This window comes from Pithys albifrons, chromosome 1 (genome assembly GCF_047495875.1).
Source record: "Pithys albifrons albifrons isolate INPA30051 chromosome 1, PitAlb_v1, whole genome shotgun sequence".
Classification (NCBI taxonomy): domain Eukaryota; kingdom Metazoa; phylum Chordata; class Aves; order Passeriformes; family Thamnophilidae; genus Pithys; species Pithys albifrons.
The window spans coordinates 97931852-98003940 of NC_092458.1; the positions used below are offsets into that span (position 1 = coordinate 97931852).

At 38.7% G+C, this 72089-nt stretch overlaps 1 protein-coding gene across 2 annotated transcripts; it reads left to right on the forward strand.

The window, feature by feature from the left end:
* Window positions 1-24175: 24175 nt before the first annotated feature.
* On the forward strand, window positions 24176-33679 carry C1H3orf85 (chromosome 1 C3orf85 homolog). Of its 2 annotated transcripts, none has more exons than XM_071561962.1 (4): window positions 24176-24325; window positions 31382-31518; window positions 31726-31864; window positions 33590-33679. In XM_071561962.1, the coding sequence occupies exons 1-3, from the start codon at window positions 24289-24291 to the stop codon at window positions 31837-31839; spliced, it is 288 nt and encodes a 95-aa protein (XP_071418063.1). In that variant the 5' UTR covers window positions 24176-24288; the 3' UTR covers window positions 31840-31864; window positions 33590-33679. The 2 variants fall into 2 exon arrangements, with proteins under 2 accessions (XP_071418063.1, XP_071418052.1); XM_071561951.1 differs by having other exon boundaries at window positions 24180-24325; window positions 31370-31518.
* The last annotated feature ends 38410 nt before the right edge of the window (window positions 33680-72089 follow it).

Consider the following 72089-nt stretch of genomic DNA (forward strand, 5'->3'; position numbering starts at 1 on the left):
ACCCTAGAAACAGATGAGACTCTGAAAATTATGAATATTGTCACTATACCACATATTTAGAACAAAAGAATAGTCAATTTATTTTCAGAAAGAATGATTTTTTTTAGTCCTTCAAAAACTGTTTTAATATTTACCTACCATCTGCAGAGTGGGTGATTGGCACTGAATGATTACTGTTCCAGGAGACTATAATCACATTGCGGTCAGTGCTGCAGTGGCTTTGCAGCTGGGGCTCCAGCTAGATGAAGAATTACAAGTGACTTTCAGAGGTCATCTAGAAGATGCCAGTTTACTTGCTTTTTACTAGAAAAATTGAAAGGTTTACATTCCCGAAATCCTTACTGATCCTGAGAGCTTTCCAACTCAAAACAGGAAACCTGCAGTGACTCAGTTTTTGACTACTTAAGATATAAACACCTTGATACTTCAAGCAATGGAAAGCAATTGCTTAGAGCAGGAGCTAAGATTTCACTATGCTAATACCACAACTCTTCAACATACACTATTTTTTAAGACAGTAGTCTTTAATGTGCCTCTTTATCCCTATAACTTTTTGCTCAGCATTTTCCAAAATGTTGCCCACACTTTGATATCTTTCCCCCTTACAAGTGTACCTTGCAAATTTTATATATGCTGCTTTCTACTGGGCTCAACAGTTGACTTTAGATATTTATTTTCAGCTTGAATGTTTATAAAATTTACTCAAACACTTGGACACTGTGAATTTGCCCAAAAAACTGTAGCAACTAAACAAATTGTTCACAGCTCAGATTGGAAAACTTTGCCCAGCAGGAACTGTTACTTTATTATTCTTAAGCAGATATTACAAATGAGCAGTTATCCCAATTAGAAAAACGAATAGGAGAAATGCTAACAGGGCTAGATAGAAAATCACTTTCATGAGCCCAAACATTTTAATATAGATATTTAAAGCAGAAGAATTCCTTAAAAGAGCCCTCAGTAAAGCTCAGCAGGATAAAAAATAAAGTCGCAGAGCAAGAATTACTTATGACAACAAAGCCACTGGGCAAACCTGAGACAAAAAAGAGGAAGGCCACAAGTTTTTGATCCAGTTTTGGAAGTTTGAGGTAAAAAAACCCCAACCAAACAAAACAGGTTCTATGATTAAAATCTTGTTTTAAGGATAGGCGACGTCATCATCCAAAACAAACAGCAGACCCCTGATCCTTTGCAATTTATATTGTTGGGCTCATCAGCTTGCTCAATTTATAAAGCACCTACTACAAGGATTTTTATAAGAGCATGTGTTTGAAAATAGGTGTGAATCATTTATGACATCCAACTGTGTGTATGACAGGTACAATCTGCACCTCACCTTGCAGCAAAGAGGCAGATTACAAGCAGTGGGCAGAGAAAGAGCACTCTGCTGGCCTATTAACTTGACAGAAATAAGGTCAAGGTTAAACACTTCTGAAAAATTTACTTCTAGACTCCACAGCTACAAAAGATACAAGAAAACAACCACTTAAACAGCAGTAAACTTAATCCTGATAAGAATGAAAGACCAGATCAAAATAAAAATGAAGTTTTGTCATACTTGGGAGAATCACACAGGGAACAGCATGCCAACACTTGTAATTTATCTTTGCTGACAAAGAGGACTGGAAACAAGTCTTCCTAAGGACTTGTTTAAAGCTCTTACAGAAGCTGTGGTACCATCATCTATGTGCACAGGCACAGGCTGTAAAGCAAGATGAACCCAGATAAAGCTTTTTGTATGTTAGATCTGAATCTATCTGACATAGGGAGAACACCCAGAAAACCCAGGACCACACTGTGACAGTTTGGCACAAAACCCAGTTGACTGGGTTTTGAAGTTCCAGTACCTTCATTCAGATGAGCTGCATTTCACACACTGGAATTATTAACAGAAGCTTTAGCAGAGCCCTTTTTTCTGTACTTTGTAAGACTCTGCAGCACTTTATGTTGTACAGACTGATAGGGCCAATGGCCAGTTTTCCATTAAGAACCTGTGTTAACAGCTTAGCTGCTAAATAATAGATTGCTTCAGCTTGAACACTTGGTTAGAGTCTCTCTATGCTGATACCTGAGAGACCTGGATCAGGTCCCAGCAGGACTGGGAATGTTTCCACTAATTAGGCATGGAAAGATTTACTTCAGGAACAATTCCGTGTAGATGATGTGTTAAAAGATTAAGGTTCCCTTATAAAAGACCTTTATAAGTGACCTATAATCTCATATGGCAACTTTTATACACTTTGGAGACAAGAAAAAAAAGGCCTTTTAAAGTGATTCTATTTTGTACATGTTTATTATGCAGTGACTGACAAGGCTTTTTTTTGTCACAGATGGTTACATTTAAGCAGACTTAACTGCCAGCGTGACTTCAACTTTGCTTAAATTATGTCACTCTACCATCCAAGTCATTTCCCACCATGACAAAAAAGGTTATTTAAGCTTTCAAGTGCATTGGTTTGAAAATTAAAATATATGAGTGTAACAATAATGCAAATCTGATCACCTGCATCTAGAGAAAAAAAAAAGGCAGGTGATTTGCCTCTGCCTTCTCAGCTTGAAGAAATGTTCTCATCTGTGGGTCACAACACAATAATAGCTACATAGTCTTCCAGTGATTGTCATCTTGGAAGGCTGAAATATTTGACATGTAAATAAGTTTACTTGCAGATCACAAAGTGAAAACTCTATTATATGGAGAATATGAGGTGCATAATAAGCAAAGAATACACAATCATCCCAGAGTTATTACACTAAAGTGTCCTGGATGCCCTCCTCATGCTTTCTGGAAAATGAGAGAATTTTATGAATTTTTCTTGGTTAAGTTTGCCAGACTCTTGCAAGGAAGCTTCAGTTGAGCATTTTCACTAGAGTTGAATCTAACATAAACAAACACTCACTACACTTGGCTAGAAACAGGATTTATAACAGAATACTGGGGCCATGCAGGATGAAAATTTACCAGTTGGTGGGAATTGATGGCAGAGGGGCAGGTCCAAGGCATGGTTGTCCTTCAGAGTTACTAAATCATGGTGCAGGAACTAATGTCCTGTGTGAAAAGAGCTGCAGTGAAGAGCAAGTTGGAAACAAGCATGAGTTGCTGGGAGAGACAGTGGTAGACTTGCTCCTCTGTTCGGCTTGTGTTGTTTTCTTATCCTTTCCCTGGTCACAGTTTTTCACCAAAGCCTTTGGGAGACTCTCACCTCTAAGGACAATGTCTGTTACATTTCCTGCTCAGTGAGTGTGACTTCAGGGAGCTCCGCTCCAGGACCAAAGATTAAGCTCCCCTGTCCTCTCTGTGCTTTGTGCTCACCAGTGCTTCTTGCTGAAACCTGCACCAAAGCATGGGAGATTAGCAGTGGAGACTGCACAGAGAACATCAGCAGCTGCTGCAGCTTTTCCACAGATTTGTCTTTCATAACCTCTATTCTTTTAATTTTTCCAGAGCTTCCCTTGGTCACCAGGTACATACCTTCTGTTTAGTCTATTTTTGTTCTCTGTAGGATCAAGATGTCTAAGAAATTCTTTGTAAAAATTCTGAGTTGCATTTACTGTCATATCTGACATTCTCCCTAGCTAAATGTTAAGAGAAAGGAAAAAAAAAATCCTAGCAACTTTAAACTTTCTTCTTGAAGCATCACTGGCTGATGCATGTTATATCATGCCAGTGATGCTTTACAAAAGCTCTCTGAATGTACAGTTCTTACGGGTCCGAAGACACAAAAAATCTCTGAATAAAACCCCAAAATAAATACAGAGATTAATCACTGAATAAAGCCTTCCCTATTTCCAGTGTGGGCCCCTTCTTTTTAAGAGCTGAACTTACCTTTTGTTTATCTCCTAGGTAGTTTTTGACCAAAATTCCTAGCTAACACAGGCAGTAGACTTATTTAATTTTTAAAAAAATTTTCTGTAGTGTTCATCCAACATCACTGAAAAATGACTGAGTATTGCCATGTTGCTCTGCCATTTCATTTCCACAACGAAATCTTTTTACTGCCTCCATATTTCATTTTGTTTCCACAACCAAGCCTCCATATTACTTTTTATTTTAAAAAATAGCACAATAATTTCCATGCTATTTTTCACCTCCGGGGTGTTATTAGCTTTCTGTAATAACAGCCTCTGCTCCTGCTGTGTCCGCTAAAGAAATTATCCCAGTAGCCCAATGAAGCCATACCACCTGCCCAGAAGCTCAGCATTCAAAGCATTTCTGTATATGGCTGTGGTATCCATTGCCCTAAAGTTTAAACAATAAATAAAAATTAAAGTCCCTAGAGAAACATACTCATTTTTCAAACACATGCAAACAGAGTCATTATTTTCTGAGGTCTACTTCAGTTCAGACAAAATTGTGGAAGTTATAGAGCCCTGAGATTGGCTCAGCTGGCTAGAGTTTTATGTCCCAGTCATGCTAGGAATGCCACCAGTGGTGCAAATGCATATTTAATGGATCTGCTGCAGAAGTGGAGTTGGGGAGAGGATGCACTCTAATTGCTCTTTCCAAATCTTGCCTCTTGTAGATGCCTGGAACATCATGACTAGGATAACATCCTATGGTGGTTCAGGCCAAGGCAATGAGAGAAGGAATTGAGAGAAATGATGGCGAACAAAGTGTTTGTCAAATCAGAACTCTAACAGTGGGGGAAACAAACCAAGAACCTCGGTCGTGTAAGGCACAATCTAAAAACAAAGATTCTTGCATCCTATGTAAAGACATTAATAAAAGCCCAGGTCCAAAGGCAGATGAAGGAAAAAAAGTGTCTACATAACATCTACATGGATTCTTCTCAACATCTAGTAGGTCTGACTGATTTCTGTTGTAACAACCTGAGTTACCCATCACGACTTTTGCTTGAAGCATTTTAACAGTATTAAACCTGACTGAAGAGAAATTAAAGCAAGTGGACTCTGCAAAAAGCAATGACTACATGGAGTCCCAAATGATATTTCATTGTTACTGCCCATTAGCATGGATGCCATAAATGATGTTTTAAGTTCATTATAAAACTATCACCATTAAAATGGTAGCTTTTTGAATTTACTCTTTACACCACAGAAGGCACCTAACCATTGCATCAATCCAGCTTTGGTACATAAAAGAAAGTATTTTGAAGTGAGGGGCACTTCCACAACATGTAGAAACATCATAATCTGTGATTGGTTCTTTGGTACTTGATCACTGTAAAAGCATTAGGAGAACTATCTAAAATAATAAAAAGTATACTCCCTGCACTATTTTCTAAGAATAGAAATGTTCTTACCCTTCAACTTTTTATTTCTTCAAGAAATCATAAATGAAAGAATTATTCTCAAGATTATAGGCCTCACAAAAGAAAGAATGAGAAGAGTGACAATTGTAATGAGTTTTTGTCACGGAAATTAAAAATAGAGAAGAATCTTCTAACAGTTTTCATTTTGTTATCAAGACATGGGATCAATAGTTCTGAAATGTATGTTTTCGACTACTATTTCTGCAGAGATCTTTTTGAGGACTACACCTGAAAAAGATAGCAAAATTAGCTAATCATCCAGATACCAACCTATGGAAATCAGCTATAAATTTACAGAGGAATGCCCTAACTGCTTTGTTATTAGAATCTTGTGGCCTAAAGGACTGGGCTCAGATCTGTTCTCTACCACTCATTCATTGAATGACTGTCAATGAAAAATCAAGTGCACAACTAAATATCAGCTGACTGTACCGTACTTCTCACAGGGATGCTCTCTTGGAAGGCTGTACTAAAATTTATGGTGCCCTCAAGTGCTATTTGGCCTTCATTACCAAATTCTCAAAATAAGTAAAACATTAACTAAGATAAGGAGATCTGGAATGCTTGAAGCAGCTGCACTGCTTCATTACCTCAAGGAGAAATGACTAAACAAACAGTTGAGAGAGATAATTTTCTTTTCCAACAAAAGAAATCTTTTTCTCTTAATAAAAAACCAAACCAAACCAAAACCAAAGACTCACTTCCCCAAGACACTGAAGAAAAGTACAGCATACTTCCCAGAAAATATCAAACAGAACTCATGCAGCACTCCTTATCTTTGTTTGGCTGCCAGTGCTGTCATTATGAGCTGTTATTACAATTATTAATAAACCAAAATTTTATGGAACACCCCAGATCAGAGTCGCTGCTATTCATAGCCCTTTCTCATGAGAAGTTTTTATCTCAATAACCTTATTATTGAGTTATATATTTGGAGTAGGAATGTTGCTAGAGGCAACATAAAAATACGTAAAAAGCACATCTGAAATTTAAGTCCATGCTTTAGTGTATTTCAACATGTGGCATGCAGCAGGGCAGGAACAGAACATCCAAAAAGAAATTGTTGTGCAGTCAGAATTTCCTGTCCCCGGTAACCACTTTATAAAAGTATGATGTTTGTTTTAGGTTTTTGGCTTGTGTATTTTTCCCTAACACACCTGACACAGTTTTGAGGTTTTTATTTTTTCATATTTATGGCATGAAGATGCTTGCTTTTTTTTTATTGTTATAGTGGGATCACATCTCTCCTCAGCAGATGCAAAACTACATTTACAGATGGCGAGCACATGCTGAAAATTGCTTGGTTTTCTTACTTGAGGCCTGGGTATGAGAAAATATCTCTTGGTTGTTATTGTGGCCGCTACTTATTCACAGGCATCTAAATGCACCAGCATGTGAACTACTAGGATTTAATTAAATGTTGAGTCTCATCTATGGAGAGATTGATTTCTTTGTCAGACTTCTGCTCCACAGGTGTTTTCACAGGGACACAGACCCTCTCTCTCTTGTCCTTGCCAGGGACATAAAAAACTTCTTGTGAATGTATAAGAGTACAGATCTACTGTAGTATACATCTGCCTTTCTCTGTCTTGTGCACAAAGGTCAGGCACAGCCTGTTTACTACTCCATTGGTTTTCCTTCCTTGAACAGCAGAGGATCTGTACAGCCTTTGAGTAAGAAGGGTTAATAATGACAGCACTATTCAAAACAATATAAACAGTTGTTCACTTTATCTATGAGTTTTAAATTTGACCAGATTGAAGTTAACTCAAAGGTTTACCCAAACCATTTATGTGGCAACTAAGGCAGTTAAATGCCTCCCTGACACCCAATCCTGTCAGATCTTGGAAGCTCAGCAGAGTCAGCCCTGGTTAGATGGGAGACCTCTTGGGAATACCAGGGGCTGTGGTTCTGGTCCAAGATCGTTCAGATGAACCTCAGGACTTAAAGGGTGGAGCCACTTCTGCACATACTGTGCCTCACCTAAAAAAATCCACTGTGCAGACTTTAAGGACACACCCAGGTGGGTAGAGCCCTCAAAACTTCATTTGAGAAGTCGAGTCATACATACATATGTGGCAACCAAGGAAATCAAACTGCTTCATTAAGATCTCCTTTTCTTAGAGAACATTTAAGGGAAGTGATTATGTCATTTTCTCTTCTGTTTCAGTGAGTAATATAAAATCAATTCCTATTTTCATACAATAAAATTTGGAAAGAGCTGATTACTCTCAGAAGTTTGTTATCAAGATTTTAGTCTATTTTAAAAAGATGGAAACACATCTGATGTCCCTTTTCTAATATGTTCAGATTAAATTTGCAGTACTAGTGCTGTTGTGTTCATGATAACTTGAAGATAAATAAAGTTTATGTAGAAGAGAATAACCATTTTAATCCCAGGGCTTTTGTGTGGAATTTATGTGTCAAGGAAGTTGTCTGTTTTTCTTAGATAGATCAGTTAGAAACTACATCCATACGAAGCAAGAATATGAGTAACAATTGGGAAATTCTTCTGAAAACCTGTGAGACAATAGGAAGCACTATTATTAGAAAAAAAACATTTCTGAAATATTCCCTCCAAATAACCAGAAAGTAAGTATGCTGGAGCTTGCGCTGAATTGTTACCAACAACTGTAATCTAAACACTGAATTACATAAGTCATTAGTTTTTCACTAGTCATAGTAATATAACTTCGTTCTGCCTGATTTTTGGAAATCGTCATTAAATGAACAACTTTTTAAGATCAGAAATAAGTGCTTATAAGCCTATGATTTAATATCAAGTCCTCAGACTGAATCTCTTGTCAGTAACTAAAATCTTGGAGCCTCAAGTGCATTTAGAAAGCCTTCCAAGATAAATAATTTTCTTCCTCTGAAACACAAACAGGCTTTTCATTTAATGAGTTGTGCCTATTAGGTATTCATTAGATAATACCTCAAATTGTGCAATACAATTGTTCAAAAACCCAAAGTATTTTTCTTAGTGCTACTATAATGCACAATACTTCAGATCAAAGCATTTATCAGAACTCAAGTGTATATTATTATCAGTTAATCTAGGTAGGCATTTAAGAAATTTCCCTCCTACTCAGGAAATTTGGTACAGCTAAGTGCACTCCTCTACCTGTCCTAAGTCACTGACAGAAGCCAGAGATGAATTTCACATACAAGATGCCAAATTCCAGTGGCGTGGCCCACTCTCTACTCATAGAAAACTGTAAATATTAAGCTTCATTTACAAATTGGCCAGTACTTGCATCATATTTGACACAATGCTCTGGATAGCTCAGTAGCATGAGTATATTGATCTTCAGTATTCAGAAAAGGGAAGGGCAGTATTCCCATGTCTAATATAAGGAGAAAACCCTTTAACAGTAAGTGTCTTCTTACCCTTAAATTCAGACAGCTGATTGGCCATATCAGAGACCAGTCTGTGATCCACTTTCCCATGTCAAAGGACACACAAACATGCAGATTCAGAAGCTCTTGTAGGCACTGATATCTGCTGAAGACAATGAAGAGCTCCGTTTCTTGGGAAAATCCACGTATTTGATGTCTTTCAAAGGCTTAAATACCAAAAGCTTGCAAGAATACCTGGCCACCCCATTTTTGGGAACAGCTTATTTGCAGTCTGTGGTTAAACCTAAAAATACCAGGAGGCAGACTTTGCATTACCTACTTGACAGTGGTACTGATGCCGAAAGGTTTTTTTTTTAATTTTTCAATTTTCATATTTTGTAGATTTTAGGAACACAGTAGATGTAATGCTGTAGATTTTAGTGAATTAATATTTAGCAGCTTGTAGCATAAAGTCCTTCTATCTCTACCCCTGCTCCAGAACAGGCAGCTAAGATCTGCCAGCTATTTAGTCTCTTCCTCAAGGTACCAGATTAAAGCATATCAGAAGAAGAGAACATAAACATGGAGCAGCGTGACCCGAAGCCCTGGAGAGCGTCCAAGAGACCTTTGTGTGCTGAAGAAGAGGAGGTGGATGAAGACAGAGGGTCCCAACAACTCCAGCCCCAATTCAACGGGGGTGGGAACTGGGAGGGGACAGAGGTGGAACTGGACATGTGGACAGTAGTGATTGGATAGGTTATATTATAAAAGCTATAGAACTTAGAGCTTGCGCGCGCGCGTCAATGTATTCCTGGATGAGCGGGGTTGCTCATTAAAGTACCTGCCCATTATCTTATCTCCTACAAAACTTGGCTCGGAGTCTTTTTTACAGACTTTTACAGCAACAGTACAAAACAATGGAGATGTCAAATGACAAAGACACTTTTTCGATCGCAAGGCTATTTAGCTACTTAAAAAAAGGGTGAATGCTGTCTTAAAATGAGATTGATAAATAAAAACACAGCAAACACATTTTAGATATCTAAGGACTCTCCACTACAACAGCATGTATCTTCTTCCCTGAAAGAATGAGCTATGACCATAAGCATTGTCATACCAGGATGCTTTTATGCTATCCCTATGTGAACTTGGAAAACACAATGGCAAAATTTGGCACATTTTTAACACTGAGCCTCCAAACCAATGAAAGTTATCACCATGACAGCCATTTAGAACTTTCAGGAAACTGTGTGGGACCCTGTAGAAAATTATAATATGTAGTGATGTGAGCTTATGTTTATTCTTTTCTCACAAGCAGATGATGTTGATAGAAGTTTTCTTTAAAATACTGCTTTTAGATGACAAATGGCCTTGTCCAGACAACTGACCTTCATTGGTTACACTTTACCTGGCTTAAGCCTGATACAGGGACTGGGAATTCAGGTGCCAAGCACACCTCAGTAACAATTAGAACACATTAATTAATGCTTAAATAATATTTTAATTAAAGTTATGTATTTTTTTAGAAAATAAATGAGAATCCCTTGCAAGGTTCTTCTCTCATTAACTTCAAAGAAAAAGGTCATATACACTTATCTGGACCATTATTATTTTTGATCCTCTCACTGCACTGCTGCAGGTCAGCTTTCCATGGCACTAAACATACAGCACAAGGGAGTTGGAGAATTCAGAGCAAAATGTGCTCTCCAGCATTCTTTTGATTTCTCACTGTGGCTATCCCTCTAAGAAGTGTGAAAGTCCCAAACTTAATTCTTACTCACGTGGGGGGTTTTTTTGCTAGATTTTCACCTTACTTCTTCTGCCAGAGGATCCCAACACACACACAGAATCCTAAATGACAACACAGCAAGGGCTGCAGCCAACAAGTAATGAAGGGTGAATTCAGAAGGTAATGCAGCAGTCAGGGAGGACTCAGCGACCTTACACAATGCAAACACAGCATAAGATATTATTTAAAATGGGGCAAAGTAGGAAAAAGAATTGTAGGAAGGATTGTAGCTAGAAAATTAATTTATCTGACTTGCAAATTGTGACTAATATCCTACTTTTGAGGAATATTTTCCATCTAACATATTTTATTGAATTTTTTTCTAATCACAGAATTAAGAGTTAATACTGAGTTTTGGACCTCTGACTGCTTCCTGACATGTGGTGGTGCTACTGCTTAAAGCAAGTCAGATAGGCTTCTGTAAAGAGCAATTTGACATCTCATTCCTTTAAAAAATTGCACAGTCATCTTAGAAAGAATAAAAAGCAACCCCTCCCCACCCTCATATTAAATTTTTCTTCTAATAAAATAATGTAAAAATGTTTATTGATCTAGACATATTTTTCCTTTTATAATAAATTACTCTCCCTATATGATATTCAATTAATTTAAAGAAATTTAAATATGCAGCTCAGCACTTACATAACTACCTTACTTGGGATCATGCCATATCTATTGTCCAAAAAGCACAGTAGGCATTTTGCTTTTAGTTCACCTCCACTCACTGGAAAAAAATAAAAAAAGGTGTTAGGAAATTAGCAGTCTTTTGGTTAATTTTTTTTTCACACCTACAGAAGAGAGCTGATAAAATGTTCTGATATGCTATTCTAGCTCCATTTCTTGCTGTTTACTGCAGTTGTATTTTACATATGGACATACTTCATTTTGTTCCAAGCTGTGCAGATAGGAAACTTGTCATACCATCTCTTTCAAATCTGATGAGAGCTATGCAAATGCTGGACTTTGTTCAAGGCCACATCTGATGCTCCTGGATGAATGAGAAGGAAATGACACACATGGAGGAAGAAGAGAGGAGCACAAGTGAAGGGTAGACATCACAGCACTATAAAAAGAGCTATTTTTGAAGTCTTCCATGTAGGAATAATTATAATAATAGTCAAAATAAACAATATGATTGGATCTTTACTTTCAGAAACTGGTGCTGTTAGGGGAATCAGATCAACTCAACTCCAGTTTGTAGCAAGATCCACTGCCAGAAAATATTGAGAATGCTCAGATCTATGCAGCAGATATTTCTTTCTATCAATGACCAGGAGTAGAAAGGTCAATTGAAAACACCTCACCTGGAAAAACAGAAAACACTTTTTCTTTAAGGAAGCTGAACTGACAGTATTATAACAGGCTTATTGGTGTTAATAATAACAAGAAATAGGCTCTTTGCACCCAAATGCAAAACATATAGTTATGCATGCCTCCTATTTGAAGGATAAGAACAGTTTAGGTGGGAAAAAAAGCTTCCTAAAAGGCAAGATCCATTTGACTGTGGGATAGTTTTCAAAGGGAAATGAAAATGTCATCACCTGACATTTCTGAAGCTGAGCTTTCAACTCCTGAGACAGCATGCTGGCAGGAGTGTTAAACAGAAGAGCTGGTCACAGACCAGTACACCCTCCATATGTTTCCCTGGGGCAATTAGTGTCACTTCCCCTATTGAGGGGCTCACTGTGCTTACCAGTGAATATGTCAAGTCTGGTCACTCATGAATCTCTGGAAATAAACACTGCAAAGTCACTGACAGGACCTTTAGGTTGAAAAATGAATCCTTCTAACTCATACAGTCTCAAAAAAGGAAGTTTAATTGAACAGTGCATTGCAAGAAACTGCCTTGTGGCATCCCCAGAGAAGCAGAACCTATTCAACCAAAAATCTGCCTCAAGCCAGGTTTTGGGCTGCCTAGTCTATCTCTGCCTTTACTGCTACACAGCTGGATTTTTGACAGAGGAGCATAAGCTTTCCCTGTCCTGCAGACACATGGGCACCGTACCATGGAGGCCTCCCCTGAGGAATCTGGAAGCACCAACCTAACACTGATGTGCCGCAAGCTGGGGGGATGCTGGGAGTTTGACCCTTCCTCACTGCAGCCCCCAGAGTATCAGAGGACATCAGGCTGCTGGGAGGAATTGTTAGCTAGTGCTGTGCTGCACTGCATAAATGCATTGGTACATGGCTTCAAAGGTTCTAAAGTTCTCAGCAATCCACAGAACTATTTAAAATTATTTTTATTTAGAAATTTCTTTATGAGTTACAAAGTCATCACCTTTAAGTTGTGTAGATGACAACACTAACAGAATGTTATCAAGGGAAGTTGAAGCTCAAGGTCTCCCACACACAAGAGTAATAAGCACAAACTACTTCCCCCTTCACTCCCTCCTCCTGAGATGCCAACAGTGGGGGAAAGAAAGCTATTACTTCCTTTAAAGCCCAATACTGATGACCCCAATATGCAGCAGTGGAGGCACGCTTGGTTTCTTTCCAAGCACACCATCCTGTACTTGCCTTCAGTAAACTGATGGAATCACTTCTACAAGCAGGGTCTGACCAAGCTTTGTCCAGGAGCAATTGCAGGATGGAGCAGCTGAGCCTCAGGATGCACATGGATGCCTGGCACATCAAACCACCCTGCAGCATGTAACTGCCAGCACCTAGTGGCCACTGTCTGGGTAATACCAGAAAACCCTGTGGCTGACTCTTCCAGGAGGGAAGGGATTCCTGAATAAAAGTCTTTTTTGAAAGAAAAAATGTACAAAACCCCAGAACAAAACAAAAAGGCAAAAAGCTTTAGCTTTCACTTTAGCAAGTCATGTGCAGGGATGAAATAAAGCCACTTCATGGAAGAGATGTAAATTAAACTTCAAAGCCTTTTCTATTTATCTGTGGCAAGCTCTGTGATATTAGGCACCCCTTAGCAAAGGAACTGACCAAGAGCAATGAACACTGTATGTCCTTCACAAGGTTTGTAGAATGAAGTTGTTGTTCAGGCAATAGTTTGGTAGGCTTCTTCTTTTTTTTTTTCCCTTTATTTATTTTTTTCCACTCTGTGTAGCAAGGTCTTAATGCAATATCTGTTTACTACAATTCTTCAAGAGACAAGATGTTCCTTGGCCTTTATCCAAATCATTTAGTTCACATACATATTAGAAAAAGTTGTCATGTCAGCAGCTAAGGTTGATATCAAGAGAGACAATAAGAGGATTAAGAGGTGGAAAGCTTTAGGAGGCAAGCTACCGAATATTTCACAAGAAATGAAGCTGAGAGTGCCACTGATGCAAGGGGAAGGTCAGAAAGCTTAAACATCTCAGGGACACTTAAGAAATAATAAAATAGCCATTAGGCATTCCACACGTTGATATGCAGCTTTTAGGATTCTGATATTGCAGTCTGATTTTCTTACCAAGGTAAGTTCTTCACTGAATGTACATCAGTGACACACACCATATGACAATGGAATTTGCCAGAATTTGCGTCTACAGCATCCAAGGAATGATGTGACATTTGAGAGCACCTCTGAGGGCTGATACTTTGTCACTTTATTGATCATTTTTATTAACACCTGAATGCTACTGATGTGGATAGAGTTTCATATTTCTATCTGATGGAGTCTGGTGAGATCCAAAGTGGGAAGAGATTTCACAAAGACCAACAGCTCCTTCTCACAGTTACCTCTTCCTACCTCACCCTCAAATGACATGATTTAACAGATCTTCTCCCTTATATCTCACCGCCATCAAGAGCGTGTAGTCTGGGGGAAAAAGTGGACAGTACAAGAATTTTACAAGGCATTACATATGCTTCATAGCAAAGACACAAGACAGAGGTAAGCCCAGTTGTTTTCTGTAGGCTTGTCAGTGTCAATAGGCAAGGCTCAGCAGGAAAATCTGCAATTGCTTCTTTCTAGACTATGATGATCTATGGACTTCCACACAACCTGAAAATAGACAACCCAAAGAACTCTAGTTTCTTGCAAAGTAGAACGGGAGTTAAGTATAACACTAATTATATTACCCTTTATTCACAAGAACTTCTGAAATGCACCTTGTTTCCCTCCCCTGCCTTCAGCCTACCAGGAAGGCATTAAGAGACTTGGACAGTATATTTTACATCTTTGAGCTCATGGAGCACACTGATGAATTAACACCTTGTCAATATACTGTTTCTGTTATACCATGTTTTCATGGCACATTTTACTTAATGACTTTCTGGAAATACTCAGTAATAAGAAACTTCTCTCCCACCTCCTGTTTAAGTACAGATACTGTACCATGGAAGTTAAATAATGCTCACTATTTTCTTTTATCCTGACATACTAACTAAGTCTTGCATCCAGGCACTTTACACTTTTAAAATGCTCAAATTATATAGAGTAATTTTCTAGACCTTATGACTTTACAAAATAATGGTTTACTGCTTGGAAAAGATAACTCAGATTTTGATTAAAAATTATAGAATTAAATTAGAAACTATTTTTATTGTCTTTTGACTTACATTCTGTTATGGGTTTAGCCAGGTGAGCCTAAATTTAGGTTTTAAGTTCAGCTAGGCCTGGGAATTGTCAGCTGACTTGAGCTGGGCTGAGCTAGCTAACAGCTGACTTCTTCTAGCCAATAATATTGTATTCCATACCATATTGCATCATCTCAAAAGGGGTAAGAGCTGGTGTGTGGGTGTGGCTTGGGCAGTTGCTTCACAGCTGTGGTGCCAGCAAGACACTCTGCTGTCCCAGGAGGGATGGGGAGGCCCAAGCCCAGAGCACTGGCTTAACATCATGTTATCTGAGGGAAGTAAAATATTTGTTCCTAGCTTTTCTCTCTGCTTAAGTCTGTCTCTGAAGAACCAACTTCTCTAGAATGATTTGTAGTTAAAATGGTAGAATTTGTGTTTACTGGGAAGTGTGAAGTTATTTCTTGTTATACATGACTTGTGTAAGTGTGTGTTACATTGTAGTTTCCTCTTAATTTTCTCTTTTCTGTATAAATACATGTAGTGAGTTTCAGCATAGACCTGGCTTTGAAAGTTTTTTTTTCCTCTCTCCCTCTTCTTTTTCCCTTGGCTGGCTGGGGGGAGGAGGAACCCTTTTCACTCTGTCCTGGACAGTTGGCATTTTGCCAGCTCAACCCAGGACACATTCAAAATTATTTTAGAAGTTACTATTTCCCTCTGTACTGCCACTGAACTACTGTGTTTTCATGTTATAATGTAACTTCAGATAGCAACTTGCCCATTGTGTGATTTCTCATTTATTTTTGGTAATCATTTTGAAGTATTCATCTCATATAATAACAAAATGATCAGCATGCACAATAAAGGAGCTTTAGAGGTGTAAACTGTTTGGTCATTGGAGATAGGAAATACATAGTCAGCCAGAACTGCTTCTTTGAGGAACTGTGCTAAAAGGACAAGTCAACATTAACTAGCAACCTAAAACTGGGTCTCCTGTACACTAGTTAAAATGACTGGTAGGAACTTCTTAGTGAAACTATCAGTTACAACAAGTTACAGATAAAATTTTAATTTTGCCTCGAAGTAACAGTCCATTTTCAACACATTTTTTTGCTTTTAGAAGTGTTGAGTCTAGTTTAGATAACACAGTAAAATAATTAACATGAAAGAATTTCACATTAATTTCTTAATTTCCTACACATACACAATAAACAGGAACACAGAAATCAAGATATGAGGCTCAGACACTTCTGCCTCTGTCTACATCATCCAAGATTTAGTGCTGATAAATACTATAATTTCAATGAATCCAATAAATCATAATAACATTGCAGCAGTTACTTTTCCAAGCTCCATTTTCCCATAAGATACAGTGAATGTCTCCAGTATTTTCGTGCGAAGGAGTAGCCACAGATGTCAGTTATTGTTGAAATAGCAAAGGAAATACAATCATGTATGTTTTGGCCAAGTAAGATACTTTTCCTCATTAGCAAACAATGAAAAACAATATTAAAAAATTAAAATAGCTGAAAACCAAAACATTTGAATTGCATTACTTAATTTGGATCACTTGTCATTTACTATTTTCTGTAGCACTTGAATAAAGCATGCCTGATTTTGTCAAAGCTTTTACCGACTAGATGACAGTCAATATCCTCCTCGCTCAGATGGTCACTAGGGATTTCACAAAAATGAAAAATATTTCATTCTTAAAAACATAAGTGCTAGGCATTATTGAATATCTCTGCAGTCATTGAAAAGGAAGTTGAGCTAAAATAAATAAATTTGAATGTTTTTAAGAATTAGAAGTAATTTGCATTCAAAATAACTCTGTCATGTCAATGAACAGGAGTGTGTCCTCAGTTTTAGACATACAGAGTCAGGTAAAAGCCGCTTTGTCTGGTGATTCAAACACATATAATTGCAAAGCGTTCTGTTAAGAATTTCTAAACAGCAAAATGCTGACCAAGGCATCTAACCCCCTTTCTCAAACTATGTTTTAATATTTTTCTGTATTGTACTCTGTACATTCATTAACAACACTTCAAGTGCGATGCAATTACCAGGGCTGTTCTCTACTGAGTTGTAAGGCTAATATATTTTTTTTGAATCTTGTACTACACCCCCACCCCCTTGTGATAGTGTGACAGAGTGATCTATGAAGAGCTGGAGCTATGCAGACTCTTGTTACTGTAATTAGAGAGATATAACCAGGTTTCACAACTGTGTAGCTCCATTCCTAGTGAATCTATCCCTGTTTTACTAATATAATGAGATTTAAACCAAGGTCTTGTCTTCCAACTGCACATAAGGTTCAGTTCATCCCACATTCAGCTACAGCAGGTGACAGGAGGATCATAGCCAGATTAACAGAAGGACTTCACAGAACAAGGATTTAACTTGACTGTGTTAAATACACCTGTGGCATAAGTCACACAAATATCTGTTAATTCTCAATGCAGTCTGTGACAGCACAAAAATGCTTCTTTTACTGCTCTAACTATAGAATTTTTCATATTTCTCATCAGGACACAATTTTTCCCAGTTGTATGACAGAACTGTAAGAATACAGACTATGGTTTGATTCTCAGTCCTATACATCAAAGTCAATTCTTTTGACTGTATGTCATTTAGCTTTTAAAAATAAGTAATAAAAATTGACTCTGTAACAAGCTAAAGCATTTACTTGTTTACAGCTGTTAGAAATTGCTGACCTATGTAAATAAAAGGGGATGACAGCATAAGACACTCCCAACAGCTTTATTGTTTTAGCTGAGAAATGGTATCCACACATCCTGCTTCCAAGGGATCGTGTTAGAGGGAGCAGAACCATCTGGTTCTGCCCTGCCTAGATCTTCCTGACTTCATAAACACCACCCTAAATCTGTGCAGGGGAAGAAATATATATTAATTTCAGGAAGAGGGGTGGGCTTAAAGAATTTGGCATTTAAAATTGTTTCAAGTTGCAACTACCACAGTTCCTACATCACTGCTGGCAAAAAAGCAAGAAAAACATACAGAAGTTTCTGGTTGTGGCCTTATGCTATATCAAGAGGATCATGGTATATGTCTTTGCAAGCCAGAGTTTGCTTTAATGTGGATCAAGAGTGATGGATTAGAATGGCTCCAAGAGCTGTCAGCTAATATCTACCCTGCAGCACAATCAGACAGCAGTGACTTCTCTGGAACGCTGTGAGAATTTGTGGCTGTCACCACAAGAACAGCAGGTCATGCTACCATGGGAGGTTTCAAAGTAGAAACATGAAGTTTAAATAGAAAAGGCACCCAGACTATATAAGAAGATAAAGTACTGACAGTCTCTTGGAGATTTTACATACTGCTCCACCTCCTTGTGCGGTCTGATGTCACTATATTTTCTTGTTACACTGAGGCAGCTGCATTCAGGTCAACTGAGAAAAAGGCCAGTGTCTAAGTTTCAGCAAGGTTGACTGAGCAGGTCACTTAGTAACACCTTGGGACCTGTACTTCAGTGATTTAAAAAAATCTAGGCAATCCAGGTGCTTGTTGCTCCTTTAGCTTCACTATGCATTGAAGACACCCATGACCCCATGAAAATAAGGCACTCAATAGGTACCAAGTCAGACATATTTTAAAGAACAATGAAGTTGCTGAAATTGTAGTAAGACATTGTTCATACCATAGTATCCTTTGCAAAGAATATTAGAAGATCAGTTATTACAATCTCAGCAACAAGAAATGTATTTCTTAGACATTGCAGTCATGTATGAAGGTCATGACTTAGTGAACTAGATAACCACTTAAAACAGTGATAAACTTTCTAGGCCACTAATAGGAACCCTGGCATACTTTCTTAAACTTTGTAGTAATAAAAGGGTAGAAAGCCACAGTCACTAGTTGTGATGGTCACTTCATACACACTAAGAGAAGGACTCCAAGATTTGAGCCTGTGGGTGACGCTTGTGGGGGACTTGATGAAGTGGCTGGGGGCATGGAAGGAACAAACCTGCTAACTACTATCTACACCCCAGAAACACAGCCAGGGAGAGTGCAAACCAGTGTGGGGACTCTGCCCAAGACACAGCCATGCTGTGCAAATACCTGGGCACAAGTGCACCTGCTCCTGAAACTGGTAAAATGAGGAGGATATGTCATTGAAAGGTAAGAGTTTTATGAAGCAATTCTGGGAAAACATGTTGAGGCAAAACATTCATGCCTTTTCCCACCTTGAAGAGAGAGTTGCTCATGCACTCAGGAGCCATAAAGGTAAAAAAACCTAAAGTGCTCATGCATAAGAGCAGCAGGACAGGACTGGTGGTGCTGTTCATCAGAGGCAGACACAGGCTTATCAAGAGCTGTAGCTGGTTATAATAAAGAGCTGAACTAAAGCACACCCCCAAGTCAGAAGGTGTAAAGTGCACAGTCCTGCTGTGCTAAATACCTCACCATATGCTGGTAGGCTTACTTCAAAACATGACAGGTATTTGAAGTAATAGTCAATAAAAGATCTGTTAACTTGCTCACATTAGACCTCCCTGTAGGTGTTAGCCCAATTCCCCTGCACACAGATTTGTACAGACTGCTTTTATAGTACTCCCTTGGAAAAAATAGGAGATAATGAATTTTTATAAGGGTGAAAATTTAGTAAATGCAGGTCAGTCAACAGTGATGACACTGGAGAGGCATCCTCCCCTGCACTGCTTGCAGTGGCTGGAACCAGAGTGCTGCCCCAAGATCACACATGGATACATGCCTTTAGTGCCAGGCTGATGGCAGGTGTCTTCCAAGACTTGCTCTACTCAGAGGCAGCAGGGCAGAATATAATAAATAGTAACTGGAATCACTGACTGACCCAAACCACTGAAAATCCCCCAGTACTTTCTGAAAACTCCTGTCAACAATAATCTTTTCTACTGAACTGCAGCAGCATCCATGCTGCAAATAGTTAAAACTTTAGCCTTCCTACCTTTCCACCAGGCAAGAAACAGGATGCAGGATTATGTAGCAACTAAGCTAGTGCTGCTCACTTCAAGTCCTTAGCCACAACAAGCTACTTGTACAGAAGGTGAGCTGGTGGCAACAGCAATGACTACTGTCCTCCCTAGTTCTCTGCTGACGGCCAAAGTCAAGCACAGAGTGTCAGGCTCTCAGTTTAACCCAGTATGGCATGTCCTATGCTGTGCTCCTGGAAGCAGTCTGCTTCACTTAGGATGCTCAAGTCCACCTTTGCACTGCCTCCTTGCTCAGTTTAATTAGACTAAGCCAGACAGAGAATGCCAAACACAACAATAAGACAAGATAAAAGGAGCTAGTAGGCTTTCTAGGCTGCTCACACACATTCTGCTTTGAGTACTTGTAGATTGTCCCCATGTACAATTTCTTGCATGTTTTCTTTTTTTTTTTTAATGGAGGTTTTTCACATTCTGCTTATGTTTCATGTTAATTTAAATATTGCCTTGCACTTGTCTCATTTCTGCTCCAAAAAGGTACCACAGCAACACAACAGGAATTTCCAGATACTCAAAAACTAAAGTTAAACACTGGTGTAGGCACATCTACTTAAGTCAAAGATGCCTTGGAGATGAACAAACAGAACTGGTAAATGTTAGACAAGCTGAAACAAATGAGGAATTTGATATTAAATACACCAGAGAAGATTGCATTTTTCAACAGTGACATAGTGGTTTGCAAAATCTTAGAGATTAGCATTATGCCTAGATTGTGAAATATGACTAAAAGAATTAAGTTTTACTGTGCAGGTGCGAAGGTGGTGTCAAGGAGAAAAAGAATGTGAGTTTTCCAGCTCAAATTGTTCAGCTTTACCTACCTTTTTTCCCCCAAACCCAGGCTACATATTAGATTCCTAATCTGCTTTCTCCTTTCCAATAACTTCACCTGTTATCTGATTTCAATCACCTCAAAGCAACAAACAATCTTAGGGATGTTCCGCTCCCCTCAAAGATATTTTACAACTTCTCCACCATTGAAAAATACATTAAAAAGTAATTCAAGAAGACAGAGGCCTCATTGTATAGTCACTCATCATCATCTTCCGTAGAATGTTTTTTAAGATGAGTCCAATCCCTTTTCTTCATTTTCTGGCTATAACTGTTTCAGCTATAATGAGCTACAGTCTGGGATTTTAGTCCTTTTCCTTAAACAAAACAGTTGATATTAGAAGGGGAAGAACTGAGATCTTTCCCCTGCGATAGTGATTTATCATCTAAGATTAGGAAATGTAAAAGGCAATATGTTCTGATCTTTTCCTAAGTTAGAGTTCTGTTGTTTGAAGCCTACCTTACACCTTATTGAAAAGGCTGGTACCATTGTAAATTGTCTGAAATGTCCCTTCAGATAATCCTACTTTCACTTGCCTATAACTCAGTATAATTTGGGCAGATTTTTTTTAAATTTTTTTTTTTTTTTTACTATGTCATGTATTTTGGTGTCTTCATCAAACTGAATTTTTTTGGAAACATTTTAACCAATATCTCAGCTTTTCTGCAGATGAGACAAGGATGTGCAGTGTGAAGTTTAACTTGCACTGAATATTCTGATGACAACTTTGACTAAGCTTTCTGTGCTTTAAAGTAGGGAATAGAAATTTGACAAGAGAAGGAGGGCATCAATATGAAAATGATACGGTGAGTCGTTCCTGCATATAAAAATTTGAGCCATTGGGCCAAGTTCTAAACCTTCCAAAAATTGCAGCCTGCCTATCTGTTAGTGATTAACAGCCAAAATTCTACATTCAATGAACAAATTCATGCATTTCATGGGGTTTTAGTGATATCCAGATTGTCTATATAATGCCCTCAAAGAACAGCTAAGAAGTCATCTGTCTCCTAAAAATTTTTGTATGTGAGCCAGTGGGGCATATGCAACCCTAAACTACATATACATTACAGGGCTTCAGGAAAATCACTCACTATTCTGAGCAGAAGTGAGACAATGGCAATAGCAGGGCTGGCATGGGTAGCAGGGAACCTCAGAGCTGTACACTGTGGATATGGGAAGCAGGACACATATGAAAGGAGAAAAGGGAAATTACACCAGGAAGCCACTCTCCTCATAAGACATCTATAAATTCTTCAATCCAAAGATATTGGCACACCATCATTTTATGTGAAATTGAAGAGCAAAAGAGGGAAAACAAGTCTTGACAGAAGAACACAGAGTTGGGCAGCCTAGACAAGAAAGATTAGTGGCCAAGGCCTAAATCAGACAGAGAAGCAAACACAACACAATAAGGGATGAAATGAAACAAAACAAGACAGAAGGAGTGGAGGAGCGTCACGAATCTGTATGTCCAAGGGGACACACTCTCTGCAAGCTAGCATCTTCTCAGATCTTGTATTGTAGTCTAGGCTGGATGACCCTACTCTACAGCAGAGTACACCTTGTGTTCTTCTGAACTCAGAGCCTAAGTCCAGCCGTTGCGACATGCCCGCTATGTTTTGTGACCCCACCAGAAGACATTTTATGCCTCTCAGTGAGGACTTTTCCTATAAGAGTCCTGGATTCATCAGTAAAGGGTATAGAGAAGTTATATTCTCTAGAATGTGACAAGTCTTATTTAGAAAGAGCAAGAGCAAGGTTGTTCTTAGGTTCTAGGAGCCTGAACTTAGTTTACTCAGCATTATTTGGGATCTGTGGCCTTTAACTGTTTTTTACCATTTTTTTCAACTCCTGTTCCTGAAAAAACTTTCACATCTCTTTCTATTGCTTCCTAAGATGAAATAGGAGGAGTAGGTAAATTGGGTCTGTGTTGCCAGGCCAGCATGAGTCCCTGTGATCTGCTTCCAGGTAGTTACCGGCTGCTATTTCCTCTGTACCTATGCTGTATCACTAGCACTGTTCTCTATGAGTGGGCTGCGCATTAAAGTAGATGTAAGTGCAATAAATATAAAATGACACACCAATATATTCTTCCAGTCATTATACCAGAAACTGTGAGGATAAACTTCCCTGTGGGAGGGAAACTACAATAGAAAAGTGAGTTCATGTAATAGTGAAGTGTGTAAGAGGATGGAGAGGATGGTCCACAAAGTACATAAGATGAAAGGATAAACCTGTATAATTTCCTGGAACTTTTTTCTGGGGGATCTACAGTTCTTGAAAGCTTGTCTGCCACAGTCATCTGTGTCACCTATTGGCAGATATCTCATCTTTTGTCCATCTTTTGTGAACAAAAATGCTGACATCTAACATTTAATTTAGTAGCTCAGAGTTGGGGAAAGTGACCATAAGTTTGGATAATTAATGTTTGTTGTCAGCATGGCACCAGACTGCAAAGCGCCTGACTTCATTCACTACCTGGGGTGGATAGATTGATTTTATTTTATTTTTTTAGAACAATGCTAAAATAATACTGTAGTTGCGATGTGACCTGCAGCAAGGTTAAGGATTACACTGTTAGACCTGTTGTTCAATAGTCTCCCCTCCTGCCCACCCATATGCAATAACAAAAAGTTATAAGACTTTGCAACTACTTAACTAAATGCTCTTTGGCTTTCTAACAAACTTTATGCCATCCACTCTCTAGACTGGATGGTTCTCACTGTAAGTATAAGGATGCCCATCAGCATGGAATCTGGTCCCTGACCTGTAAAGTCTAATACTCTGATGTAAAACCCTTTGAGTACACGCACACCTGTGATGATGAACTGCAGATCAACTCACGTCAATGTGCAATAGAGCTCAGCTTTTCTGTGTTCTGTTATTGTCAGTGTAGGTGAGCTTAAGATAAACTAGTCTGCAGTACAGAACCTGTTGCCAACAAGTGAGTTGAATATAAAAAGACAACTAACTGGAGAGGTGAGCAAGGTAAGACAGCATGAACTCAAAGTGTCTCACATTACAGAGCAATAGGTAACAAGAGACCCTGGGATCTCTGCCTGCTTCAGGTCAAACCCCCTATTCCCTGTTTCTTTCCCTGCCTTAGTGCTTTTCCAGTCAATTTTATCATAACTTTATTTCCTCAACCCAAGCACTATACAGCTAAAATACATGGTAAACTCTGGCACTGCTCTCAGAGCAGATGGATTCAAATGCCATTCATATTCACACCAAACTATAAACCACTCGTGCTTATCACCAGGATGAGGGGGAAATAATCATGCAGAAGACTGATTCACTGAGGCTTGCCTGTTCAGTGCTCACAGAACAAGCTCAGTGTGCTATTTTCCATCACAAAACTTATGGAGAAGTAAATGCATCCACACAATAATGAGCCATTATGGCTCATTAAAGGCTCAGCTAGCAAAGTCCAAAGTGTTCAAAGAGAGACATATGGGACAAATCTGCACTGTACCCTGCCCTCTGCCTGCACCAACGGTTTAGACTTATCTGGTGAATGATTTATAAACCTAAAGATAACAAAGTATAAAACTGTGTCACTGTCTCCACTTTACAAAGGAAGCCTGTTCTGAATAATTTGCCACGTCTCTGAAAATGTTTCAAATTTTGGTGTCTGCTCTGCTGTTTGCAGGTAAGTGCCTGGCATCCTGTCTCATGTCATTCACTTCTGGCTTGTTAAATAGTCAGCTGGCAAAATCCCCTGTGTCACCACCAGAACAGCACCACTGATGGGAGAGAATTAACTGGAAATCACTGCAGCAGCGACATACGGGAGAGTGGGTGAGCACAAGATTGCATGGTAAATTCTGTGAAATACACTTTGATTCTGCTCCTCGTGACTACTTTTGAGCCTTTTACTGCTCAACCTCTCATGTATAAGGAGCGAAGGTACATTTTTGACTGGAAGATATTCTCATGGGATGATTTTCTGAACTGCTAAAATTGTAGAAAAATCTTAATGCCATTTGTATAATTCTGATCTCAACATTTATTGTTTGTATGAAACAATTTCACATACATTTATAAGGACCTCAGATGAACTATTTTACAAGTGATATCTGGGATGCCTGACTTATTCAAGGCTTAGTTATTTAGGCTTAAGGAGACTAATTTTTTTAAGTGCTCAGACTATTTGATCACTGATCTTTCACAGCACACTGTAACCAGGGCACCTACAATAAAGACTCAACCTGTAAAACTTGGACCAGAGGGAAAATAGATGGGTCAGGGCTGTCACATGCTCTTCCCAAAGCAGCACACATTGGTACAGTCAATGATCAGTGATGCACATGCTGTGAGATTAATTTATTTCTTACTAAATTAGAACAAACAAAGCAGTGACTGTTAACTTCTCAGGTGATTGCCTGCATCATGGAAAGATGCTCCATCCACATGCATGCATTAAAAGCATTTCTTAGATCTGAGTGTTCCAATACACATGCAGTAAATAAGTGATGTGAGGAGCTAAGGCAAAATGAGAAAGCCAGAATTACACAATGATTAATCATGAATTAATGAAAAGGTTGTTTTGTGAATTGGGACCACAGCCAGATGTAATCTCTCTTATGGGTCAAATTTGCTTCCTTGTTTTGGCTGCAATGAGGCTCTGTAGGGAGCTAAGGAGTTGGAAAGGGAGTTCCTCTCCTTCAAGTTAGACCTCACCTAGAAACCTTCTTTTCTCCTTATTTGTCCTTCCTGATCCTCTGTGTACCCAAACATGAACCATTCCTGGGTACTTTCTTATCTTCTTGAACTTCACCTCCTCTCTGTTGAAGGCCACCATGACGCAAACAGTGTCACCTGAAGCCAAGCTGGCAGTACAGCATCTTGCTGCCCCGCCTTTTGGAAGACTTAGTAAGGAAAGACAGGAGACATAAAGGAGATTAAAGTAGTCTTGCTTTCCCTCTTTGCCAAGTTCCTATTCTTCAAAAGGCAGGAAGAACTACTTATTACTGGTTTTTAATGAGATCTTAAAAGATACATTCATACCAAACTGTTGAGTTTTTCAGTAATTGTGAATCCTTTGAGCAACAATGAAGGCAGTAGTGGAGTAAAACAGAAGCTGTAAGACTCAGTAGTAAGACTCTGACTCTTCATCATGTCCTCAACTCAGCTGTTACATCTCTGGAAATAGGATTTCTGGACCTTTTCCTTTAGCTTCTGCAGAGTGCAGCAGCAAGGAATGGAGTAAAAGTGTGATCTCTTGGCACTTGGCACTGCGATAGTTACTGAAATCTCTCGGATGTCTGATGGAGGTGTCTTGCCCATTCATTCAAGGTTAAACTAATATGCATATATGGATTTAGGAAGGAAGTTTCAACAGGACCCACTGAGTGGAGGTATGCATTTTCTAATACTTTGCTGCAGTGGAAGTAGTTCCTTTCCCAGGATTTTCTAGGATTTTTGCCTAATTGCCTTGTTATTTACCCATACCTGATAGTTTTCCTGACCCATGGCATCACAGCAGCACTGTGTTCCATAGTTAATTCTGCATCAAGTGTCTGTAACTGTGCCTTTGCTGATGAAGGAATAAGGCTGATGCTGTGGCTCCAATGACTGTTAATGACTGAGCTCTCATCTCTTCAACCATAGAGCTCTTGTGTCCTGTGATGTAAAATTATGAATTGTCAAAGAATAAAAGTTACTTTACTTCAAGCTTTGAAAATAAATAGATGGGAACAAAATTTCAAAGTCTGGATGATAGGAACAGGGTTGAAGCGCTAAATAATCAGTGAATTTAAAACTTGCTGTCAACAGATATTAGCAAATCTAACTGAATTAATTATGTTCTAAGGCCTGTTACCATCCAAACACTTTGGGATACAAAATCAATGTACATATTTTTTTTTATCATTTGAAAAAACAGTGAGCAGGTGTTAGACTTGAATGTAATTGCGCTTTTCAACTGAAAAAAGGTGGTGTCTGCAGAATCCAAAAGTCTGTCCCTGCTGCAATCCAGCTGTGTATGCAAAGTACTGACAGGTAACCACATTTTGATTTCCATGGAGTACCCCATAACCTAGATAAATATTTGAGTGAGGAGAGATCCAGCTTCTTCCACACCTTAACTTTCACCACTTGCGCTGTTGAGCTGTGGTATTCTGAGTCCTCAGTCTGAGTCCTGTGGTCTGACTTTGTGAATTTAAATTTAGAAAATTAGACAGTTGAAGCATGAGGGGGAGGTGATCTAGTTTGGCTCATTGCTAGCCTCTAAGAAACACACCTGAACTGCAGCATTTGATTTACTTTTTCAAAGTTCCCAACACGTCAGCACCTGCCACCTCAGCAAGGTTGAAGTTTAGCTCTGTCCAAGTTTAGCCTGTGTCCAAGCTCTGTCTTAAAGTGCTGATAAGTCTGGGTGCCTTAGCCCCATGGGCTGACATTTTGACCAAAGCTGATAATAAGAATAATTATGAGACAAAAAGGATAGTAGCCAGAACAATTGCCAACTTTTTGTAATTAAATTCCATTGATATTAACTTCAGCAATAGATTTTCAGGTTGTCAGAAACTTCCAATAGTCTTCAGAAACTAGGAAGAAACAAATAGTCTCAGTTTATATAACAATGCACACAGAGAGTGACTGAAGTGCTGCTAAGTAATTGTCAGGTTTTGGTAAATATCTCAGCAAATCAGAGATAAACTTCTTTTCGCTGTGGTAGATGCATACTAGGAGTAAATTTTGGTCCCAAGCCTTGAGATTGCTTCTTATCACTTATACAATACTGCTAGATGAAAAAATATCGGAGGGGAGGGGGACGGAGGGAGGGGGGGGACGGCGAGGGGTGGTTCAAAGGAGAAGCATATCCCTTACTAAAGTAAATGTTGAGGTTTGTCTTCTAATCATTTAACGTTGCCATTAGACATGCAAAAGGTTGTTTCTCTGCATGCCCCAGACTGCTAAGCACACAAGAGCTCATGCTGATTAGCTTTTAAAAAAATCCCCAAGTATATCAATTAAATAGGTCCCTAAGCAGGTAAATGTCTCACAATTTAATCCCATACTCAACTTTTTCAGTGTGTGATGAAGTGGATCATTGCACATTCAGCTGATAGAAATGAATACCTTCCTCTGAAGGTTTGGTGGTTGCACCCACTTAAATATCTTATGTCCTAGAAATCTATCCTTTCACAAGAGAGTTATGCTTCCATTTGAGTAAGAAGAGATTTTAATGTACAAATAATATAAGATCTATTAAGGCTGATTTTATATTTTACATGCAGTTTGTTGCTATACTGTAATACTTCTACATTCCAAACTTTGCCTTTTCATAATCAGTTTTGGTTTTCATAATCAGTTTTTATAGGCAGTGGTAAATTAATATTTTCTTTTTTTGACAAAGGTCACAAAGTTCTACCACCATCTCCCTTTTCTCAAGTTTAGTCTTATATCAGATCATAGTAATCCAAAATTAGATGCTCACAAGGCACTGTAGCAGAAATGATTACTAATAGTTTTCCCTCTAGACAATCTCTTTAGGTGTGCAGGATAGACAAAACTACCCGCCAAAGGCAATAATTACATGAGCTAAGCATCTGCTTGCTAAAACCAGTCAATTTTTTCTATAATTTGCTTTTCATATGAGAATACTGAATGAGTCTTCAAGAGACGATAAAAGGAAGCATTCTAATTAGTAACAGCTGATACAACCTCTGCAATAGCTCACCGTCCACACACATTCCTCCTATTTTCCCACTGGGCCATTTATTCCTAAATGTGCTTTTCAAATAACATATTTATCTAAGAGAAAAGAGGGAAAACAGTATTGAATAAAAACATTAACTTACAATATGTCTGATTGCTCTTCACAGTGAGTTAACTGTTTCAGTACAATTTGAAATTCTTCATCTTTCTGCAGCTCCACTTTATGCACTGTGAGCTATTTCATTAACATTACCCACCTGCTCCTAAATCCCCCTAGTCTCACATCCAGATGCTCTGAAATTCCATTCTCCTGCTTTGTATGCTAATCTTCAATAAGATGAAGAGCTACAGTCCTTCATGAATAGTCTGTGTTTATAAAACACCTATCCAAGCAACAAGCTTTTCCACAATATTTACTAAGTTGTTCAAAAGCTGTGGAAAAATTACAGCCAGTCCAAGGAACTTAAACTGAGGCAAGACATAGGTTATTTGATGAAGACTATACACTGTATTCAGAGGGCTGCTCAGATGGAGACATCTGTGTTGATGCTCCCAGGTCTGTATTAGAGCTCTGTCAAAGTACAAGGAAAAGTGCAACCCTTTTTGTGTGCATTGCCAGAGTAAAAGAACAGTGCTATTTCTGGTTTCACTATAAATGATCTCACAAGAGTTTTTCTGTAGGTGAATGAAGCTTACTCAGTTCAGAGATTTATAATGATCTTTACAGAAAGATTAAGAGAGAATGAGCTAAACCTGAAGGATTAACTGGAATATAAATGTGCTTACTGGATTTCTTCTGGTACTTATGCATCTTTGGAGTGTTTCAGGAGCTGTGGAGAAGTCCTGCGGAGACTGCTCCCAGGTGCTAAAAGTGAGAGGTGAAAGGAGAAGAGACAGCAGCCAGAATAGAACTACAACTGGGTGTCAACACTGACAAGAGGAGCCAAGAGCAGAGCCAACATACCTGCCTCTCTTCAGAGCGGACAAGTGCACTTTAATCAAAGAGAATATTCAGCATAGTTAGGAATGGCATTTCTCATTGGATACAGGTGCAGCCAGAGCAGACTGTTTAATAAAAATTGAAAGGCAATACCCTTAAAGTACAGCACTCTGCACCACAGTAGCAAAGGCTACCATCCCATCAGCAGAATGACAAACTCATTTTTAAAGGTGCTGGTAGTGAGGAAAAGAAATATAAAAAGAAGAGCTGCTTATTTTTTTTCAGGTTTACTTAAATCTTTATAGCCAGAGGACACATTGGTGATAAAATTTTATGTTTAATGGCACTTACTAATGATATAGACATTTAAACAAAAGTGAAGCCTGTTACTAAGCCAGTTTCTGATCCCAGTTCAGTTATCTCAGCGCAGAATTGCAATCATAAGCTTACAAAATATTTAATATTTATTAAAAAAATTCCCAAAATCACTAAAGAGACGTTAACAACTTGTAGATGTTCTATTGGAATATAGTACATTGCCAGAGTAATACTGAAATTTGGCACAAGCTTAGTTTTCTCTTGTGCAGCTCTGGAAGAGAAGTATAGCAGCTTAATAGACATATGCATGAAATATATTTTATTCTTCCCCAGGCCAAAATCTTGTTTTCTAAAGTACAGAAATAGCTATTCCTCTGTTCCCTAAGGGGGAGAGCAGTTCACACATGAGTCTTCACACCAAATGTCTGAACTTACTTTTTTCATAGAATTGGTGACATTTTTGAAGATGGTATTCCTTGAAAACTCTCTAACCTAAAACTTCTACCACCAGTTTACAATTATAGTATCTTGGAATATAAAGAAACTGAAGTAGTAAGGAACTCCTGGGACTCTTATTGCTTACTAAGTGAATTTTTTAAAGTACTATGATGAACACCTTCACTTTTTTCCTTTTTGTTTGCTTGTTTGTTTTTGTTCATTAATGTATTATCGACCTTTATTTTTGTCTTCTCTTCAAGCAATTTTGGCACTGAAAAAATGAAAGGAGTGAAAGGGAGCAGCAAACAGTCTAGCTCACACATATGCATATAGCATACATTTTCTTCTACTACAAGTGAACTGGATTCAGCACATAAAAAGAAACATTCGACCTTCTCAGATTTTCCCTCTAGAAATTCAGAAATAAGGGCATTGGAGAGCTGTGAGTGAGGTGCTAACTTGCCCTGCTGAGCTCCTGTTGTAAGATGAAATAGACAGGGGTTCAAGTTCTTGTCCCATCTGTACCACCTATGTGCAAGTTACCCTCAGGTGTCCATTTAAACCCACTTCACTAATTTGGAGCACAGTTGTTTAAAGACACTGGCCTCAGCTTGGCTGATGTATTGAGCTCCAAATTAATCATTGGTTTATTAAAAACTGTGTTATATGCTATTTTGGACCCATTTAATCCCAAGTTAAATTATGTCTGAAACGCCTGAGAATAAAAAGATTTTTCCTGTACCCGGGCCTTTCATATGAAGCTAACAAGGAATTCAGACCTTGTTTTTTTGTGCAGAATTTAAGGAAGATCTACAAGCATTTCTGCATCTGTGGTGACCTCAGAAGCTATCTGAAGCAATGCAATAACAAGATTAGAAGTGCAATATCTTCTGTTTATAATTTCCATGCAGCAATTTCAATGCTGATACTAATGAGAAGAAAGATTACATATCAGCCAGTAGGTTTAGAAACTGTAGTTAAAATCATAGGTAGGTTTTCCATTATTTTAAAAAAATTAAGGCTTCTCAGAACACCTGAGACTAGTGCAATTCCAGTCTAAGAGGATTTTTTGTCACAAAATCTTGTATAAAAAATGAATCAGTGCCTTATTTAGATTTTAAGTATATTTACTTTAGATTCAACAACAAAATAATGATTAAGAGCACATGTAACTTCAGGCCTAAAACCAAAGACATTTCTTTCTGAGAACCTAAGATAGGACTGTCTTTTATTTCTATTAAATAAGCTACAGGTCCAAACCCATGTTCCTTGGATATAAATGTCTTTTGAAGTGCATGTTTTAAATATTTTTGTGATATTACAGATATTTCTCAGCTTCTGTTTCAGGTGTCCTTGGAGCACCTTTTCTGACAGAAGAATCAGCAAATCAATTTATACGACTTAAACGACACATACCATATTCTCAGAGCTACTGGGACCCAAGCAGCAGCCAGAATTCATGGAGATACACCGTAGCTGAACAGGTATTTTCCTCCATCATCTTTTGACAAAAAGAAAGTAGAGGTGTGGACTCAACATGTATCATAAATCCTTTGGGGCAAGGGAGAAAATTTGTCTGATTTGTCAACAGAGGGAAGGTTGTCTATAACTCCTCTCTGGTCACTAATCAAACACCATATTTATTCAGTATCAAAGCAGAGGATATTCTTTCCTGTTTTTATCTACTTCAGATTAATGAATCATGGACAGCTTTGAGAGACACAGCAAAGTACTACCTGAACTTGGACCCTTTTGCCTTTGATCCTGCGATATACAATGAGGTTTCTCAACAGAGCATTTCATAGGCTTGGAGTGTATGTGTGTACCTAAGTAAGTGAAACTGACCAATACAACAGTGCTGGCAATTGGTTTATAGTGTCATAACTTGACATACTAAAAAAACCAGATTATTAGAGATGTCTTGAAAAATTGAAGATTTTTTTTACTGTCCAAGTTTAATAGTTATTTAAATGCAGTCATTTTATTGTGGCAGGTTCTTTTTTAATTATGCATTGGAAGAACTCATAAAAAGCTTAAAGAATATATATCCTTTTAAAATTCCACAGAAGCTAAACTGCTTCCTATATAGTTGATTTAAAAAGTAGATAGAAAGCAATTTCTGAGGAGAAAAAGATAAAAACCTCAATCTATGTCAGTAACAAAACTGTATTTGTATTAGTGTAGAATAAAATCTCAGCAGAACAAAAAGAGAACAAGACACAACAGTTGGTAAAAGAAGTATTTATAGATTCGCACACAAGTACATGAAATGAAGTGTCTCAAACTGTCACAGAGAAGTTGTTTAGGACTGTGCTGAAATTGTACACGTTTTTGGGACAAAATTTTGTCATATTTTGGGAATAATTACTAAATGATTCAGTTGGACAAGCATGAGGCAGAATACACACATTATTTCTGTGGAACACTTCAGTCCTTTGAAATGGACAGGAGCGGGTAGAACTAAACTCATACAGTTGCAGTCATTAAAACAGTTGCTAAGACAGCAACCTGATCAGTCTGAAACCAACAGGAAAATGGGTAAACATCTTCTCATAATCTCCTTTGAATTAAATATGGTTTCAATTTTATTGATTTAAAAGTAGCTCTCTTCTTGAAAGTTACTATCTTTTAGAAATGTCGCTTTTGAGAAGACCTTTTTTCAAAATACAAGATAAGAGTTTGATTTGGAGAGTCTCAGACTGAGCTTTCCAGGTCCATTCTACCTGAAAGGTGACACCAGGTTCACTCACTCTGAGCAGAAGCAAAGTAGGAAAGAACAGCAAAAAGTCATGATTTCCCTGCCCTTCTGCTAAGGCTTCAGCAGGTGCCCTTGGGCAACTGAAAGGAAGCACCAGGTTATTTTCTTACCATTTCTAATCCTGATTATGGGCAGCATCTTTCTTGGGTATCAGCAGTCACTTCTGCCTTATGACAGATCTGAAATTACCTGAGGACACTTTACTCAGTTTTCTGAGACAAAACCCCATCTTCTTTTCCATTAGAAAAATTATTCAGATAGAAAACACCTGTGTCTAATTATTATTTGTCATATACATGTGTTTGAAGGCTGTGATCACAGCATCTGTCAGGCATGCTCCAAGATGAGATATTCCTCCAGAAGCATAATCCTAATGATTGCCATACGACAGGACTAAAACGAGTTTACAGAAACACATTTACAGGCGCTCCCACTGAAGCATTTTTATGATTTCAAAGCAAGGCTAGTTAACTCCCAGACTGAAATAAACTTCCCAATGCTAATGGGACAGAACTTGACATCCAGAGTTTTTACTAAGGCATATAGCAGGAAAGATATCAAGCTAGAAATTACCATAACAATTATGGGTAAAGTAGAACAATTCTTTTCAACCCTCTTGTTCCTGATTAGTGATAATTCTGAGACAGCAAGCCTTTGCAGCATATCCAGGAATCTGATTCAGGGTCTGTACTTCCACAGAAGAAAACAATTGCAAAAGCTTGCAAATCTGACTGCAGCTGTCTTTAAATTAATTTTGTGGATTTTTTTATAAAAGCAATTTATTCCATCTTTTCTAGTGACAACATCAGATCTTTTGTGGACCTGCTACAGCAGTCTGGGACTCACCTCCAGCAACAGACAAAGACAAGCTATCAAATTCTACACCTCTTGTATCTGGCAATGTTAGGATATGGCATGATATGTATTCACTATTTTGTATTTGATAAGATGACATTACACTAATTCTCTGCATAAATACTGCATATTTTATATTCATAAGTGGAACTGAGATCTAAGTCATTGTAAATTAAAAAAGAAATTGAAGAAAAACAACCATGAACCTTTAGCAAATGGAGTTTAAAAAAAGCTGAGTTTTCAGGTAAAACATTTTTTGACTAAACAATCCTTCTAAAATGTACTTTTCTGCTTTTGCGTCTGAAAATTGCATTTTTATTTCTCATGATTTCCTTTAGCCATATTTCTGAGAAGCAAGTAAAAAATGAGAATCAGTCATTTTGCTGTGGGTAAGAGATGTAGAGCACATGTGCTTCACGTATATTTCTTTACTTCAGGTGCACTTCCATTTTTTCAGTTATGGGGATAAAATTAACAGTAGGTAGTGTAGTATACATCTGTTCATGTATATGTTTTGCTTTCCTCGTTTAAACTTCTGTACTTGGTCTTGAATGCCAAAGCCAAGTGAACCCATAGCTACTACTGTGAGTTGTTTTTTTCTTACTCCATGGAGTTAGGAATTGATGGAAACATCCGTGGCTCCTTTTCTTAAAGTGGTGATGACAAATGTTCTTTCTGCCAAGTTCTTGAGTTTGGAAGTTTCCTGGTTCCTATTAAGTAATTAATGTACCTTATTTGAGAACATCTTTGAAGAATGGATTGGACTCCCATATTTCTTTTTTTGTGTTTTTAGTATACTGCTAACAATTTCAAGCTTTTTGAACCCTGGTAAAAATTTCTGCATGAACTAGGGAGTTTGGTAAAACAAAATGTATGGTAACCTCAATGGCAAGGTAGGTGAAGGAAGGCAATCTTTACTCACTTTTTACCTCCAAAGAGCAGATTCTATGCGATGTGCATTCAGGTTCTTTGCAAATATGGACTGCATACTGACTGAAATGAATTTGAAAATAATATTCAATCTTCTAAAAAGATAAACATATTCTGGCTTTTTGGCAATCTCTACCATGCTCCTAAGTATGAAACTATCCTTAGGCCAATATTAATTTCCCTGCATAGGACAATGGGTCTGAAATTGCCATTATTCATTAGCTAAGGCTGAAAATTCATTAAATGCTTGAAAGAGATAAATGAGGTGCAAGTTCAGTATTTGCCATGTAGGATTTCACTTCTTCAGTCACACTACTTAATTATGAACAGTTCATTCAAAGATAAGGGTTGACAAGTGATATATAGTCTTAAAGACCTCACTGGTTAAACACAGTCATGGCCTGTCTCTTCTGGCCCCCTTCCCTGTGTTACTCGAACTTGGATAGGCTAGTGTTCCAGACCCTAAACCTTCCACTATTTTCCTCAGTAACAGTGTAGGCATAACAGAGTTACTGAAACTTTCCAATATGTAGCAGAATGGAGGACTGTAAGGATTGTCACCACCTTCTTTTTTAAATGGATATACAGTAAAAATCAAAGGATGCACCCGCTCCAACTGTGCACCTGGCTGGTCCCAGGGATATTGGAAATCTGCAGGCAGATGGCGAAGCCAGTTGTAAACCATTCCTGAAGTGCTGCTCTTTTCCACCCTGCCTCTCTAATTGATGTTTCTGCTATCAAGGCAGGGGTTTGCATTCTGTTTGCAAACTAGCTGCAGTTTTCCTGTCCGCATAGTAAGTTACACCAAAATGAGGGTTACTTCAGGAGCTGATTTGCAGACAGATAGCAGAGATCCCTGGAGGGTGGATGACAAAGTCCATAATGAGGTGGAAGGTAGAATGAAGTGTTATCAGCTATCATCTGCTATCAGCTAGTAAGGTAACTGCTCAACCTTTATGAGACATTTTAGGGCTCTCACAGCCATAAAATTAGAATAACCACGGGCTGTTTCCATGAGGACAGTCTTGCATGAGGCTGGCTTTGCAACCAAAACAACAGACAAAGCCAGGGGATTCAATCTGACAGTTCTGTTGTACTTAAACATTACTAATTCCTTTAAAGAAGTTGTTCTGAAAGCCAGTCTCAATCTGCAAATCCATAGCTTCAAGCTAATGTCACTAATTCAGATAATTAGTCTCACTGAATTAAATGGGAAGGATTGTGCACCCATGAGTAGTGGTGGAGGATGAGGTGCTTATTTCATGCCACTCATGACAATGAACAAATGGTTTTCACAGTATTTGAATATTAAACATGCTCATTTGCATTTATTAATAACTGGGAAAAATATTTACCATGTGAATTTTCTTCTGCTATTTTATCTACACATTGTTTCACCCCTTTAAGACAAGTGACTTTGGACCCTTCTTTACTGCCTTTTCCAACACATCTACATGTTGCCACCTGCAGGATTTGTCTCTATGTTTTTTCTACACAGCACAGATACACAGGTAGTACTTACCAGTGATAAAATCAAAGAATGGTGTTAAACTAAAGAGAACTTCAGGTACATTTATGATGGTCATGGGGGTGTCAGTAAAGGCCTCAGGATATGGGAATCTTTGCTTCAAGTGCAATAGGGAGCAGTTTCTCTAATTAACTTCTTTGTACTGCAATTTTTTTGAAGGGAAAAAATCCTAAAGCACAAAATCACTGGTGCTCCCTGAGTCCAGAGACAACAGAGGTTCTGGGACAGAGAGGAAATAGGCAGAGAGGAAGAGTTGTCACAGAAAGCTGAGGTCAGGTTTGTCTCTGTCTAGACTTTAGCTGGATGGATGCAGGAGAACATCCACCAGGCAGCCCGAGTTACCAACTGTTTTCTGAGTCATGTAAACAGAATGACTGTCTGAGGTCAACAGAATGACACAAATCAGGATATCCAAGTATCTCATGGTTCCAACAGAAGATTTTTGCCAGGTAAGGCCCTTACAGGTTCTCCCTCCCATGAGAGTGCTAAGTCAAATCTGAATTACGCTGCAGCCTTTTCTTCAGTCAGAGCATTTGCCTATTCTCTCATCTTCTTCTATTCCCAATTTTGTAAAGTTTAGAATAACCAAACTACCTTTGTAATCTCTGTCAAAATTACTGTGGCTAAACATAGGAGATAAACACATGCCTACTGAGACAACACAACTGTAGGAGTTTTGTTTTGTTAGAGAAGCAGATGAAAGATTCAGGTGTAGTCTGATGCAACAGGAGAAGGAAGAAAACCTATTCCTCCAAAAATGATTGAAGAAGATTAATACTCCATGGGCTTTCTTTTAGTGAGAAAAACAAGTCATTCTGAACAGAACAAATAGGGGCAACCATAGAATGCAAGTAACCTATACATAACCTACTTTACAAATGCTGAATATGGGATAAGTACTTAGATACACTGTTTACTATAAACTCAGAACAGGTGAGCATATAGAAGTAATGAGAAAGAACCATTTATTTTATGATCTGAAATGGTTCCTTCAAACAAAACAGTGGCAACTGGTATTCAATGAAAGTTCTACACACTACTTCATCGCTGCTGTAATTCATATGCTTGAATCTGGTGCCATATGATTTTAATGCATAAACATTTTGAACTTGCATCACACTACTGTTATGCCCTTGCTTTGCATTTGATCTTCTGTTGTCTTTAAGCCAAAACAGCTGAGACGAAATACTCATCTAATCTATACCTGTGGTGGTTGCCAGCAAAAGTGAGCTGTGTTCAAAGCAATCTTATGTTGGCTGATTAAAAATATACAAAACGCCCACCTGAGGCAGGTGTGTTGCTTTAACCTTTAGAGTGGACAATAAATTACTGTGTCTTGCAACATCCATAGGAAGCAATGAGATCAGTAGTTAGACTATAAATAAAGAAAATTATCCAGAATATGAAATGTTCATTGAGGAAATAAATATTCTTTGTATGAGATTATTACGTAAATTATACAAACACCAATAATTACTGTTCTGCCCCCCAAACTGTTGAAGAGATATGTATTTGAAACAATATGTCAAACCTGCAAAGTCTACTTTCCACTGGCTGGAAGAAAGAGGAACAATTCTTTTTATGGGAGGTGAGTGGTATCAAGCCGGATATCTGTAAAGTTGATCAGCAAGTGCTGACACAGCAAACATCTGTTCCCTTTGAGCCCAAACTAAAGTTACCTACCACAGCACCAGCCATGCTTAGAGATGAAACAAATACTCATTGAGACTAGTAATGAGAATTTAACCATCACCTCTTTTGGGGAGCAAGCTTTCCCTATGCCGTTGTCAGTCCTAACAGGGGTAGGGGAGGAAGAAGGGATAGACTGGTGAATTTCATCCTTCTAAGGTCAACTCTTTAGAGTTTCTTTCTCTGTGAGGTGTTACAAAATAGTCAGCGTGGAGTGACACTATCTATTCAGCTACTTACTCCTGGTCATAGCAGTCACTGCTAAAGTGATTTCATGCCAGTCAGTGCCTCCTTGACAGAACTGAATAAGCATGCAAGATCCTATCTGAATAATTCAGCTATGTCCTGGTTATGATTGAAAGCTGCTGTGCAGCAGCATTCAAGGAAGGCTTAAAAAGCATCCTTACAATTGTTGTCAATATTATTATCATAAATCCAAGGCCTGACTGTGCAAGGTGCAATGAGAAAGCCATTAATCCAGCATACTCAAAAAACCAGGAAGAACTAGGTAAAGGCAAGAAAACGACCACAGGAAGGAAGTGGCTAAAAAGACAACCATGTTGGTGGTGGCTGCTCAGCACTGAAAAAGAAACCATTTGGTATTTTTAAAAGAATGACTTAGAAAAGTCTTGTCTGCAATTTCAAACTGCCTTTGGTTGAACCTAGCATTGAGAACTATAAAGTGCTGCTTCCTCTTGGTGTTTATCTTGAAGTATTTATGATGTTGCTGTGGAGTTCAGGTAGGAGGCTCAGTGCTGAGAGATCTACCACAAGCTTTCTGATGGAATGGTACCTATACATCCCATTACACTGTAGGAAGGATGCAGTCTGATTTTTGCTATGGTACTTCACAAGGCAACTACCATTACATTATAGCAAAGCTACCTGTAGTGACACTTGGTTTTTACTTTCAAAGAAAGTAAAAGACCCTGCAGTAATGAGGAGGAGCCTGTTTAACAAACAATTACCATAGTGAACCTAAATTTTTTTTAAGAAAACATGTTTTTTATGCTTATGTCATTTGGAACAATTATCTTTTGCTAAGTGTACAAAGAATTCAATCAGAGATACTTCACTTTGTGGACTACAGAAATATTTTTTCTACAAATAAGCCAGTAACCTCCCTTTTCATTACTCAGTGGTATCATTTCCCTACTCCTTTCTCATTGGCTCTGCCCCAGGTTAAGGTCTGTTATCATTCCCTCAATAATTGCCAAAGGATTAGATTTAGCCAAAGTACAAATACAGGTACTGTTTATAACAACCAAAGATTGCTCTGTGCCTTACTGAAATGTTCAGGCTGCTTTGATTTATCAGGTCAGAAACAGCATATGCAACAGCAATTACAAAATAAGATAATTACAAAAAATCCCTTTCCGTAAAATGATGGACTTTGTAGATAAGACATGCTAGTCTGAAACTAGAAATGGAAGCTGAAGAATTTTCAGAGAATTGCTTGTCCACCAGTTCCCTCTTTCTCACAGTGAAAGCTTTGAAGTTACATTACTAGTGGGAGCAGTGGCAAGAGAGGACAGGGACTTATTTGAGATGGGCAAAGCCTTTCTTAACAGGTCTTACATGTAAAATTGCATGTCTAGAAATGAAGGAACAGTCATCAATGTGTGCTGAAAATTTTAGGCACAGCCTCCTAAAATCAGCTTCTGAAAGAATACTTAATGAGTAAGCAGAGATGAACACAGAAAAACACTGCATCCTCTGCATTGTAGCCAGTTGATTAGAAGAAATGAGTCCCAGGAGAACCAATAACAGATAACTGTATTTTTCTCAGAAGCTCACTGGATAGCCTGGGCAAGACAAGTTTTCTCTGAATCTTTTTCAAGTTGAACTAATCTTCCCTGAAACCTGTTAGCTTGAAACTGCTGCTGCTATTAGTTCAGAAAAGGAACATTCAAAGAAATGCTTTGAAATTGTCAGTTCAGGTTCTGAGCAAAGACTGAAAATAGATCATCTGTGTCAATAAATTGGCTAGCAAAGACTGGATCTGTCCTTTGCATTTGACCCTGATACAAGTGATATGTTTTCTCTTGCAAGTCCTGTAGCATCAGAACTCAATCAAGTTAGAGAGTTGATTTTACCATCCTCTAAAATTGAACATCCTGAAATGTGTGTTTCAGGCTCACAGAAAATTGCTCAAAGCATTGAAGAATACAGATGTGAATTCATTACCTTTCTAGTATAAGATCGTACGATGTGTAACAGCACTACCAATCATTATGTCCAATGTAAATAATGGATTATAAGTGTTTTAGTCTCATTATCTTGTGACAGGATTGTTATTAACTTGTGACTACACAGCATTTTTATAGAAGTCTCCTGAAGGACAAGCTATATATATATATATATATATATATATATATATGTATGTATATATATGCCTGTGTAATTTCCTTCCTTTTTCCCCCCCATTGCTTAGATTGCATAGAAAGCAAGTGTCTTAGACAGAAGGAACCAATCAGCAATTGCTAAACTGTGGGCTTTAGACCTCTCAAAATTTGCATTAATACAAGTAAATATACACCGCAGTTGTTTTTTGTTGTTTTTTTTTTCAAATCCAGAAATGTTCATTGTTAAGATGCCTTAACAGTTCACAAGTGAGAACATGGATTTCCAGAACAAGACTGGAAAGTGTCATCGAATTATGAGGTGGTAATGAGATCTGAGGTTTTTCCAGCATGTGTGGATGTCCTGCTAATTTCATAAGGAAATGCCAGACTACATCCCTAGAAATAATTAACAATAGCAGTAGCACAGGTTCTTCATCAGTAGAAACACTGGAGAGTGATGAAACCATGCAAAGATTGCACAGGTAAAATAGAATGATCGCCACAATAGACAGATCCATTAATAGGCTGGACGTGTATCTACAGAGTATGAAGTTCAGTTTTTCAGTTTCATGTTTTTCCCAGGGCCCAATGTCACTGAAGAGGGTTTGGATAATTTCACGAAAATCATTTGGGATTTTTTTTAACCAGTTGGTTTTATGTATTTATTTTAATTTTAAAGTTTTTATATTTTTTAATATTACAGTTTTTAGAAACTACAAAATCATATTTTAATCTAGCATGCCTAGCTGCAGTTTTTACAGTGGACCATATTGTGTTGTCTTTGCTTCTATGTGGAATGAGCACAGCTTCTACTAGGCATTAACTTTATTGACAGGCAGAAGAACAATTAACATTTTCAGACCACAAATATTCGTGCAAGGACACTCATGCCACTTGAATTCCAGCTGAACTTTGAAATGAAGACAGGCTACTTGAATTCTTACTTACATGTGCATAGATTACCATCTGAGTTGCTCGAATTCCCTTTTATGTTCTAGCAGACAAGATTTTAGCAATAACCCTTGGCCTTGTGGCCACACAGTGAATATTTGGAGCACTTTCAAAGAAGATCAAGTTAGTCAAAAGCTATGAAATTAACTTAAATCTACAAAATGACTTACTGAAACAGCCTTATGAAAAGGATAGCCACCACCAATGGTTCTCTCTGCTACGATGACTTCTGGACAGAGCTTATAAAGCTCCAGACTGTTTGAGTCAAATTTACGCACTTTTTCTTCCTCTGCGTGGTATTATCATAGCTGCGAGAGAGAAAGATTCTTCCCAAAAGAGCCTGAAATTTTAAAAACTACACAGCAGTACTCAAGAATTTCTTCTTGCAAGATGATGGCAGTCCTGAAAGTCATTCTACACATCATCTGATAAAACACGAATTTCACTACTAACACCTTCTGTAAAGCCCCTCCAAAGTAAATACCAGCTGATAGTCAACTGAATCAAATGATTACCATCATGCCTAATCTCAAGAGTGAGCTGTGGATTTAGGGATTTGTACAAGTTTTGTGGTCAATTTTTGAACTGGTATCTGATCTAGAAATTTCAGCAGATAAATACAATTCACATTGAAAGGTTAAGGCTGGCATGTCTGGGAAAACAGCAGAAGCAAATGGAGGTGTCTTTTCTTGATAAGTGCAGAAACAGTTAAATAACCTAATTAAACTCCAAATATGGGACATAATGTGCTACAGAAAAACTCCTTGAGCTTCTTCTCCAAAAAGAAGACTGACTCCTTATTTAGTAGAAACACATCTTCCTAAACATATTGAAAGGAAATATGGTTTGGGAGAGTGAAAACTGAATTGAAAAATAACCCTCTCTCCTTCCAGGAGAGCAGATCGTCCACAGGAGTGAGTGGGTTTGGGTGGGAAGAGCTCATCTCTGGCCAATGCAGCCCAGTGCCAGGACATTCTAAGCACAGAGGAGGGGAAGTGTCTGTATGAGGCAGCTGGAAACAGTAAGGTACAGAGCAACCTTTTAGATTTAGTTTCAATAGATTTGCAGCAATTTCCTTGCATTTCCTCAGAACTGACTTTAATGAGTAATTGTGCCGGTGTTCTCCATTTTGGAAGCTGCAGATTAATCCTTTCATTCAGAGTTCACTTAAACATAATTTGTGTGGAAATTGATTGCGAAATAGCAGCCAAGTGTCCAGGCATTTCATGGGCAGGAAGGAGAAAAGGTGAAATATGGCATGTGCAGGTGGGAGGGAAATGGGAGTCACAGCAAAGACTTGGATTCTGATCCTGTAATCTGGGATTTGGAAAATCACATGGCCTCAAAACACACACCATGGTAAAGGAAAGAGCCTTTCCACAGCTGGGAAAGGTTCAAATGCCATTTAGGAGTAAAGGCCAGGATGACAAAGCGGGCTGCTGAGGAAGGCCTTAAAAAACAAAACAAAATCCCCTTCTAAGGTGAAATAGTGACTTCAAGGTGTTAAAAGTAGGAGTGTTATATCTTAAGTGATAAATCATAGACTACCAGACTGAAAGGGGATCTCAAGGATCATCTGGTCCAATCTTTCTTGGCAAAAGCATAGTAAAAGTCAAAGGACCACACTAACTTCTGTTCAGAAAAAAGTAAAGATACACAAAGAAGTTGTGCCTACCATGAGAGTATGCAATCGATAACATGTCTGATATCTGGGCTCAAGTCTGAGCTGAAAGAACTAATGCAAACTTTCGTGCTTTCCCTGGCAGATATTCACGTACCTACAAATGCCTGCTTGATTTTAGTCACCTCTGTCTTTGCCTCAGTAAAACCAGATGAACAGCATTTGCTGTTGAACTACCAACAGTACCAAGTTCAGGTGTTACAGCATCAACGAAACAGGCAACAAAGGACCCCCTGGTGTTTACCTGCCTGTGACAACACTACAGTGTAAATTAAAGAAACACCTTTCACTTTACAAGAGAAGGGCAGTAAATTGACAAAGATAAGCCCTTCCCAGGGTGTTAACTCAGTTGGAATCCAAGAGTCTGAACACAGATGTTATTCTTCAACTCTCTGCTTTGATTCCAAAAGCAGATGGAAGACAGATCCAGACTGACACTCCTATCTCCTTAGACCAACGTTTATCTTGCAGTAAAAACAAAAATACACACATATACAAAAATGTTCCAGTGCCCCTCCAAAACTGTCTTAATAATCTGTTATTATACTGTCATTTGATAATGACTGAGCAGAAGAAACTCAATAGGAAAAATGAATGGACTAAAAGGCTTGGAAAATATTTTTATCTCAGAAAATGGCTTGATTTTGGACTAATCCCTTTTTCATCCCAACTATGTCATAAATATCAGACTTTCCACATTCAAACTCCTATTCATTTATTCCTTTTCAAGGTAGTGAAACAGCCCCGGGCCTTTGGCTTTTAATTTCACATTAGCTTGAAGCAAGGCTCAAAGTTTCTTTTGACTGTGGCTGGGTTGCAGTTTGCCACAGTCCAACAGCTCCTCAATGGCTGAACTGTGACCCTGACTTTTAAAACCTTCACACTTTAAAGATCTTGAATATAGAGCGCTCTTTTCCAGGAAAAGCCTTCTAAAAGCCTTCTAAAAGCCTTCTAAAAGCCTTCTTCTGCCAGCTCAAACTATAACATGCCTCTTGCAACTTGCATTAGGTTTTTTTGGTGTGATTTTTTTTGGTTTGTTGTTTTGTTTTTTTTTTTTTGTCTGAAGGCTAACATGGGAAAGACCAGGCAATTTAGTCATCCAGCAGAGTGTTTACCATTACACTAGCAATGATAACGGTTTGTCACTATGCGGCTTCCTTCCTTACATAGGATTAAAGGAAGGAGGCAAGCCTGCTGGAAAGGGATCCCAGAGGAGACTCCAGCAGTTATCCGAAAAGGGCTCAGGTCATATTCTGGGATTACAGGCGTGGCCAAGACTGATGCTGTAAATATCTGCCGCCCTTGCAGGAGAAAGAAAGAAGAAATCAGAATCACAGGATATTCTGAATGGGAAGAGACTTACAAGGGTCATCAAGTCTAAATCCTGGCCCCACACAGTATAACTCCCAAAATTATGCCATGCAGTGGGTAGTGGCATCACCCCATGCCAGATGATGGAATTGGGACAGGGAGAGGAAGCTGAATACCTCTACCGTATTCCAGGAGGAAATAGTGACCGACTTACTGAGCCAGCTGGATCCTAACAAGTCTATGGGACCAGATGGGATCCATCCCAGGGTGATGAGGGAGCTGGCAGAAGAGCTTGCCAAACCGCTCTCCATCATCTTCCAACAGTCCTGGTTCTCTGGGGAGGTCCCAGATGATTGGAGGTTGGCGAATGTCACCCCAGTCCACAAAAAGGGCTGCAAGCAGGACCCAGACAACTACAGGCCTGTCAGCCTGACCTCCATGCCTGGCAGGGTTATGGAGCAGTTCATCCTGAGTGCAATCACACAGCACCTTCAGGGTGGACAAGGGATTAGACCCAGCCAGCATGGGTTTAGGAGGGGCAGGTCCTGTCTGACCAACCTGATCTCTTTTTACGATCAGGTGACCCACCTGGTGGATGAGGGGAAGGCTGTGGATGTGGTCTATCTGGACTTCAGCAAGGCCTTTGATACTGTCTCCCATAATATACTCCTGAAAAAGCTGGTAGCCCATGGCTTGGACAAGTGTACCCTCTCCTGGATTAAGAGCTGGCTGGAGGGTCAGGCCCAGAGAGTGCTGGTGAACAGAGCTGCATCCAGCTGGCGGCCAGTCACCAGTGGTGTTCCCCAGGGGTCTGTATTGGGTCCAGTCCTGTTTAACATCTTTATTGATGATTTAGATGAGGGGATTGAGTCCATCATCAGCAAATTTGCTGATGACACCAAGTTGGGAGGGAGTGTCGACCTGCTGGAAGGCAGGAGGGCTCTGCAGAGGGATCTGGATAGGCTTGAGAGATGGGCTGATTCCAATGGGATGAAGTTCAACAAGGTCAAGTGCCGGGTCCTGCACTTTGGCCACAACAACCCCCTGCAGCGCTACAGGCTGGGCACAGAGTGGCTGGAGAGCAGCCAGACAGAAAGGGACCTTGGGGTACTAATTGACAGGAAGATCAACATGAGCCAACAGTGTGCCCAGGTGGCCAAGAAGGCCAATGGGATCCTGTCCTGTATCAAAAATAGCGTGACCAGCAGAACCAGGGAAGTGATCCTTCCCCTGTACTCTGCGTTGGTGACGCCACACCTTGAGTACTGTGTTCAGTTCTGGGCCCCTCAGTTCAGAAAGGATATTGAGCTGCTGGAGCGGGTCCAGAGAAGAGCAACAAGGCTGGTGAAGGGACTGGAGCACAAGTCCTATGGGGAGAGGCTGAGGGAGCTGGGGTTGTTTAGCCTGGAGAAGAGGAGGCTCAGAGGTGACCTCATCACTGTCTAGAACTACCTGAAGGGAAGTTCTAGCCAGGTGGGGGTTGGTCTCTTCTCCCAGGCAGTCAGTAATAGGACAAGGGGGCACGGGCTTAAGCTCTGCCAGGGGAAATTGAAGGTGGAGAGCAGAAGGAAATTCTTTGCAGAGAAAGAGCTCAGGCATTGGAATGGGCTGCCCAGAGAGGTGGTGGATTCACCATCCCTAGAGATTTTTAAACACAGATTGGACGTGGCGCTGGGTGCCATGATCTAGTAAATGGACTAGAGTTGGACCAAGGGTTGGACTCGATGATCTTGGAGGTCTTTTCCAACCCAATCGATTCTATGATTCTATGATTCTATGGGGCAGGGCTGTGGGATTTCACTTGTTTTTAGGCCTGAGAATGAGCAGGAACAAGCTTCATGACAGCTTGGATAGAATAGACTGGGATGGAGTAAAATTGGTGTTTACGTTTTTTAAACAAGATGCAGAGTGTTTGTGATTACCTGGTGTATGTTATCACTGGCCCAGACAGCAGAGCCAGGAGAGGCTCTGGACAGGCAGCTCAGCCTGCAGGTGGGGGCTGCACGAGGTCAGGGGAAGTGGAGACAATCCACCCTTCATTTGAACTTGCAGGATTTGCGTAGAGTCTAGTTTCCAAAGAAAACTATCTTACCAGGGCATGACTTCTTTCTGTTCCTGGCTTCTCTGTTATTCCCTGCCCACAGGGCTCCAAGGACCCATACACAAGGAAAGCCCCACTGGAGGCATCTGAGACACTGAACTTGGGTCCTAGGACACTGGAGTTGGGTGGAAGAGAGGCCCTGAACAGCACATAAATCTCTTCACACCAGGCTATTACTCAGGTAGTAAAAATATTAAATAAATATATCTTTTTTTAAGAGTGATTTTATAACACTTGCAATTCTCCCCTTTGGAAATCTTTGACAATCTCCATTGCTTAGCTCTCAGAAAGTAACTCCACCTCAAAAGTCACTTCTTGAAAGAATGGTTACAGCAAAGACCGAGCTCCCTATTTCTTTTTACACTTCCCACACAGAAATGTCAGAAAGGTACTGCCAAAACATTTTCTGTGATGACTGGCAACTTGCTTGCCTGCCAAGAGAAATGAACTTGTAAGAACATGCAAAGTGTAATCTTGCAATTCCCTGTCTTGAAAAAGTTTTTTAAAAAATTGTAACTACTTTTAATTGAGTTTGAAGATGAAAGCACTATTTTGGGTCTATTTTTTTTTTTTAATCTTAAGCAACTCACCTATGTCTTAGTTTTCTACCTAAAACAGAAAAAAGAGTCAGAATATAGCATGTACAGGTAAAGTTTAATTAGCTAACGCTTGCTCATTATTCTAGACTGCCATTTGTATTCCCCATGCCCTGTTTGGGAAATGATAGCATTTCTTCTGCAGTTCAAGACTTTTGTACAGTCCCATCATCATTTTGTAGGAAACAAATGTCTGAGGTTGAAGAAAGAATCCTGCACAGCACTAATTGCTCATTGACAGACTAGTTGGGCTTATCAGCCCTTTTTAAGAGCAGTTATAAAAGACATCACATATCAGTATCTCTATCTTGCAAGAGCAATTTTAACTATTTTCTCTACTTGAAAAGCAGGTTTCTCACACACAGAAGAGCAGCTGACACCCTAACCTTCAGATTTTTGTTTCTTCTTTTTATATTTAATAGCAAACCTTATCAATTTGAGAGGACAACTATATTGCCTTAAATTTTGTGCAGAGATAGGAAAGATCTTTGCTTTAGACGTGATGACAAAATCAATGAGTCTTACATCAACATTCTTTGTCCAAATCTAATTTGATAGCGATAAAAAGGTGTCCCTTACTGATCTTTATACTTGAAATGAATTCATGATAAGACACTTGATGGGCAGGTGCTTAAAATAGAAAAGCTTTTCTTATACCTGTGGCAGCTTCAGCTGCACTTTTTCTGTAGATAAACAGAATACCAATTATATCAGTTCAGATGAATAAATCAGCCCATACTGTTTTGAAGGGGTCAGTTGATCAAAAGAAAGCAAAACCCCCAGCAAACTCAAAGGATTTCTTCACCCCACCCTGCATCTCTGCTGTCACAGTAGAAACTCCTGATACATGATTCCTTCAACAAATGACATATTCATCCCAGAGAAACTGCAATTCTTCTTCACAAAACCTCACAGAAAGATGGTCTCAAACAACAGTACAGGAACATACAGAAAACTAACCTAAATTATTTGCTTTTTTGACTCTAATTCTCGGTCTTCTATTTCTTCTGAAAAGTCACTTCACCTTTGAACTCACATTCACAGCTTGGAGAATCTTTGCAGACTCAAGTCCGCAGCAGGCTGAAGGAGGCATTTCCCTGAACCATAACGTATCAGAGATATGACTTCAACAATTGTGTTTAGACACATCTGTATAATAAAGTTTCTGGTAAGGAAAGTGAAGCAATACTGTTCTTGATGCAGGTTTGGAGAAGTTTGGCTTTGGAGAAGGTAAGAAGGTGCCTTGACATAGCTGAATGCCTGTAAAGCATGAGACAAAAGCAGAAAAAAGGCAACAGAGATCAATCATCACTTGGCTTTGGTTTGCAGTTCCTCCAGCTTTGCCTAATTCCCCTGCCATGAACACATTGAAGCATATAAAAAGTAACATTCTTCATCCTGCCCTATGCGAACACCACCTCCAGAAGTATAGAAAACAGTGAACTGAGAGCAGCTTGAAATTGAGGTGTAATGAAGCTACAAATGCAGTATTTGATAACTTAAAACATACAAACAACAAGAGAAAAGCTCATTATGAGCCACAGGACAAAACAAGGTCTTCAAACCCTGTTATCTTTTCTAGTCAGGGGCGTTATTTTTTTAAGTTGATTAGTAATTAATATTCAAGTAGAGCTTCAGGACATTAACTAGTGCTTGCTATCTCTCAAATCCTGGGGAATTAAAAATACAGACCAACCTTCTACACACAGCCAACGGCACTCACATTATGTAGCTCCTCTTTCTGGATCCTTACGTTGATGTCTGTTGGAGAGTAGGCCCACAGGGCAGACAGAAACCCAGGAAACCCACAGGAAATATCAGTTATTGAAGGAGATGAACATTAGGCAAACGATTTGCTCTGACAGTGGCCACTCTACACTTGTTTTGTCTTCCCCATAGGATTTATTTTTTAAATGGTTTATTTTCAGATCTGACTTATATGCCTAACTGCAGCCAAAGAATTCCAACTCACAAGTTTACATGTGTTTAGTATTTTTATGTTTCTTCAAATAAGGCATTCTGTGGAGACAGAGAAAATAGGGGAAAAAATTATTCCAAGTGGTCTGTTTTTCTGAAGAGTTGCTTTAAGATTGTTATTTTTACTGTTGCAGATCTATGCCCTCTTAACCATCATAGTAGCTGACTAGTATAAGTAGAATTTTAATTTTTTTCTAGCTTGCCAATTAACTGAGGCCACATTGCAGAAGGAAGGATGATGCTGCTTGCTGATTCATGATCCTAAGTAAACATCACGAGGAAATCAGTCCCACAAAAACCCCACTGCCAAGCGTGTTTGTGCAGGTGTCATCAATTAGGGCAAAATTTGCCCTGCAGAAAATGTCCAGCCCTACATGCCAGAGAAAACTGACAAGTTGGGTTTGGATCTCACAGGGATGTTGGTAGGGCTGCTGTAGATAGCCTGAAGGTCAGGAGAATGAGCTGTTCATTTGTTTTGTCTGTGAACTGAACAACCCTGGTGTGTGTGCTGGGTCTAGCTGGGATGGAGTTAATTTTCTTCATGACAGCCCATACAGTGCTGAGGTTTGGATTTGAGACAATAGCTCTACTTCCAGATTCCATTTCACCCTTTGCCCCTGCCCCACCTCCTTTCCCAGAAGCTGTGCATCATGGAGCTGTATCTCATTTCCATCCTATCTGAGTGTTGGATTTCAGAGGAAATGGATGAACACATCAACTCATTTGTGGCAATGTTTTGTAAACAGCAAGAAGGAACATGTGGCCATATGGAATGTTGCACTGTGCTAACAGACTGGTGTCAATCCTGTTCTCGAAAGCTAATCTCTCTGTCAAGGGAAAACAAAACAAAGGAACCCAGTGAACATGCACTCGAGATTCTCCAGGTGACAAAAGCTCAAAATAAGTGGCACTACTTCACATATGCTGTGTGAGCACAAGGACGGTTACCTCAGCATAGCTGCAATGGAGTAACTTGAGACATGATAATCCACTCTACTACAGTTTGCTGTCCATAACTGGTCCAGTTGCAAAGAGGGATTTCAGCTATGGAGAGCTTTCCTTGGGGTTTTGATGAGAGACCATAACTCTCAACCATGATCTGCCCTGCTCATTTCAAGGAGCACTACCTCACATGCTATCAGTGATGATTTTAGATAGTATTTTAAGCTTTTTTTCCTTCTCTAGGGCTTATCAAAGGACTAAAATATGACCATGATGACCTACAGGGACACTTGATTTATAGAGAAGAGGACAAAGGATGCATAAATCAAGGAGGAAAAGTTTTTAAAGATGAGACTATAAAGTAAAATGCTCTCATGAAAGGTCATGACAGTAGGAGAAGCTCCTTCATTTCACTGAAGCAGTTGTGGCTTTAAAAGTTTGGAGGGCAGCGTGCAGAGTGTTGCTAATATTGCAAAACTAGCTAATACAATTTAAAATAATAATAAAAATAAACACACTGTAAGAAGGGAACTGTAGATAAAGACAGTCTTACCAGCAATTATCCATTCTGTCTAACATCACCAAACTCTGCAGTTAAATTTATTATCTTTTATTTTATTTTTTTAAACTGTGCCATTTCCCATATTGATATGAAAGTTATTTATAATACCTACGAACTATGACCAAAAGGAGCTGCACTAAAGCTTTTTAAAACAGTTATTTGTGCAAACCACTTATCAAATTAGTTATTTCTGGTAAATGCAAATTATCTGCATATTTATGATTTTGTTAATAATTACAGTAGAATGGGAAAGTAAAGGTATCCTCAGTTCCATAAATCCAATTTTCCAGCATTCTACTGCTGTGCAATTCCTAACTTCTCCATCTGATAAAGCACTTCCCTTTAGTCAGCAGACAAAAAATAAATCTTACAAGTTTCCATATAAAAACTGCAACCTATCTTACTTTTAAGAGAATAACATCTTGTATTTTGTTCCACTGTATGAATAGTATCTAAAACTCAGAGTGCACAGGAAAAAATCTGAACAGATAAAACTAAGTGTTCAATTTAGCATTCTCTTACATTTGTATCAGCTTCCTAAAAGATGGTTCATTCCTTGCAGTGCACAACTGCAGCATCTCAAGGTTGTAAACTTGATTGTTTCATAAAGTACTTATATTTTCATTCCCTGAAGACACAGGCAGGCATCCTTTCTCACAATTCTACATTTGTTGGCAGGAGTCACCCACAATGTACTTTTCAAGTCACTCCTGCCATATTTTAGCATGAATATCAGGATCGAAATTTATCAGCTTTCAAAATAGGAAGCCTTCTTATCTTCATTCTGTGTGGCTTGTTTCCTGTAGCTGTTCCTTTTTAAAAATCAGCCTAATAAATCTTTATCCAGGACAGGCAAATGACAGAAGAATGCAATTTAAGGAAAGTATTGCCTTGACCAGCAAAGAAGAGGGAGTGCAATGGATATTAATGGACCTTTTCTGTGTCTGATTCTGAGTGCTGTGAAGTTATAATGCAAACATTGAACTGTCCTGAATTAAATGAAGTCAAGATAATTCAAGGACAAAAACTTGTTTGCAGCCAATATAGACATTTGAAATTTTCTCAGCAGTTCTTTAAAAATCTCATTACAAGCTGAAATGAGTATTATTTCTTGTGGTGCTACTGCAAACCATGAATTTCTTCATTGTTTTATTATGTGTGTTCTGAATACAGAGACAGGCTCTCACACAGATAAACTATAGAACAATGTAGCATGAAAGATATCCATAAATAATTATCTGGTTAGTTTTCCACCAAAAATATTACTCCTGCCTGAAATATTTAAATGTGGATATCACTGCAAAGCATGAACAGTACATGTAGGGTTTTTGTGAGTTCTGTAGCATTACGAAAAGACTGTTGCTACTTCAAATTCAAATCCAATGTTAGAACTCAACACTTTTAATTTTTTGAAGAGGATAGGAAAGCTAGAATATATGATATGTGAACTTTGTCTTTTTCTTTCATCCCTTATCATAGCTACAAATATCCCACTAAGAAGGAAAGTATCAAAGGAGCACTTTGAAATAAATTGTTGGGCTTCATATTATGGATCTAAAAAAAAAAAAAGGGGAAAGAGGAAAGAGGACCTAACCCAAAAAGGTATTTGGTAAGTAACTGAAAATACGGTTTTGCATTGCAAAATGAATGTATCTTACATTCTATAAACAGCAGGATTGCTTTAAAATAAAAAAAAGGTGACTGTCTAACATGCATGCATTCAGAACTTGTTATTATTGATGGGCTCAGGGAGGGATTTTGTGTGTTTCCTTTGGTTGTATTGCTTAAGGGACAGCTATGGTTCACTTGAGAAAAATAGCTGTGACCTGGGAGCACAGTGGAAGAGAATGGGGAACTTTCTGCCCTGCAGAAGATTGACTTTTGTGTATCAGCTTAAACTGAGCTTTTAATGGAGACAGAATATTTTGTAGTAATCATTGTAAATTGTATGACATTATTAATACAAACGTTCTGCAAAGATAATGGCCAGACCTGCTTATCTGCCACAGTAATTAAAAAGCTCTAATAAAATAATATGGACAAAAATGTCAGTGCTTTATATGATGGAGCTTCTCTCTTTTTCTCTTTTTTTTTTTTTTTTTTTACAGCTTTAACTTCAACTTGCTACTCATTTTTGAAAGCTAATGCCATGATAGATTTTAACAATATAATCTGTAATTGGAGACAAATTAAAACATCGTCTTATCACAACAGCAGCATTTTCATTAGATATTCTTGTCCAGCATTTGTATGCATTAAATTATCATCATGCTTCCTTAGTTCTCATCCTTATCTAGAAAGATCCATGGATCTAGCTGACACTCTTGTAGGACTTACCACTTCTATGGAATATTAAACAAAAATCTAAATAATTTATATCCCCTGGCATCCTAATTAGGACAGGATGAAGTTCTACACTCTTAAGTCATAGGGTCTAAAGTCAGCGAAGAACCTGAGTGAAGTCTGCTACAGTCACATCAGCAGTTACTTACCCCTTTTTTCCACATCACTTTCTCATTATGTGTCAGATTTAGTGTGAAATCCTGCCACAACCAAATTTATGCAAAGATCTCCATAATCAGACAGGAAGATTTTTGCTGTTAAAACACAACTGTTTGGGTACAAAATCTCCTTCACCTAGGAGACTCCTGTTGCCAGAAAGCCTGGAAGCTTTAATTTTGTGTGTCTAGTTCATAAGTGGAGCTGTGACAGGAAAGAGACATTAGGATACACAGGGAGGGGAAGAAAATATAATCTCTATCCCAGCAAGAACAAATTGCTGATATCACTGATTTTAAATGTTCTTCCTAGGTGGGAGACTATAGCAGAAAACAGCTGAGATTTTCACCTTGGAAAATGCTATTGAATTGGAAAGAATATTAGAAAAAACCTACAACACCAGAAAAATAAGACAGGTATGGAAATATGCAACAACAGTAATTAAATTAATGTTTGTCCCTACTGAAATAGCCGATTTTTTTTTCCTGCTTGCAAAATATTACCTGGCCAAAGATACCACAGTTATGGAAAGAAAGGACATTTTAAAGAAAATTATATTTGACCAGGGATCATTTACAAGGCAGTCTATTGTTCTAATTCCTGGTGTGAATTTATACACACCAATGCAGTTTGCCATCCTCAGGTTTCACTGAGAAAGTAATGCCAGCACAGGTTTGTTTTCCATTAATCAAATCTGTCATTTGGACTAGTCTGAAAATACAGAATATTGAATGCAGAACTCGTGTATTTCTATGAAACATCTTTGTGGGCTTGCAGTGAGCTCTACTCACAAGAGACACCAGAAAAGTCTGAAATTTTGTGTTTTTAAAGGTGTGGAGGAAGCTAGTTCCACAGGTCCAAAATTGGGGTATATTAAAGACCATGACACTAGAAAAGTTACTCAATTCATAAACATGTTTTTGAACTAAAATAATGTTGCAGTGGCATGTTGTAATCAGGATTATAGGTCAGGAAAGGGCAGCTGAAGTTTGCTTACAAACAAGAATTTTTCATCCCCAAATGTTTGTAAGCTGGGGAGAGTTTTAAATCCATATGAACCTAAGATTTTTGCACAGCTTTTCAGTTTGATGGGTGGGCAAGAGGAAGGGTAGGGATTATGTCCATGCACAGCTTAAAACAGTCTGCTTGCCAGTACCTGGACCAAGCACTAGCAATTCATAGCACAGAGAGTGAATGCCCTCTCTACCAAACTTCAAGTCTACTGATTTCCCAGGCTACATCTACTATTGTGCCTGTCTCTTTTACAAATGAAAATATAATTATGTGCTGATAATTCTTTATCAATAGCAATAACACTGGAGTATTTCAGGAAAAAAACCCCAAACCTGAGGTTTTAAAAATCTCAGCAATTTATAATAATGTAAAAATTGAGATTTTTTGACCAGCCCTAGTTATAGTGACAAATTGAAAATACAAGAAATATCCTCTGGGAAACAGAATATGTGAAAATGTGCAGATAGTAGGTTGTGGTTTGGGGTTTTTTTATTTATATAGAACTCAAATGGACCTTCTGGATCATTAAATCCATTTCCGAGTCATGCATGCAAAAGAACTGACAATCTAATGAGGTTCAGTGCATAGATAAGAAGCCCATTTACAAAAACAAACAGAAAATTCTATGTCCCACCATCAAACCCTTCAAGGCAAGACCTCTGAATTCAGGTAAAATACTAATGTCTTTTTACCACTCAGTAGCAGATATAACTTATCTCTTAACTTAGTTCACTTTAGTTTTTTGGCTGCATTTTTTTTTATAATGCAGGTAGGCCTATGGTGGTTAATAAGATACATATATTCTTGAGTTTCTGCCACCATTCTCCTCTCATAATTCTGATTACTGACAGAAATCTAATTGGTATAAAGATTCAATCATAACTTACCATTCCAAACTTACATTCTTTTGCCTGACATTCTATCTCCATGCAACCTCACTGCAATTCCTCCCCAAGGTAAAAGCTATATATACATAAACCCACAATCTACAGCTGAAGAAACTGCTGATTTTTATGGATATTTTATTTCAGAGTAGTCTTATATTCTTTATGTATTTACCCAGAGGTGTGTTTTACCTGCTGACTGTGTTCTTCTCTCCTCAGCACTAGAAGATAATAACATTAGATACAATGCATGCACTGTCTTCTACTTTGTTGCTATTCTGCTGGCAGATAATAGTGAACAATAGCTGAGACATCCTCGAAAGCTTTCTTCCATTAAGTGCTGATCACATGCTGACCTCATTTTTTCACACAGATGAGTGCATTTGCCATAAATAAGAAATGGAAGTAACAAAAATTGAATAGGGATAATCTGGAAATATTTCCTGACATGAAAATCCTCATACATTTAAAAGACAATGATGCAGGCCTTAACAGCTTTGATTTTGAGATGGAGGAGTCATTTTCATCTACGTATCTCAGGAAGTTCATTAGCAATACCATAAGGTTATGCATGCGAGTCTCAGTGCTCAGACTTGAAAAGGCATGGATAACCAGCCTCTTGAAGTATGTACATGAATGTGTAGGCAATGAAATACGTACACATCTACTGCTATGGTGGCTATATGGTTGCTGTCCTCTTTCAAAGCCATCATGGCTCACTTCATGGTTGCTGCCTGGCTTAGCATTCTGGCCTGTGCTTCATTGTACACGTGGACTCCTACTCAAGCACTTTGGGAGCTTTGGAGGGTGAGACTTAAACAGACAATCAGACAGAGACCTGAAGGCCAAGCAGTACCTTTAGGCACCAATAGAACAAGATTTACTGCTACTCTAATAAAGGACTGGTATATTGCTTACAGGGATTAAAACCACAAAACCAAGAGGAAAATAAAAGCAGAAAAACCCCCACGTATTATTTTTAGAATCTTAAACTTCACAAAATAAAACATATGAGTCTGAGCTACCCTGCATTTGGAACCCAGGATAAATATATTTAAAAAGTAAAGGACAATGACATGGAACAAAATTGCTCTCTTTTGGGCTCCCCTTGTGCAAAATGGTCTCAGGGCTCCAATTGCATTTGAAACACTCAGAGCATCTGAAGACAGGCACCTTGGCTTAAGAAACGTCATTATTGCCAATTTTAGCCGAAATGCATTTAGCTTCAAATCTCCATTAGTATGACGGAGGCAGAGTCTCAGAAAATAGGTTTCTGATGGAAAATTAAAAGAAAGGAATTTTTAAGGGTAGAAAAAAGAAAGATAATTCAGGAAGAATACTCCATGACTAGCTCCACACAAGATGCCTTCTTGAGATTAATGAATTTGTTGTACATGCCCATAATTATTCCCATTCACATGGAACAGGTCCAGCTGCTTTCAGCATCCACAAATGAGAAGCAGAAGGAAGCAGAAGAGAAAACAACCATATTTTGCTATGTCCAACAGTTAAAATCACTGGATAGAAAATAAATTATGCTAAGCACAATTAAACACAGAATTAACAGTAATCATTTGTAACATAACACAACAAGACAGCCAAGATAAATGAGAAGGGGCTTTCATTGCATCATATTGAGAAACTGAATGATATGTTGCCAAGATACATGTTTACATAAATATGAACCTGAGGTCAAATAACTGGTTGGCTTCTAGCAGTAGGTGTATTCATCTATGCCATGTTTGAGGCCATTTCTATTCCCTTCCCTCAGTTTTGTGTGTGCTAGAAAAGTCCCACTCTTGTAATAACTACTATTTCAGCATTACTGGGGGCAGGAGTGCTAGTTCAAATCTACACTTAGGTGGCTAATTGGTTTTATTAGTGAGTGGGTTAGACTTGCCCTGATAGGGTGAGAGATTGCTTGGTGAGAAACTGTAGCTGCCATTCCACTTTAAAGCACTGATCTTTAAAGCACTACTGCTGGCAGCAAACCCAAGCAACTTCAGGCAGGATGTGCCCACAGAGTACCTTGTGGGCAGATGCAAGCTTAGTCCATGTGTGCTCCAGAGTAGTACAAAAGCTGCATGCATCAATTAAAGCAGACCATGGCTTGGGCTCATATATGCTTGGCTCCTCAACAGGTCTTAAAAGTTTGGGCCTGTGACAACAGTAATACAGGCACTCAGCTTTGGTCATCTTGAAGTGTAAGCATAGCAAACACATGTAAGCCTGAGAATTAGCATTTGTATTTTTTACAGTTACAGCTATGTTAGCTTTCTAAGGCTAAGTTTTGTGCAATTCTAAAAAAAATGAAAAAAAATCACATGCATCTGTTGCTATAACAGCTTTTTTTCTTTTGTTGCCTTCTGTGCTGTCTTCCAAGATAATTCAGCTGGCCATGTATGGCCAGACTTTGCAAATGAAGATTTGGGAATGGCTCTACCCACGTGAGTGTATCCTTCGAGCCTGCACAGTGGATTTTTTAGGTGAGGCACAGCATGTGCAGAACTGGCCTCACCCTTTAACTCCTGAGGTTTAACTCCTGAGCCACAGCTGAGCGAGCTCGAACGGTGACAGTGAAGTCCTCAGGACTAGAACCTACAGCACCTGTTATTCCCAGGAGGTCTCCCAACTGAGCACTAACTAGGTCTGACCCTGCTGAACTTCCAAGGTCTGACAGGATCGGGCATCAGGGTGGCATTTAACTGGCCATAGTGGAACAACAAACTATCACCTTTCATTGTGCAACTATAAGTTGAAGCCATGGAAGAGGACCAGAGTGTGCCCCAGCACCCTTGGAAGAACTTGCCCCAGGTTTACATTGGGGATAGTTGCACAAAAGTAGTGCAGAGCTGGATTACTGCCATAGCATGCATCCAGTTCTAGGAGTTCAAGAGTGCTCCTGGGAGCTACAATAAGCAGACATTTAGTCTGTGCACCTAACATGCCATGAAGATGATATGGATGACCTCTGACATCAAAGAGTTTAGAAGCTAGTTGATGTGATACTTCTGCTTTGCCTTCTTAAGTTGCAGTCATTCCTGCTCAATGAAAGAAATAGCACTCCAGCTTTCAGTACATTCAGCTCTTGAACGTTATCCTGCGAGTAAGGAGGAGATGGAGAATCTGAAACCAGTTACATTCACACCAGGCCCACTGCTGGCAGCCTGTGGGATGTTCCCCTGAGGGTGAAACAATAGGCAGAGGAACCGCTTTCTAGCTTCACTTCTTCATTGAGTCTCCACTAAGGATCTGCTGTTCCCATAGAAGCACTCCTCAGGCTCTGTCAGCAGCATTTTACCTCCTGTGTCAGAGACATAGAAATGCGCTCTCGCTATCAAGCACACCCATGCCACAGTATTTTCTTAACCTTTGAATGATGGGACAAGTTTAAAAATTTATTTCTAACTCCTAATATGAAAAGACAGGCAGAAAGTTTCCATAGTAGATATCTGGATCGAATAGCAGATCTGAAGGAGATAAGCAGGGCCACAATGAAATTGTTCTTTAAAGATGTGGATATAACCCTTGCCTATATATTCTACTGGAGACCCTGGTTCAAAATAAGGAAGCCTAAATATATTTGGTTTCTCCCTGCTCTCTTATCTTCTAAAGAGTGGCGACAGGTGGAGACTAAAGCCAAGAGAACAGAGTCCCTGCATTAACCATTAATGGAGGCAAAAGCCAGATGTAGATGTCAACTGCAATTTTTCATTCCCTGCTGATAGCAAAAGGTTCCACAGAGCAATGCCAAAATATTAGGGTAGAAAATGCAATCACTGCTCCCCCAGTCTTTTTTGTGACTTTTTGAAAAGCTTTTTGTTTTCAAAAAGCAATTTCTCTCTGATACTTCCATTATTCCATGTAGCTTTGTCACAGCTGATCTTCATTAAAACTGAAGACACTATAAAAGAAGACACAATTTTAGAGTAAAGGTAATTGTGCTGTAGTCTGATTCATTGCTAGTGCCAGCATGCAAAATAATGTTGTGCACTCACACATGCTGTGTAGTGTTAGACATCAGCACAAACAGCAGTGTATTTCTCAGTTTGTTTTGATTTAGGAATTACAGAGAAATCATCTGCTAGAGTAATCTTTCTACAAACACGGAGTTACAGCCAGAAATAAGACTTCAATTCATGGACAGGAGAACCTGGAAATCTCCAGGTTTAGACTCGAGACAAGACCTGTGTTTAATTCTGGTGACTCTTTCAAGAGCATGTTTTGCTGGAATAATCCTTTTATTTTTATTTGTGTTTTTGTGAGTCAATATGATTTCACTTTTGTGGAGTAAAGGGGACTCTAAAGATGTAGACATTTCTGTCTCAATCATCAAATGGGTCACTGCACTTATAGCCTGTGCAATTGTGTAAGTCTGAATAGTCTGCTGCAATGCTCCAATTCTGTATGTTGACCAATCTCCCCACGAAGAGAAGAAAGAGCAATTTAAGATCACCAAAGTTCTCTCAGCTGTTGTCTTTTGGCATTATAATTCCCTCTGCACGAAAAACTCATTTATGGTTTCCCTCAGTTGTAGGATTGCCTGCCTGAAACCCACTGAGTGTCATTTTAAAGTGACTGATTTATAGAATATCTGTTCTAAATCAACAGCCAGTCATGGAAGGCATGTGCTCATTTGATGGGTACTATTTGCCTGGAGTATGTCTGTCTATTTAATAGTTGATAATGCAGTGTTCAATGGCCTGAGACATCATACTAAAATGTACTTGTTGAGAGGCTTTGAGAGTGGGAGGAGCCAAGAGTAGGTATTATGCCCTTAATGAGTTCAGTAGAAGCAGTCATGTTTAGAAGGTAATGCCTGATATGTCAAAAGTTGCTTTAGTTTTCCTAGAGGGGATAGGTGTTTAGTAATCAGTTTCTGGGAAAAGGGGTATATACTTTCTTTATTAGATTAGTATATATTCCATGGGGAAGGAAAGGAGAGGCAGATTTGAAGTGGAAACCCAAGAGACTCCAAGGAAATAGATACAAAGTCTAACCCAATTGACTTGGAAGGTCCTGCAACTACCGGTACCCATGAGCACACAGGAAAGTAATGCCTTCCTGAGCATTTGAGCAAAAAGCAAAGCCCTGTGTGGACAGGTTGGCTAATATATAAGAAGCTGTTTTCTGTTTGGTTTCAGTGTGAACACATTAATGGAACAGTTTCCTTTTTACTAAACACACATACTTTGTCAATATTTTAAATGATACATTTTATTCTGGACATTGTAAACAAACTCCTACTCCCATCCATTTGATCTGGATCTGAATTAAGGGAAACTCCTGTGTATTTGTTTAACAGCAAAGTGCTCCTCATAGCATTGTGATGATCCTTTAAATGGGAGCATCTGAATGCTAGCAAAGAAACTAGCTTGGGCTCCAGAAGGTAACTAAGCTCCTGTGAGCTTGTGCAGGTTTCTCTTTGCACTGATATTAGGGCAGAAAGAAGGACAAATAATGAGTATTCTAGTAGAGATCTAGCAAAATTTCTGATTAACAGATCATGTGCAATGACTATAAACAAGGAATGTCAGGGTTATGTTGATTCTTCATCCATCTTTGCTTTTAGTAAAATAACTGGGCCTGCAACCTAACATGTCAACTCTTTCAGGCCTGTTTACTATTGCACACTTCGGTCAGGCAAAGAATGCTATAACTATGGATCCTATAGGCAACAATAACATAAAAATAACATTCGGTTTGACAGAAAACTTGTCAACAGATGTGTGCCAAATAGAAATGACACATCAGTAACACACAGTAAAATAACAAAGTAAACCACACATGTTTTGGTAAACCATCTCAGCTTCTGAGAAGCAATTACTCCCACCTACATATCTGCTTTTTAAGTCCAGTCACCTAGAATGGTCTGCTTACAAACCTTGAGTTGAAGAAGTAGGCATGCATGAGGAAGAGTACAAAAAGAGGTGGTTGTTCTTATGAGAGATATGCTTGGATTACAACTTCACAGGAGTGAAAAAGCACTAAAATATTCAATACCACTGTGTTAATTTTTAAAAAATAAATATTTATACAGCTAATTAAGCAATGAGGCAGGCCAGAATTTTATGCAGGCCCCTTGCCCTTGACTGAGATAGATTTAATTTATCTCAAAATGTAGTTGTCTATGTGAAAAGATAAATTTAGCTCTAGCATTGATATAATAGATTGAGCTGACCAAACTAAACTCACACAACTCCTTATGTATGTATGTTTGGTAAGCAAGGACAGCTTAGTAACCAGTCTGAATAATAATAATTGCATCTTGCATGCAGGCAGTTCATTGTCTTCAAAGCGTTGTAGATCTGGAATTTTCTGCTTATTTCATCAAAATTCAGAATATTTACCATTTAACCACCCAAGAATTACAGACACAGTCCATAAATGAAAGGTCAATTAGCAAGGCAGCATGAATTCCTAGAAATTGTGCAAATAATTTGATTTGAAAGAGAAAATAAGAGGACAAGAGGTAGGAAAGCACAGAAAAATGAAGATGGATCTATACCACCCTCATTGAATAATTACCTCATCCTGAAGCTGAAAACCTGTCAAATACAAAGAAAAAAAAATTGAAAGCCATGACAATACATGCAAGTTGGTAGCAACATCTGAAAGTTAAGCATCACCTGATTTTGTACAGAAAGGGAGGATTTATTGAGTTACTGTGTCAGGATAAGAAAACAGTACACCATTGTGAAGAAGATACTGAACAGCTTGAAACAAACAGCACAGATGGATCTAGAAATCACTTGCATGCAGATGACAGTTTCAGAAAAAGGGGATATACTGGTTGTAGGAACTGGCCACTGTCCTCCCATGACAAAGGTATTCATTAATACTATCATTTTTTTCACCACTGCTACCATAAGAGACAAACTTACTGGATTCAGACTGGGCCAAGGAAAAATATATTTTGAGCTGAGCAACATCTTTCTGACAAAGTCTTCCAAAACATGCAGTTTTAAACAGACCAAAACATTGCTTTGACAGGAAACAGTGGGGGTGAAAAATTTAACCCCCCCTATATTTAAAAGTAATTGTTTGAATGAAGTGCTATGATTGGCAATTCTGTAGTTAGCAATAATATTTTTCAGTTTTGTTGCTGAAGTCAAATAATATTATTGAAAATAGGATAAGCAACATTAATCTTAGAATTTTAATACAGACCAAGCCACTTCATTTCCAGTCAAACAATATGTTTGGACTTGTTTTAATAGTTCAGCTTTACCTTTTTTTGCACTTCAAAATCAAATTTAGTTGTGAAATCAGAGATAACTGAAACAAACAAAAAATTGATTGATTTCTGAGTCATAGCTCTTGTGTTGCTCTGAGTGAGGAAAGGCAGACTATAGAGTTTCAACAGCCCCTGGGAATACTCTGTAAGCGGGATTAAGGAAACTTCTTATGTACCTGCTCAAAGTCAAGGTACAAGGGTAACTCTTGGAATAGAGTTGCACTCTCTGCACCCTCATTAGCCTTATGAAGGAACCAGTGTCTTTGGAGGTGTTAAGTTCTGCTTCTGGCTTAAACACCAGGCAAGTAACTCCCCTGATACATGCAGTGAGGACACTTGCTGTGAATGTCCAGTATATAAGTAGGATTAAATAAAACAAAGAGCTGTTTCAACTTCTCTATCCTGTATTGCCAAGAGTGGTCTGAAGTCACAGATCAAGATAGGTAAGAACCCCTGGACAGAGGCTAGGCCACCTCAGAATTACAGGTTTGCCTTTTTCACTTTTTTAGTGTATAAAATGGAAACAAACCCACTTGAGTTTTATCAAAGCAAACATAGTACTGATTTTAAGGTACTCAAAGGCACTATACTACCTACTTAAGGCACTACAGCAACCACATAAGGAACTATAATAACCACAGGCTCTATAATAACCATATAAATACCAAGATATGAATTAATATAAAAGGTGCCAATTTGGCCAGAGTATGCCTTTTCTCTTACATAAAAGGAATTCTTTTAACATGGACATAACTAATGCACTGTTGAATTATTAACCTCTATGAGCGTGCCAAGTTCATTATTAAGCTTTCCATCTTTGCCAAATTGTATAAAATATTTCAATAAGATAATTTTTTACTTTCAATCTAACTTATTAAAAAGTAGGTAATAACTGTAGTTATGCAGTAATAAAAGAATCATCAGGTATGCTCACAAAAATTCTGGAATAAATGAAGAATAAATGCTTCATGTGTGGCATTCTTATCACAAGCTTAGCTTCCCAAGGAATAAAACAGCAAGAACCCAATTGAACATGTTTGCAAACCTAGATTGGAAGTATCTCTGCCAGTTTCATTTATATCATCTATACAAAATAATATTATTCAATTAAAGTATCACAGACTCTTATTTAAGAATATAAACTTTGACTAAATAATCCTATTTGTGACAAAAGCAGACCAAGAATGGTATAATTTTTTGCAATCAATAAAAATAATAACAAAATCAAAACACCCAAAGCAATGTGACTCATTTGAGATGGTTTAATTAAATGTGATCCAACAGGGATTAATCTGTTATCTGTCATCAGCTCAGGTAGGAGCTCTAAGGCAAGACAATATGTCAGACCTAATTGTTCCTTATTTAATGTGAAAATGGCAATACACTCTTCAGGGGCCACCAGAGTAGTAAACCAACCTTTTAAATTTCTTCAGTAGTCTCATATCACCATTGCATGGGGAAATATCCTGCCACTAATCCTTGGCTGTTGTCTCAGTAAAACACCTGTCTCACACAGCAGTGACAGAACCACACTGAAATATCTACCCTCAGAGTTCCAAGTTCCATGCATCCCTCTGAACCATCCCATATTGGCTGCTGTCAAAGAGATGATGTTAGTTTAAGGTGAGCACACCTTGAATAATAGTACAGACCAAGAAGATTCCTAGTGAGAAGAAAAGAAGAAATAAGAGAATTACCATCCCACCTTCTTGACAGCTGAGTTCTGAAGGAGTGTTGGTGAAAAAAGCTGTAAGATCTTCCACTAACTGGCACCCAACTGTAATGTCATAAGCCTGAGATCATTTTTCTGGTGTCACAGTTGTGGTGGCTCTTTCCGTACTCTTCATTGCATATATGAGGCCAGAAAAGGTGTGGTGATAACAGGCCTGCCACCATAGCAACAAAACTTAAGGAAGGAAGAAGAGCCCAGGACTCACTTGAACAACAAGAAGGTCCCATTAAGCACAGATATAGATTGGGAGAAGAATGGATTGATGGCAGCACTGCCAAGAAGGACTTGGGGATGCTGGTTGACAAGAAGCTCAACATGGCCCAGTAAAACCAGCTGCATCCTGAGGCTGCATCCAAACAAGTGTGGCTAGCTGGACAAGGACAGTGATTCTTCTCCTCTACTCTGCTTAGGTGAGACCTTACCTGAAGCACTCCATCCAGGTCCAGGCTCCCCAACACAAGACATGTACCTGTTGGAGTGACCAGAGGAGGGCCCTGTTTACGAGGCTGGAGCACGTCTTCTGTGAGGACAGAAAGAGAAAGAGCGGGTTATTCAGCCTCGAGAAGAGAAAGATCCAGGAGACCTTATTGCAGCCTTTCAATACCTAACGGGGCCTGCAAAAGAGTTTCAGAGGGATTTTTAAAAGGGTAGATAGGGATAGGACAAGGGGGAATGGCTTCAAATTGAAAGAGGGTAAAGTAAACAATTTTTGGTGGAGAGAAAGGACTTCACTAACAAGCTTATGAAGTTTATAGTGAAGACCTTTTATTACACAAAGCACACAGTTTATATAGGGTTAGGACTACAGCTTATTGGCTAAAAGAGTTAACACACCACCACGCCAGATACTTCAATTGGTTAAAGCCTATCTCTCACAAGTCTCATGTTTATATTATTTCATCCTGTCTGTTTTCGTGTCTCTGCAGAGTCCTGTGAATTCCTACTATGTGAATTCTTGGGGAGTAACCTTCTCCCTATCAGCCAGCAGCAACTGAGCTCCTTGCTGCCTCTGGCTGATAGCTCACTCACAGGGTTTTTCTATAGGTCTGAATTGCTCACTTTTGATTTTACTGTAACAACAAGAGGGGATATTTATGTTAGATATAAGTAAAAATTCTTCAATATGAGGATGGTGAGGCTTTGGAACAGGTTATCCAGAGAAGCCGTGGATGCATCATCCCTGGAAGTATTCAAGTCCAGACTGGATGGGGCTCTGAGCAACTTGGTCTAGTGGAAGATGTCCCTGCTTGTGACAGTGTTGAAACTAGATGACTTCTAACCTGTCTAAGGGTTGAGCTGGCAAAATGCCAACTGCCCAAAGAACACAGTTAGCCTCTGGCTGAGAAAAGGGAGAAGGGGGAAAAAAACTTTCAGACTAGTTTTATGCTGAAACTAACTATATGTATGAAAAGGGAAAATTAAGAGAAAACTACAATATAACACATACTTACACAAGTTATCTATAACAAGAAATAATCTCCACTCCCCTGTTAATACAAAGTCTATTGCTCTAGATTCATAAGCACTCTAAAACACACCCTGCAAGAAAAAGAAAGTATAACAACAAAATATTTCTACTTCTTTGAAACTAAAATAAAATATGATGTAGCGGCAGCAGAAGCAGGGCCCAACAGAGCAGAACAACTGTAGCACGTCCTCTCTGTACTTCAGCCATGATGGAACTGAACTTAACACCTCCCACACACCAGCTCTTACCCCTTCTGACATGAAGTCGTAATATGGCATGGACTACAACACTACTGGCTAGAAGAAGTCAGCTGTTAGCTAGCTCAGCCTAGCTCAAGTCAGCTGACAATTCCAGGCCTAGTCTAACTTTAAAACCTAAAGTTTAGGCCTACCTGGCTAAACCCATAACACAACCCTAACCATTCTATGATTCTATGATTTATTGGTCTTTCTCCAGGGTTAAAGAGTCAAGATTAGGGGTAGACAAGGAAAACAGATTCAGGGCTAGGAAGGAATTTAGCAGAATAAGAAAATGCCAGATTTGTCATGTATGCTTGCAATTAGAAGATCATTTCAGGAGGTCAAGAAGTCCTTATTTAAAGTAAACAAACTTCTGTGGAGAGAAAGGACTTCACACAACAAGCTTATGAAGTTTATAGTGAAGACCATCTATTACACATAGCACACAGTTTATATAGGGTTACAACTACAGCTTATTGGCTAAAAAGAGTTACACACCACCATGCTAGAAACTTCAATTGGTTAGAACTCATATCTCACAAGTCCCATGTTTATATTATTTTATCCTGGCTGTTTCCATGCACCTGTAGAGTTCTGTGGGAACCTACTGTGTGAATCCCTGGGGAGTAACCCACTCCCTATCAGCCAGCAGCAGCTGAGCTCCTTGCTGCTTTTGGCTGACAGCTAAGTGCCACAGGGATTTTGCAGGCTGGCTTTGTCTTACAGGATCTTATATGGATCTGAATTGCTCACTTGTGATTTTACTGTACCAACACTTATCAAAATATTATTGCCAGTATGGGGACATCTCACCAGGGGCTGATGTCATATTCGGGCAGCAGTGTGTGCTGTAGGACTCCTCTGCCCACTAGTAATGTACTGTCACAGGGAAGTAGATTGACTTAAGTTTTAAGAATAGCATGGGATTTCAGAAATGAGTCAATAAAAACTTAGTACAGACTCGAGGATTTGAACACAGCAGCGGTAACACTTAGGTACAGCTATTTCACCAATGAAAGGGAGATGTCAATAGACTTAGCAAGAGTAAATCCCATTTAACAAGACACATTACACTATCTGCTAGAGTGCAGACAAAAGCAAACATACATCTGACCTAAAAGATCCTTTCCAATCTCAAAAGTTCATCCTGTGGGACTCAGCATGGCACACTCAGAGGATTAGAAGTGCTGAATGAAATATTTCTGAGATTCAGCTCTCTGATAGACTCTTGACAGATTTAATACCCCCATTTTATACAAAGAACATTTTTCACAAGGATGCCACTTCTGACCTCACAGTCCTGATCTTTAAAGATCTCCAAAATGCCTTCCAAAGACAAGGCTAGAGCTAACAGTTTAAACTCAACTGGTCACTAGAAAACAGAGATTCAACAGAAATATTAATTTCATGGTACCTTTCCATTCCACTAGTCTTTCCATGTTCCACAGACTATAAATTATTTTTTTTCTTTCTTTCCCTCAAAGGGCTAACTGCCTTATGAACTTTCTGTACTCTGCACATACTATCTACATTTTCCTTCAGAGATAGTTTCTTGGTACATACCTGAGCAATTGCTTTAACTTTGTACTTAGCTCTGAAGTCTGCTAAGTCTCTTTCTGATCTATGTGCCTGAAAATTTGTCTACCTTTCCAGATTATGCCATCCAATTTAATAAAAGATGATATCTCCATGTTCACATCTGGTTCTACCTGCTGTCTTTAGAAAACTGTTGTTAAAAACCCCACATTCACATCTCCTACATAAATATTTCTGAAGACAGTAAGTAAAGCACACCAAATTAAATAAAATATGAGACATGATGAGACCCTATTCAACAAAACAGATAAGAGGATCAGCATGTAGCAATGGAATCATAAATAATGAATCTGGAGAATACTCAACATGGACTATGTCTAAACCCTGTGGCTGCTCTACCTGCTGATTCAGGAAAGCAAGGGTCTTCTCTAGACTCAGTGTCACATCAGACAATGATTTTTGGTTATCTTGGAAGCCTTCAGGCAACCTGAAAGGCACTTGATGTTATGAAAATTCAATCTGATCTAAGAAACCTGTATGTCAGGAAAGGTTCCTTCAGGCTCTCCCTTGCTCGAATTCAGCAAAAAAGCCAAAGCGTCTCTGAAATATTCTAAATAAATTCTAGCTGAGGACAAGGTGCTCAAGATAGGGGCCACAAACTGAGAATAGCCTCCCTGTTCTCAATGTCAAAGACAGCCATGATGTAAAGGATTGCTGCTCTCAGGTACTTTGCCAGTAGGACTGGATTGTTGGGCTAGACATCCCACTCTTTACTGATCTAATAGAAATAAAAATCATGAAAACAGGTAAGATAATAAAAATACATTCAGAAAATAGTCACCTTGTAAGCTCTATGCATTTTTAAAGAACACTGGTACTTCTTTTTCCTCTTAGTAATTGTTTCAGCTAATCAGTAATAAAAAACTGTTTCATATAACTTCATTAACAGCATTAATATCGTCACTGTAGTCATGATGAAATTTTGGTATATTTTGGATCATTTGAAACAAGTGAATGTTTGTAAATAAAATACAAACAGAAAATAAGAGAATAATATGTAATAATTCCACAAATTTTGTTTTGATGGACAGTTTCCTTTCATACATAGGCATGCTCCAGTTTATTACACAAAAATCAACACGTATCTCATAATACATTGTGATATGGTTGTGATAAAATAAAGCTTTGAGTCAACCTTATAATATTCCCAGAATGCAAAACATTAGAGTTATCAGTGGGAGACACTTCTGCTTGGGTTGAGGTGGCAAAATGACAACTGTCCAATACAGAGTCAGCTTCTTTCTCTCCAGCTAAGAAAAGGGAGAAAGAAAAAACTTTAAACTACGTTTATGCTTAAACTAACTATATGTATTTATACAGAAAAGAGAAAATGAAGAGAAAATTACAATATAACACATGCTTACACAAGTTAGATATAACAACAATTTTTTACCTCCCACTAAAAACAGATTCCATCACTATAGATCTATAAGCACCTTAAAAGACACTTAGCAAGAAACAGAAAGTATAACAACAAAATGTTTCTACTTCCCTGAACTCAAACAAAACGCAACTAGCAGCAGCAGCAGCAGGGCCCAGACAGCAGGGCAGCAGCTGTGAGTCTTACTTCTACTTTGGCCATGATGGAACTGACTGAACACCTCTCACTTCTGTATTCATATCTGAAGTTTGCGTCATCTGGTATGAAATATTTCTTTGGTTACTTAGGTGATACCTCTCTCTCTTAATCTACATAGATTCTCTGAGCCTGCTAATTTGAGGCCTAGCTAAAACTACCACAACTTCCAACCTTTATTTCATACTAAATGACATCAAACTTATATTCTATAGGTCTATATCTATTTATTCCTCGTGCTTAAACAGTCTTTGTTCTTTCTAGGACTTTTTAAATTTGTTAGATGTTCTAAGTCCATCCTTCGCTGAAAGTATTATTTTTGCTGTACCTTTTTTTTTTGTATCCTTCAGAAGTTATTCACAGAAGTGAACACTGAAGCAATGTATGTGTTAAATTACAATTTCTGAATGCAAGAAGCCAGATTTTAGATTACTTGGCTAGCACAGTCAAGTTGGAAACTTAAAAAAGTTTAGCAGTGTGTTTTGCTATCAGACAAATATTTGTTTTTAAAGACAGGAGCTACTGGTGGAACTATTTGCTCCTTTTTGCCTTTAAAGGTTGTTTTGAAATCCATAAAGTTAAGTACAAAATTATATCTTGTGACTATAAGCTATTCCTTTTCAGGTTAGTAAAAATAAATAGATACTGCATATAAAGTGATCTTTTAAATTATATTGCTATGGGGTTTGTTATTATTTTTTTTAACCCTGGAGAGAGTCAGTGGAGGGACTAGTTGACAGAGTTACTGAACATCCTATCAGAGAACAACTTAAGAGAACAAGAAGATGGAAGAGAAGATCTTGCACTGGTCAGAATCAATCTACCAATGCTTTGAGAAGAGGACACTTATAAATGAAGAAATAGGGCTTTGATAATCCTTGGCTATGAATCCATATCACAGAAGATCATGAGCTCATGGTCATATGAGAAAAAAAATTTACTTTCCTTCCCACTACTCATAGTGTAAATAAAAGGCCAGGTGCTTTATTAATATGAGTGCAATATTAATTTCCGATGAAGCAAATCATTTCCTCTGCCGTTGCATTGGTGTTATAGCCAGTGAACAAGAGGCTGCTTTGCATGACACCTACCTGTCCTCTGTTCTACCTGAGACCAGTTCCCCATAAACCAAAGCAGTGCTTGGGTGTTTAGGAGATAACTACAAATGTCACAACTTGTAATAAAGTCTTATTATTTGAAAAAAAAAAACAAACAACAAAACAACAAACAACAAAACCTGCATTAAATTCAGTTCTAAAGCTCATTAAGAAATTTTATCAAAGGGGTTTTGTGCCTGGAAAATCTTAGGAACATCTGGGAAATCAGCTGGAAGTACAACTTATTTAAATACGAAGGTACACTCAGAAATGACTGCATTTGCACACCAGCATGTGCCTACTTCCATGTGACAGGACATCCACGCAAAATTACAAAGCGTGTAACTTATTTGTTATCTGTCACATATTTTACCTCACTGATTCATCTACTTATCATTCATTGCATGATGGAATCAAACAGAGGGGAATAATCTCCTTACTTGGCATATGCCAGCTGAAAAAACCCTTGTCTGTCCATCCATCCCTAGTGTAGGAGTGAGATGCATAATTGATCTGACTTTCCTTTCACATTGTTGAAAAATAGAAAATAACCCTGCTGACATCAACAAACTATTCAGCTTCTCGGATTTTAATGACAGACACTGATGCAGCTGTCATCCTTCTTGAGCATGGTGGCCTAAAGGGAACTCAAGTTTTAAAGCAAAATGAATCCAAAGCACAAGGTAGCACAGGCAGAGGAAGGCTGGTCATGCCCATATACAAATCAAGATGTGTAATCTTGGCACAACACCACCAAAAACATTGGAAAATTGAGGCTACAGGCCCACTGCCCATAAACTGAATGTAACACTCTTGCTTTTCTGCTGACAGCTCTGAGAAAAAAAATGGTGAGTGATTGAACTCAGCTGAATGTACTCTTTAATTTTTCACAAGAAAATCACTACCGTTTATTATCTCCTCCCTTGCTGTGTGCCCATGCAGAATGTGCACAGAAGAGAGAAGAGGAACAACTCTGGAAAGTGGTCTACAACTCCTACACCAGTGACTCCATTATGCAGGGCCAGGAGAATGTGGTGGCTGAGCAGATTTAAATGTCCAGGGTTTTGCTTTCCTGCTTGCTGGTATTCTCTGCCTCCTGAGCACAGAGAGAGAGAGCAGGAGACTGTGCCAAACCGGGCTTGGATATTAAAATGATTGCACATGGACACAACTGGGTTTTAATGCCAGGCTGCCACCTCTAACATACCCCCAACCTCACTGTCCAAAAGGGAAGAGATTCAGTTAACATCAGCAGGTGCTGACAGCAATTTCAGAAAACCCTTCCTAGTAACACTCATTTTCAGAAAATGAACTCTGTGCCTTCAGAACAACACACAATATAAACCCTAAAACAACCATCAAGGTCTTAGCTACGACTGAGGCTGCAAGGACAGAATCTCAGATACCATCTGTAAAAGCACTAAAGCCTCAAAGTTTTCTTCTCCTAACCTCTTTGACCCTCTTCTTCTCCCCAATCTTTGACAGTTTGCCCAGGAATGAAGCTTCCAGCAGCAGGAATCTGTGTGGCCTTTTTCATGGTCACAGTCACCTGTTCATATTTTATATACAGGTACGTAGGTCAGGACTCCACTTCCAAAAGCTTCTTCCTGAGCCTGACTTTCCAATAACCAGCTTCAGTGCAAGAGTTAAGTTCTGTTCTTCCAGAGTGAGTCAGGCACAACAACAACAACAACAACAAAAACAAAACAAAAAACCAAACCAACAAACAAACAAAAAACCCACCCAAACCAAACAACAGACAAGATAATTCAATCTGAATACAGAAGTCCCAAGGTTAAGGTAGACTCCAGCTTTGACCCACAGCAATAGGAGAGAATGGCAATAGCACACTGGATGAGAAAAGTGGAGCAGCAGAAAAAACAGTGATGATAAACAAGAAAATCACCTCTTTGCGTTTTTTCTGTGTCAGTGAACAGATCTCTCTTTAATAAGGGAATTTTGTACACTTACTCAGCTTCTTGCGTTGATGTCTGTGTAATTTACATCCAAAAGTAATCCAAAGAGCTTTGTTTATGATTCAGGAGCACAAGTTTACATACCTAGGTCATAATCTGGTTTCAGAAGCAGACATCCTAGCACTCTCTTTTAAACCTGCTTTCTCTCCCCAAGAGCTTTTCTAGGACTGGGAGAGCAACTAAGGGATATCCATACTGTTCCTTTTTTTCAACTTTGTCTTTGACCCTGAAAACAGTGGAAAAATCTTGGACAGATAACTGCCACCCTTCCCTAATGCACAAATGAGAATCACTTCACTTTCCTGGCATTATGCAGGGCAAAATGACCTTGTGTACATCTTGACGCCTCAAAAGGTGGTTGGGATCTGACTGCAATGAGAAGAAGGAAAACTGAATTTGTGCCCATTTTTTTCACAGTTTATAAGCATTCATTTAACATGCAAGAACGATTGACGCAAATCTAGGGAGGCGATAAGGCGGCTGAGCTGTTTGGGGACTGTAAAGGACAGAT

Coding starts and splice junctions, on each gene's coding strand:
- C1H3orf85 (XM_071561951.1), top strand. CDS start 24,289: ATGTTTCAAATTTTGGTGTCTGCTCTGCTGTTTGCAG. Junction 24,326..31,369: donor GTCTGCTCTGCTGTTTGCAG/GTAAGTGCCTGG, acceptor GATATTTCTCAG/CTTCTGTTTCAGGTGTCCTT. Junction 31,519..31,725: donor GATACACCGTAGCTGAACAG/GTATTTTCCTCC, acceptor TATCTACTTCAG/ATTAATGAATCATGGACAGC.